Source organism: Leptodactylus fuscus, chromosome 3 (genome assembly GCF_031893055.1).
Source record: "Leptodactylus fuscus isolate aLepFus1 chromosome 3, aLepFus1.hap2, whole genome shotgun sequence".
NCBI lineage: Eukaryota > Metazoa > Chordata > Amphibia > Anura > Leptodactylidae > Leptodactylus > Leptodactylus fuscus.
This window is the reverse complement of record NC_134267.1, coordinates 65,946,942-66,009,665: the sequence shown is the minus strand read 5'-3', so window position 1 is coordinate 66,009,665 and position 62,724 is coordinate 65,946,942. Positions and strand designations below refer to the sequence as shown.

Below are 62,724 nucleotides of genomic sequence, written 5' to 3'. Positions count from 1 at the left end.
AGGTAGGCTTTGACGTTGCAACGATGCTCAATTGGTACCAAGGGGCCCAAAGAGTGCCAAGAAAATATTCCCCACACCATGACACCACCACCACCAGACTGAACCGTTGATACAAGGCAGGATGGATCCATGCTTTCATGTTGTTGACGCCAAATTCTGACCCTACCATCCGAATGTCGCAGCAGAAATCGAGACTCATCAGACCAGGCAACGTTTTTCCAATCTTCAATTGTCCAATTTCGATGAGCTTGTGCAAATTGTAGCCTCAGTTTCCTGTTCTTAGCTGAAAGGAGTGGCACCCGGTGTGGTCTTCTGCTGCTGTAGCCCATCTGCCTCAAAGTTCGACGTACTGTGCGTTCAGAGATGCTCTTCTGGCTACCTTGGTTGTAACGGGTGGCTATTTGAGTCACTGTTGCCTTTCTATCAGCTCGAACCAGTCTGGCCATTCTCCTCTGACCTCTGGCATCAACAACGCATTTCCGCCCACGGAACTGCTGCTCACTGGATGTTTTTTCTTTTTCGGACCATTCTCTGTAAACCCTAGAGATGGTTGTGCGTGAAAATCCCAGTAGATCAGCAGTTTTTGAAATACTCAGACCAGCCCTTCTGGCACCAACAACCATGCCACGTTCAAAGGCACTCAAATCACCTTTCTTCCCCATACTGATGCTCGGTTTGAACTGCAGGAGATTGTCTTGACCATGTCTACATGCCTAAATGCATTGAGTTGCCGCCATGTGATTGGCTGATTAGAAATTAAGTGTTAACGAGCAGTTGGACAGGTGTACCTAATAAAGTGGCCGGTGAGTGTAGATTAAAGTGTTTTCCTTAATACACTGCATTAGCAAGGCTGCTTAATTTGCCTTTATGTTAAATAATGTCACTGCTCTCTGTGGGAGGGGGGCTGAGTGTTCTCCCCATTATGTACAGCTCTAAAACCAGAATAATCAGGTCAGGTAATTGCAGTTTACTAATAAAGGCTGTGGGAGTCCTGTTTGTTATCTATGTAAACAAAAAGATAACGCTGAGTCCGTTCTCTGTAGAAGCATGGTAAGTTTTTTTTAGACAAGCCTGTGTAACGTTATATACATTTACTGTGCATATTGTTTGACCTGCATTTATATTTTTAGTGATCATAATAATCTCTCATGGTAAAGCCAAAGTCTATATCTATTGTGATACTGCATAGTGTCCTGTTCATCAAACAGTCAAAGCTGCCCACCAGCTTGTGGAAGAATACCGGAAGTGAGAAGAAAAGACAGCAGGCAACGCTATTGAGACGGAAAGATGGGAAACCCCTTTAAGGCTAGGCTGTGTTTTACAGTCAAGGCAGAGTGCATGGGATTCTAGCTTTGTGGTTTTGGAAATCGCATTAAGTCAATTATACCTACGGAAATGCCGGCGGTTTTCCCAAAAGTTTAATTGAAACAGAAAGTCCACAAAGGAAACCTCTGTGAACTTTCTGACTAAAGCGCTGTGCGAAGAAACATGATGCGTTGCCACTGCAGTTTTTCCCGCAGGGCTTTTTTTTTGCTAAGGCTACAGTGCCATGCTGTGGAAACGCAGCTTTTTTTGCTGCAGATTTTGTTGCAGTTTTTTGAGCCAAAGCCAGGAGTACATTGAGCAGCAGAAGGTAGACGTATAAGAGTTTCCTATATATTTCCCATTCCTTTTGTGGTCATTCTTGGCTTTGGCCAAAAAAAATGCAGCAAAATCTGAAACAAAAAAAAAAAAAAAGCGTTTCCGCAAAGTGGGGCCTTAGCCAAAAATATTTTTGAAGCCCCACACTCCTAGCCAACCTCTCACGAGTGGCGTCCTTTGTTCGATCCTTAGGCTGCAGTCATGTGTGGCGGACACTTTGCTGGAACAAGCCCCAGTGCTCTGTGGGAACAGACAGTAGCCTGGGACACCGAGGACAGGAGAGTATGAGTTTTTCACCTCTCTTGGATAATCCCTTTAAAAGTAGGGCTGTGGAGTCAGAATGCCAAAGCATCGTCTCCAAGTTCTCTATTTTTCTTTTCATAAATGGCTGACCACTATAGTCAAACAGATACAGTAATGCCCCTCTAAGTCACACAAAAGCTAGTGATTGTCATCATGTAAAAGTATAAATGCAACAAATTACTTACTGACTATTCATACTAATAACTGTATAATATCATTTAAAATAAAGAATAATTTTATTTTGAAGCCAGACTCAGTAGTTTTTTTACTAACTCTACAACTCCAACATCACAGCCTGCTTAAGATATTTGGAGCCAGAGTCTTCTGCCACACAGCCCCCACACTACTGAACTCACTACCTGGGTCAATCAGAGATCTCATCATTGGACACTTACATCAAGACTCAACTCTTCAGTTTGGCATTTGGGGACAAATAACACCCTCACTATACATATGATATTGGAATATACTGCTAAATTAACGGCTTAGCCTGTAATTTGAGTCTATTATGAGAAAAACACATTACAAACTGTGTGGCGGCACCCTGACACTGCTAATAGCTGGGTTGCACCTGGACATGTCATTGTTATCAACTTTGCAGTCTGGTTAACATTTAAAGGGGTATTCCCATTTCAACGATTATATTCAATGTTATAGCTTAACCTAACTGAAATGTTTTACTTCGTTTTTACAGTGTTCACTGTGCAACGAAACTGATATATCATCTGTATTCTATGTTTCGGTACAATTCCCAGGATACCAAATTTATATGGTTTTATTTACATTTTAACCCCTTAAAGGGGCTCTATCAGCAAAATGATGCTATATGAGCCCCACATATGCGTGAATAGCCTTTAAAAAGGCTATTCAGACACCGCTAAAGTTATATTAAACTACCCCCCCAATTTAAAATAAAACTCTAATAAAGAATATGTTAAACTTATCTAGCTTGCACGGTGGGCGGGCATTCAGGGTCTGACGTCATCTTCAGCCACTCCTCCTCTTCCAGCGATGTCCTTGGGTCCTGTCTTCCTCCGTCGCTCGCGAACTGCCATTGATAAAAATTGGCGTGGGTACATGCGCAGTAGCATGCTGCCACTACTACTGCATATGCACCCGCGCCATTTTTTTATTATCAATGGCAGTTCGCGAGCCCCGGAGGAAGACGGGACCCGAAGACATCGCTGGAAGAGGGGGCGTGGCTGAAGATGACGTCGTGCACAATAGATAAGTTTAACATATTCTTTTTTAGGGCCTTATTTTAAAAAGGGGGGGGTAGTTTAATATAACTTTAGCGGTGCCTGAATAGCCTTTTTAAAGGCTATTCATGCATATGTGGGGCTCATATAGCATCCTTTTGCTGATAGAGCCCCTTTAACAAAAATCCCAAACTGTGTCCAAAAATTCACTATATTCTGACACCCATATTTCCATGTGCAGGATGCATAGGGCAACTTTTTTTTCAGGACCAGGTGTACTTTTTAGTTATACCATTTTGGGGAATGTGCAGGGCTTTGATCACTTTTTATAAAAATTTTTATCATAGGCAAAACAGTGAAGAAAACAGTGGTTTGGCACTTTAGATCTTTTTTTTCCTGCTACTTTACGGGAAAAATATTTTTATAGATTTGTAGAGCGGACGTTTTCAGACACAGGGATACCTATTGTGTACGTATTTCATAGTAATTAAGTGCTTTTATATGTGTCCTAGGGAAAGGGGGTGATTTGAACTTTTAATTATTTTTACTTTTTTAATTTTTTTTTCTATGCATTTATTAGACCCCCTAGGGGGTCTTAAATCCCAGGGGGTCGGATCACTAATGCAATGAAATACAATGCTAAGGCATTACAAAGCTTCAAGTCAACCACTGACTGATAAAAACTTAGCTTTATGCACAGTCTGCAGCACGAATGACACCCAGATTGGTATCCAGGTGTTATCTATGGTTTTCCCATCCTCTCTATCGAATGGGCAATGTAGCAAATTCAAACAGGAATAAGAGATGCTCCAGTATTTTCAATCTCTTAAAGGGATTCTATCATTAAAATCACATTTTTTCTCAATCACATGTAGGAATATCCTTAAGAAAGGCTATTCTTCTCCTACCTTTAGATGTCTTCTCCGAGCCGCTGTTTGGTAGAAATCCCGCTTTTTGTCTGTATGCAAATGAGTTCTCTCGCAGCACTGGGGACGGTCCCCATCACTCAAACAGCACTGGGGGCGCCCCCAGTGCTGCGAGAGAAATCTCCAGCGCCGCCTCCATCTTCTTCAGGAACAGCCTCTCCCTGCTTTTTTTCCATCCAGGATTTCAATCTTCTAGATATGTGCAGTCTGCTTAGGCATGTACAGCCATTGGACCTCGAGCAGAGCTGACTGCGCATGCCCGGCAGCCACAAGAAAATGGACGCTTACACAGTAAGCTGTGTAAGCGGCAATTTTCTTGTGGCTGCACATGCCTAGAAGATTGAAACCCAGGACAGAAGACGACGCAGGGAGAGGCTGATCCTGAAGAAGATGGAGGCGGCGCTGGAGATTTCTCTCGCAGCATTGGGGACACCCCCAGTGCTGTTTGTGCACTGGGGACTGCCCCCAGTGCTGTGTGTGAACTCATTTGCATACAGACGAAAACCGGGATTTCTATCGAATGGCGGCGCAGAGAAGACATCTAAAGGTAGGAGAAGAATAGCCTTTCTTAACCGCTTCCCGACCGGCCCCTGTAGATTAACGTCGGCGCGGCTTGGGCTCTGTGCCCTTTTAAAATGGGGATCGGGTCTCCCCAAGGGTCGGGAGCTCCGTGGACCCAGCGCTAATAGCTGCTGGGGTCCACGGAGACATGATCAGGACCTGATAGATTCAGGTCCCGATCATGTAGCGGCCATGTCAGGGAAAGTTTGTTGCAGTAACAAACTTTCCCTGACATGCGATGCCGCCCGCAGGTTAGATGATCCTGCGGGCGGCATCAGAAGCAAGTATTAGCTATATCTTATAGCTAGCACTGTGCTCGATGTACTCCGCTCGGAGCTGGTCTCCGAGCGGAGGTTTTAACCCCTTAGATGCCGGCGGTGAAACATCACCGCCGTATCCAAGGGGCTTAGAAAAAGATAAAGTGCCCCCTGGGCACCCCCCGCGGCGAGATCGGGGGGTGCCCATAAGTATCTTCTGCAGCCTGGGGTCTGACCAGTGACCCCAGGCTGCTAAGAGCCCCCAGTACCTGGTTGATCCTACCAGGTATTGAGGAAGCCAGCCGATACGTCTGTATCGGCTGGCTTCCTCCATAGACTGCAATGCACTGTATTGCAGTCTATAGCATAGAGCCAGCGATCCTCTCTGATCGCTGGTTCTAGTGTCCTTATAGGACAAATAAAAAATGTAAATAAAAAGTTAAAAAACAAATAAATAAAGTGTGTAAAAAAATTTTATATAGTTATAAAACCCCCAAAATTCCCTTTTCTTATATAAAATTAATGATATAAAAAACCAAACAAAATATTACTAAAAACAATACATATTTGGTATCAACGCGTCCGTCATAACCTGTACAATAAAACGGAAACAATATTTAACCTACACAGTGAATACTGGGGAAAAAAAACGCAAACAACCCGGCAAAAGTAATGTTTTTTCGCCATCTCACCTTACAAAATATGCTATAAAAAGTGATCAAAAAGTCACATGTACCCCAAAACAGTACCAATACAAAGCACAGGTTGTTCCGCAAAAAATAAGCCATAAACCAGTTCTGTCAACCGAAAAATGTTACGCGTCTCAGAAGTTGGTGATGCAAAAGTAATTGATTTATGTCCCCAAATGGATTTTTTGTTCTGCAAAACTTGTAACACATAAAAAACAATATAAATGAGGTATCGCCGTAATCGTACCGACCCGCAGAATAAAGGTCACATGTTACTTATTCTATACGCCTTGCTGAAAAATTTTTTAAAGGCAAAACACAATACCAGAATTGATAGGGATTTTTTTAATTCACCAAGAAAGAGCTAATAAAAGTTAGTCAATATGTTAAAAACACCCAAAAATGTTATAACAAAATACATCTCATACCGCAAACATCAAGCCCTCATGCGGCCACATCACCAGAAAAATAAAAAAAAATTATAGCTTGTACAATGTGACAAAAATAAAAACAAAATCACCAAATCATAAGAACACAACTCGCTACAGCAGGAAGGGAATGTATAAGCTGTGTGAGTGAATATTGGGGTACAAACCAGATTTAGAGCTTACGACGGAAAATAAACCAGAACTGCCCCCCAGAGTGAACCCCCCCACTCAAACTTAGTAGCTACTGCGGATATAGTAAGGAATTTGGTGTTCCCAATGTAGTCCGCACAGCTTACATATCTACTATTCACCATCCGCTGTGCAATCACGTTTAGGATACTATTGCCCGATACACCCCCTAATAAGTTCTTTGAGGGGTGCAGTTTTTAAAACGGGGTCATTCTCTAAGGGATTCCACTTTACTGGTACTTTAGAGGCTCTACAAACCTGACATGGGCAACCAGATAGCAAACATCTGAATCTGCGATCCAAAAAACAAAATAGTGCTCCTTCTCTTCTGTGCCTGACTGTGCCCAAACAGCCGTTTCTACCCACATATGGCATTAAGTACGTTATCCTGGGTACACCAGTGTCATACATGTGGGCATAAACTGCTGATTGGGTACACAGCAGGGCGCAGAAGGGAAGGAGCGATATGTGCTTTTGGACAGCTGATTTAGATTGTTGGTTTTTGGACACCATGTCACGTTTGTAGAGACTCTAAAATTTCCCCTACAAAATGGGGTCACTTGTTGGGGAATTCAAAATTACCGGCACCTCCAGGGCTCTGCAAAAACAACATGGCGTCAGGAAACCTCCAAATCTGTACATCAAAAGCTAAAAAGTGCACTGCTCCTTCCCTTCTGCACCCTGCGGTGTGCCCAAGCAGCAGTGTACACCCACATATATAACTTCTTTCTACCCGGGACAGCCCCTTAATATTTTTAGGAGTGCAGGTCTCTGATAACACAGAGTGGGTGCAACTCATTGGGCACCGAAATGGCAGATTTCTTTCAAAATTTTAATTTTCATTTTGTGTATTAATTTTTGGGAAGCGTTTTTAGGCTCAGAATGATAATACCCCTTGATACATTCCTTGATGGGTGTAGTTTCTAAAATGGGGTCACTTTTGGGGGGTTTCCTTTGTATTGATACTTTAGGGGCTCAGCTAATGCAACATGGCACCTGAAAACTATTCCAGCCACATCTGCCCTCCAAAAACCAAATAGCGCTCTTTCCATTCTGAGCCCCGCCATGTTCCCATACAGCAGATTATGGCCACATATGGGGTATTGCCGTGTTCAGGAGAAATTGTGTAACAAACTGTGGGGGGCTTTTTCTCCTTTAACCCCTTGTGAAAATGAAAACTTTGGAGATAAAGGGACATTTTAGTAATTTTTAACCTACACATCCCAAGGTTAGTAAAATCTGTGAAATGGCTATAGGGTCAAAATGCTCACTATACCCCTCAATGAATACCTTAAGGGGTCTAGTTTATAAAATGGGGTCATTTATGGGGATTTTCAATTGTTTTGGTAACTCAAATCTTGTTCGAATGCGCAATGGGTCTGAAACATTTTGAAGCAAAAATTGTGTCTTGAAACCCAGTTGGTGCTCTCTTCTTTTTGGGCCCTACTGTGCGTCCGTACATAGGATTAAGGCCACAAAGTGTACATTTTTGAACACAGGAGAAATGTGGTAATCTATTTTAGGGTGTTTTTCTTTATTTTCATGTGTTTTAGGGAAAAAGGCTGCCTTTAAAATGACACTTTTGTGTAAAAAAAATATGAAAATTTTTTGTTTGATGCAAATTGTTTCAAAACCTATGGGGTCAAAATACTCACTATAACCCTCAATAAATACCTCAAGGGGTCTAGTTTCCAAAATGGTGTCACAATTTGGAGGTTTCTACTGTTTGGACACCTAGAGAGCTCTGCAAATGGGACATGGTGCTTGATCATGATTCCAGCAAAATCTGGCCTCCAAAACCCAATTAGCGCTCTTTCCGTTCTGAGCGCTGCCATGTGCCCGTATATCAGTATACCAGCACATATGGGGTATTGTTGCATTCAATAGAAAGTGTGTAGCAATATGTGGGTTGCAATTTCTCCTTTAACCCCTTTTGAAGATGAAAAATTGGGGGCTAAAGTGACATTATATTAGAATTTTTATTTTTTTTTAATTTTCATGTCTCAATGGTAAAAAAATCTGTGAAACACTTGTAGGGTCGAAGTGCTCACTATACCCCTGGATACATTCTTTGGGGGGTCTAGTTTTCAAAATGGTTTCATTTTGAGGGGGTTTCCACTGTTCTGGCACTTCAGGGGCTCTGCAAATGTGATATGGTGCCTGAAACAGATTCCAGCTAAATCTGCCCTCCAAAATCCCAATAGCGCTCCTTCCGTTCTGGACCCTACAGTGTGGCCGTACATCATTTAACATTCTCACATGGAATAGTTTCATGCTTGGGGGGAATTGTTTAATAGAATTTAGAATGCGTTTTCTCCTTTAACCCATTGTGAATGTGTAAGTTCTAGGGCTAAATGAATATATTAGTGAAAAAAAAACTGAAATTGTAAATTTGACCTCTATTTTGTTTTAATTGACGTGAAATGCTGAAAGGGTTAAGAAACTTCCTAAATGCAGTTATAAATTCTTACAGGAGTGAAGTTTTTAGAATGGGGTGATTTATGGGGGTTTCTAATAGAGAGGCCTTTCAAGACCCCTTCAGAACTGAACTGGTCCCTTGAAAAATGTGTGTTGGAAATATTCTTAAAAATTTGGAAAATTACTGCTTGACTTGTAAGCCTTATAACATCTGAATAAAATGAAAGGGCAATTAAAGTTTGATGCCAATATAAAGCAGAGATATGGCAAATTAAATGTATGAAGTAATTTGGATAGTATGACATTCTACATGAAAGGCATGCAATTTCAAAGTTTGAAAATTGCATTTTTTTCTAAATTTTCACCAAATTTCCTATTTTTTCATAATTAAAGACAAAACATATTGACCAAAATCTACCATTGACAGGAAGTACAAGGTGTTGCGAAAAAACAATCTCAGAATCACCATGATAAGTTAATGCATCTCAAAGTTATTACCACCTAAAGTGACACATGTCAGATTTGAAAAATGAGGCCTGGTCCTTTGGGTACTTTTAGGCTCGGTCTTGAAGAGGTTAAGGCTATTCCTACGTATGATTGAGAAAAAATATAGAATCCCTTTAAATTCGACCCAAACACACAGCCACAAAAACTATGGATGTGTACGATTCCATACTTTAAAGTCCTATTCACATCTGTTCAAGAAGTCTGATTGGGGACCCCCCTGAATGGAAACCTATACTCATAAAAAAAGTGGATTTTTCTCTCCGCATGTTTTGTGCGGAAACCACACTGACCCCATTACAGTCTATGGGGTCTGTGGGTTTCCTTAGGTAACAGCTTTTCTATGCGTATAGATTTCCGTTCGGGGGGTCCCCAAGCGGACTACCCTAATGCCAATGTGAATAAAGCCTTAGCCTGAAACAGATAAAAATGTTGGAGTGTGCACAGGGCCTCATGGGCGCCTGATCAGTTAAGACAGTGTTTCATAAACTTTTCAAGAGGACCTTTCATGGGTTTGGGCACAGGCAGTTCTATATACTGATGGAAAGCTGACAGTGTTCTGAATTCAGCGCACTATTGGCTTTCCCGATCTGTGCCCCGGGTAAAGCGCTATCGGAACTGTACAGCGCGATAGGCACTGCTGTGGAGAAGGACGTACCTGACTGTCAGGAACACTCTTCTGACTATAAAGCGCTACGGTACCGGGACTGATAGCGCTTTACCCCGGGCACAGATCGGGAAAGCCGACAGTGCGCTGAAGTGGCTTCCCAGCAGTATATAGAACTGCCTGTGCCCATACCCATGACAGCTCCTCTTTCAGACTCAGGGCACCTCTACTAAATAATGTTTATAAAAATAAAATCTCCTAAGGCCACAGATAACGCAGCATATAGGCACAGGGGCATCTTCCCAGAGTGTCTCAACCCCCTGCCAGGTTTCCAAAACACCCCATGTTGGGAATCGCTGAGTTCGGATAGATTTGTCCACTGTTGCTCAGGCTCATCCACACTGGCTGGAGTTACACCATGTTCTTGTTCTACAACGAAACCCCTAGAAATCTTCCTACTTCCCCCAGAGACAGGACATCCAATCAGTAGGCGCGGGCCTGCTCCACCCATCTCTATTATTTCTATCTAGTAAGCACCTTGTGCGCCCTGCCCAAACCCTCCACACCAAACAACTCCAAATTCACCGGCTTCTGACGTCACCACCGGCAAGAGTTGCCGGCTCCACCCCGCGTCGTGTTACCAAAACCGACGCGTCAACCAATCACTCGCGTCTCCGCCCACAGAACGTCTTCTTCAACGGTTGCTCGTAAGGGACAAACAGCGTTCGCAATAATCGCTTTAGCTCCCTACTGCCTCCATTTGGCCTGTTAGGCCGCACTCACTAGTGCGACCAGAGCTCCCTATTGTTCCTAAAGCAGTGCGCGCTCACTGAACTTTCCCGAAGTAAACAGCACAAGCATAAATAACAGTGTGACACAGGACATGTCTGCCATTAAAAGGGCTGGGAAGAGCTGACCCCGAACTGCCTAGCCCTCCCTCAGTCATAGTAGAAGGCGAGGCCGGTGGTGTGTAGTGTTAGGCCCGGAGCAGGAGTGAGGCAGAGCTGGCGAGCAGCCATCAGTGTATATTTCAATCACGGTATTCTTAGTATCCCCTCACAGCTCGCTCTTTGTTGGAGGAGTGTCAGTTCTCTGCTCCGTCCGCCTCCTCCTCCTCTCAGTGGCTGCACCATTCATCCAGCCCTCACAGACATCCAGGGATCTATAGACAGGCAGAACACAGGGTGTGTACACACCGTCTATAGAGCCATCTCATCCTCCCAGCGTACCCCGGGTACACATCATAGGCGGCTCCAGCACCAAGATGTCCAACCGAGCGCTGTGCAGAGAGGCGAGCCATGCTGGGAGCTGGTACACTGCCTCAGGTACGGGGCCTTGGGGCGAGCGAGTGGGGGAGGGGGGCAGAGGAATGGGATCTAGGTAGGGGGAGGAGGAGGGTGGAGTCATTTATTGTTGTGCTTTCAAAGTTGGGGAGCACTGTAGGCTGGGCCACTATATGGGGGTGCTGGGCAAATTCCACTGACTGGACATTGAAGGGTTATTCCTACTAAAATTTGTTCTTATGGTAACACATTCATGTGGAAAGTGCTGAATACTAGTCATTGACCTGGCATCAGGTTGGGAATCATGAGAGCCACACTGAACCTAAGTACTTACAGACTGATCAATGTCCAGCGCTGACAATGGAGAATACTCATCAGGACTACCAGACAATTGTATGACATCATCAACTTCACAACACAATTGTATGGTGACGTCATCAGCATTTCTGAACTGTTACGTGACGACATAAGGTTTACAAGGCACAATTATGTGACATCATGAGGATTAATAGACCAGTTAAGTGACACTCTGACTGGCCATATATCAAAAGATGTCTTACCAGCTGCAGGATCTTGGGACCCAGCTCTTCCATTCCCTATAAGAAAAGGGTATATAGCATCCCCATGAAATCCCCCCATGGTGGGACTATTAAAGGATTATCTTATTTTATAGGGTCTGTCTTGGGTTGTGTGTGGGCACAATCCAAGGCCTCCTTTGTTAGATGAGTAAAATCTATTGTTCTTTCTAAGCAGCCATTTCAGGGTAACCATAGTGAGAACAGGAATATATGGTGGTGAATTTGTCAGCTCCAATGATCGCTGTTATTGTGAGCGTTTCTAGATACATTTGTGGGAATCACATTATTAAGCCTTTTAAGTTTTGCGTTTGCATAACCATAAAACGTATACCACATATAAGCAAATGATCTTGCAAGCAAAGTAAAAAAAAATACGGAGTTTGTGACTTTTATATTTCCAAGAGATTAACCCCTGTAACTTACCCATACCTATTGAAAACGGCAGACAACACCTGCACAAAGGTTTTCTATAGGGGGATCCAGATTGTAAGACCGCAGGCATATCATATGTCGAGGTTCCTTTCATTAAAACAGACTAGGTATTGTCCCTGCCTAGGTAATGTGTGGTGGGACAACAAAGCACAATAAAGGAGCTTAAGTGTCATGCTCACGTTCTAGTCAACATGATGTGCCAAGGTTGGGGTGTACACTAGACCCTAGCTTTTCAGTCATGTCTTTAAGGGGTATATACAGTATACTGTTGCCATGTTGTACTTTTGATGGCTACTGCACATATATGGTCCTAATTTTGGGGTGTACTTGGCTTAGGGCTGAAGAGAAGTGCTACAAGGCACATCTCACATTAGGAATGATTTGATTCCCTGAATTCACGTACACCAGCAGGTTAGAAGTATTCACTGAATTAAAAAGATCTAAATCTTATATTTTATTAGATCACTATGAAGATGTTGCAAATAAAACCTGTAAATACAGTGTATGGGTGGTAAACACTGGCTGGTAAATCTTTTGTTTTGGCAGGTTGCATGAAAACCAGCAAGGGGCCTATGTGTGACTATGATGAATTGTACTAGAAAACACAAACAAATGCTGTATGAAGAATTGATGCTTTTATCCATGTGTTCATGTACTGGAACACAGCAGGAGCCTCGATGTGTACTCTTCAATAGTTGCCCCAGAATCCTAGAAATGTTCTACTCGCAGCTATTTTGACTGAACTTTCCATACACACCCAGGCACGGTTCAGTTGAGTTTGCCAGTTGCAGGGCTAAACCACTGTCAGACCTTTTTGACAGTGGCTTATCTTCCTTGAGACCAATGGGGTCTAATCGGTGCAGTTATTTCTGGTGTCTGATATGATAATTACTCTCTCTTCAGTCAGGTGGGTGGTGCTGAGCTCTCTAGCACAATCCAATCAGAGGACAGATTCACTCTCCTGTGTCTGCTCCTGCCTAAGACATTGACTTGACAGTACATTGCCTATTGCAATGTACTGTCAAGTCAATGTCTTAGGCAGGAGCAGACACAGGAGAGTGAATCTGTCCTCTGATTGGATTGTGCTAGAGAGCTCAGCACCACCCACCTGACTGAAGAGAGAGTAATTATCATATCAGACACCAGAAATAACTGCACCGATTAGACCCCATTGGTCTCAAGGAAGATAAGCCACTGTCAAAAAGGTCTGACAGTGGTTTAGCCCTGCAACTGGCAAACTAGCATGTTAGGCTCTAAACTGCACTGATTGCATGGGAATAGTGGGAGCTAAAGAAAAAATTTCAACTGTGCCATTGTACTGTAATGGCAGATGTTGGGTCTTTAAATGTGGCGAGTCATCATTTTATCGGCAGCACAAGGGTGCTGCCATTTTGGCTGAGATCGCCATCCTGAGCGTTAATCTGTTGCATAGACACCCGGGAACCTAGCAAAGGCTCTATGGCCTGTCTTCAATGCAATTTTATTACAGGCTGCTCTAGGCAATAGCACTATATAATGCATTAGCATTGTAGTGTATTGTATTAGTGATCAGATCAGTTAACGACCTCTAGGAGGTACAAAAATGTAAAAATAGAGTAAAACATAAACACATGAGGTATTACTGTGTCTGACAATGCCCGAACTACAATCTTCTAAAAATATTTTTCCCATATGGTGAACGCAAGAGCAGGAAAAAAAAAAAATCCAAACGGCCTTTTTTTTTTCTTTCACCATTTCACCTCCCAAAAAAATTTGAGACCTCGCATCTGCATTATTTTTTTTTTTGCTCTTTAACAGAATAAACAGCAGAATAACAAAATAATGGCAGTGCCAGGTCTACTGCATGATAGACCTCCTAACATAAAGTGCAGAAAAAATTGTTGCACTGTGGACAGGCCTTCAGCTCCCTGGAGGGCTGCTCCTGCCACTTGGACTCTTACTATCTCCTGCCCCAGCCACCCTGTACAGTGAGAATTGATCCTCTAACTGTTCTGACATCACCCATTCTTACCTGAGCTGAAAGAGCAGTACTCCACGTAGCTGAAGGCCTGTTCAAGGAAGGAGTTTTTATAGTTATTAAGACATTTACACTCATGTTTTGGATCCAAGTGAGTAGAAAAAAAAAATCCTCCAAACAAACATATAAGATGAACCATCAAAAGGGTTTTTTTTAGGCTCCATGCACATGGAAGAATACATAGCATAAAATCCGTTCTGTATACCAACCTGAACTTAGGCAGGAGTTGCAGGGAGTCCCTATACCGAGTTTGGGCCAGTAAACGCATCCTTTGTACAGACTACAGTGTCTAGTTCTAAATCCAATAATTTTCACTGGCCAATTTTGTAAGGATTTTATTGGCAGCAGCCACTTCCTTTACATCACAGACAAGACAGAATTACAATAAAAGGTACCACCCCTATAGTTATCACTGACCCATCAATACATCCACTACTGACAATAGATGAAGTTACAGCTGATTTCTACTTTCCCTGCACAGAGTATATCTAGAAAACCTTCCCTTAAATAAGTTTGCTGTTTGTAGCCATGAGAATACTGTAAAACATGTCACTAAATGCTGTTAATAGAGGAGAAGCTCAGCCAAGATGGCGGCCACCATAATCGTGTACAGAAAATCCAATTTAAAAAAACCTTTAGAAAACAATGTAATTTAATGGAATATCTATTTGATTATTTGGTTGTTATAATAATTAATAATAATAAAAAAATAATTGGTGACCCGTTCACTTTATAGAGGAACAGATGACCTCTATAACAAAAGCCATGGTTAGTGAGCTGTATTTGTAGTCCTGTTCCTCTCCCCTGTAGCTGTAGAATGTAGACAAATGACTGTAGCCGCTGGAGCTTGGGGACTCTTTTGTGTTTAATGCTGATCTTTAGCTCTCTGACATGATCTTGCATATTTTACTTTTTTGTTTGGCTAAAGTTGAAGCCTGAAGCTTTGTTAGCACAGCCCAGTGATCATTCTGTACAGGATTACACAGTCACACAGGTCCCCTCCCCTACAAGGAAGAGCACCAAGCAAATAAGAAATGGAGTCTCTCTATTGTGAAGCCTGAATATGATTTCTAGGAAATGCTGTAGTTTTAGATGTGCTGCCAAAATTTGGGGTTTCTTACAGAAAAACATTTTTACAAAAACTTGCATGTGGTTTATAACGGATACGCCACATGGTTTTTAAGTCTTGTTATTTTTAAGCTGCAGCTGCTCTGCACTTGTGTTTTATTTAGCTTTTATGTAGCATTTCCCACCTAAATATGTCATAAATGACAGACCTAATTGGTAAAGCTTGCACACACTAGAGCACATAACTAAAATGCCAGTACTAAGAGGTAACAATGTGGATGTGTACTGCAGGTGGAGTGAGAACACCTCTATGTACAAATTTAATCTAAAAAAAAAGTAGTCACCTACTATTGGCCCATAGATAGATTTTAACAAATATTCAAGTGAAAGCAAATACAGTATAATGCATTTTGAAGCTGCGAGGCACAGTGAAATACATTATATCCTGATCATGATGACTTTTTTATTTTTTATATTAAAACTCTCAATGATCAGCTGTTACTGACATGGGGCACTCCGGTATGCCACTGCAAGGGAAGTTTAATATTACATGTGACCATCCTTGTAAAACCTCAATGAGCCGGGAACACCAAGTTTCTTTTTACTCTTTAAAAGTTTTCACTTTAAAAAGTATACAGATAAGGGCTCTTATAACCAGGACCATCTTGTGATTGATGTCAGTGTTAATGTTATGAGGTCTTAATATAACTATTTATGTCTGAGGGGTTTGGTTCAATACTTTTAGACATTGATTTCTAATATTTGTGCTTTATCATCCAGTGATACATCAGTTCTGATTAATTTAATGGTGCTAAGGCTCCTATGCACATAAGAGAAGTGTCTTAGGCCTAGTTCACATCTGCGTTCGGGTCATTCTACATGTGGAGAGAAAAGTCCTGCAAGTCACACTTTTCTCTCCGCATTTTTTGTGCAGAAACCACAAGGACCCCATTATAGCCTATGGGGTCCATGGGTTTCCTAAGGTAAATGCTTTTTTATGTGGATTAGGTTTCCATTCGGGGGGTCCCCAAGTGGACTTCCAAATAGAAACCCATGCGCAGATGTGAACAGGCCTGTGTTAAATATCTTGTATTTGCCGGTGAGACTTGTATCCACTGTTAAATATCCGTACCTGGCCTTGAAATTGTGGGATAGACTTGTGTCACGTGTTGTCGGCCTTATCCATGATAGGAAGAAGTCAGCTTGTTATAAATCAGTGTAGAGGTTTATTAATATCTTGAAGGAAAACACAGGAACAGGGAAAATGTCCAAATAACACAAATATCAGTCAATTGTCAATAGCTTACATCTTCAGAGAAGTTAAATCATCTGGATATCTTGTAGTTACAGCTTGGTTCATGCTTGTCATCTGGTTGGTGGACTTGGGCTGGTTACGACGTCCATGGATGTCCCTCTGCCTGGACCACCCACCCTGGTGTTCCCAAAGACAGACCTCCTGGTCTTCCCCTGGTCTTCCCAAAGACAGACCCAGACATGTGTATTTCTTACTCATTTATATTCATGAGAGTGGGTGTTACCTTCCATCTTGTAGCTATGTAAGGAGATTTCTAAAATAGTGTACTCTAACCGCACCCATGTTCCAAGAATATAAGACTATGATGTCAGTAGAGTGTTAACCCCATGTCTGCTAGAGAATATTGTAAATATATAATATTTAACAGCCTGAGAGTCCATACCACAGGTTTCTGATAGCAGCTTCCCTTCTCTTATGCAAGCCCGGCCAAACCAAGCATGCATGAATATAGGATAGTCACCAGAAATAATAATCATCGGACAGCTGCTGGAAGTGTATAAGCATATTTGGATCTCCTACTCTATGGTTCCCAGCAACTGGACTTCTATCTTTAACTCTACTTAACTTCTAGTAGAACTTCTGAAATGTCACTATGGTATGTCAAAAGTCCGTTTTCTGATTTTCATTATGTTTTTATTCATGATGAAGTGTAGGAATGCAATTTTAACAGACTTTCAGTGGTATCATTCCAACAAAGCTTTTGTTCTGCAGCCTAATAACTCCTACGTGCCATCAGAAGCTAAAATGCTTGTGCAGCTCTTTGGAGACTAAGTGTGGGTGTTCAGTACTTTGAAAAAGTCAGGGACCACCCTTTAATTTATTATATTCCATTCATATCGCCATATTATGAGTACCTGTCAGTAACTATAAAATGCTAAATAACATGTATCATTTGATTGCCACTGCGTCTCTGAACAATTTGTCTTTTTTTTTTTTTTTTTTTTTTAATACATTTATTTATTCAAAAGATATGGCCACTGAAAATTAGGAAAAATATTTTCCAAGGGGGCAGGCGGTATCCTTTTTATTTTCTGAGGAAAAATCAAAGCTTACAGCCAACTTGGAAAATAAAGAGCTAATTTACATATGACCTACCAGTGCACCATATCTTTTAAACAGCTGTGTTCAGGGCCACAACAGCAGTCCAATAATACATGTCATTTAGCATTTTGGACTTAATGACAGGTCCTCTTTAAAGGGTGTGTTCAGTTTCAGACCAATATTGAAAGGCAAGTGTTATTTGTCTAATGAAAACCTCTTCAGTTTTCCAGTATACGTTCTGTATCAATTCCACATAGTTACTTCCAATCAATAAAAATCAGTTCCTGGTAGGCCATCAAAATTAAATTGGTGGGAGTCTAACACGTCGGGCACCCACTGATCACAGGTACCAAGGCATCATGGCTCATAGTATTGTTCAAATACCGTCAGCTGTGCTCCTCACTCGCTGCACAAACTGTAGCGGTGAGTACTGCAGTCTATGTGGTAGCATTGAAGGATATACACTCGCTGCTACAGTTTGTATGGCAAGTGAGAAGCACAGATCACAGTATGTGAACAATACCGTGAGATGTGGTGTCTTGGTAACAGTGGTTTGTGGGGGTCCCAGGTGTCGGACACCCACAGATTTAATATTAGCCATCAAGGATAGGCCATCAGTGTTAGAAACTGGATAAGCCCATAGGCCTCTGATGATTTTGAAATGAAATTAATGTTTTTGCTCCTAGAGGAATCGCTATTATATGTGAATTAATTCTCCTTTTAAAAAAGCAAAATTATACATTTTGGTTATGTTTAATTTTAGGTCCTCAACTAAGCGCCCAGTTGGAAGGTTGGCTGTCTCAAGCTCAGACTTCTAAAAGACCGGCTAGAGCCATTATTGCACCGTGAGTATTGCTATGACCATGTTGTTGTTGAAAGATTTATCACTTTAATTTTTATTTCTCATTTATATCATCTAGTAACCAATAAAGCTTTCTTTTCATATAATTGTACACTGTTATTATTTCTTATTATTAGGGTTTAAATGTAGTCTCATGAGAACCCAGCATATCAACCCAGACTCACAGATAGATGGGTTAGGGACACCTTAATCAAATGGTATTTTCTTTTTGTGAATCAGTGGTGCTGTTGACAAGATATCATTTTTGTCATTATGCAAATTAGCTCTTTGGAGCAGTGAGGGCATTGGCGCTTACCTCTTTCATGCAATGGCAAGGCCTGCATTGCTCTAAAAGATCTCATTTGTGTAAGGACATAAACAGCAATATCTCATCAGCCGCAGCAACAATTCCCAAGGGGAAAACGCAAGTTAGACCCCTTGCACACAACCATGGGCTAGGCCAATGTGCTATCTGTGTTTTTCCTGGATGGCACACTGACTCATTCATTTCTGTCGACCTACACACATGACCGTGTATTAAACGGATCACTGTGCGGTCTGACAGGCTGGGCCGCAAAACTCAGGGTAGGTCCTATTCCTGTCTGATTTTGCACTGTGCTTCCGCAACCCCTATCCTTTCAGTGAATGGGACCATGGAAGCACGGGCGGCACATGGATGACTTCTGTGTGCTGCCTATGAACTGGCTGTGCCATTCAACCACAGCGAGCAGCCCGCACACGATTGTGTGCGACAGGCCTAAGGGTTCATCTGAATAATACTATATGGGTTGTGTTGAATTACTGGTATCTGGAGACAGACTGCTTTTAAGCAGAAGTAGAAAAAAAACTTTAAGTTCTAGCTCATCATTCTTGTAATCGCATAATAATGCAATCCTAGATTTGTTTCAAATCTGTTGATTTTCCTAGACTTGTATATGTGACAGCCTGTGCAAATTATTGATGTTCAATCTCTCTTCTAGTCATGCTGGATACACCTACTGTGGATCCTGTGCTGCCCATGCATATAAGCAAGTAGACCCTTCTATAACGTAAGTGCTCCTGAAACCATGAAAGCCTACGTGCATGTTGCCTTTTCTGTACTTGATTCAATACAAAGTTTCCTCTCTAGTAGCTCTAAGAAATTCTTCTTGAGAGAGAATGACACATCCACTAGCCAGGCTGACCACTGGAAAAAGTAATCACTTGGACTCTACAATTCTACATGCTGTGGAGCCCAATAAAACTCTATTCCTTCCTTTTCTAATAGTTTGTTAATAGGGTTTTTATTTTAAGAGATGCTGAAAGTAAGATTGTCAGCAGTTTTAACTCCTTAAAATTCCGACAGTTTTGTATAGAGGACAAGAGAGCAGTGTAAACATACCTGTACCATACACATGTGATGATTCATTTTTTACTTGGAATTTTGTAACAAATAAAAAGGAAGATTTTATATTATAACCTCGGCTGTGCTGGATGTCCTTTTTACACATGTAAACATACCTTGGACAGTAATCATGCAGGCGGCATGACCAAGGACGTCCAAGTTTTATTTTGTTTTTAAACTGTAGTTTTTATTGAAGAAATTTTATTTATGCAAAACAAGAGACTATACAAATGCAACAAACAGGGCAAGGATAGATGCCAATAAGCCACCAATGATAATGGTGGGGGGGGAAGAGATATACATTAGACGAAGGAAAGAGCAGGGAGGGAAGGGGGGGGGTTGAGATATTGTGGTCAGAAGAGATTGAGAATACAATATGAGTCTCAAGGGACCAAAATAGATTGGAAAGTATCCACAGCATTATTAAGACTTGAAGTCAAGTACTCAAGGCTATGAACATCTTTCATTCGGGCCAGCCACTTGGAGCTACATTCCTCCAATTCTTGGCAATGAGGGGGCTTCACTGCTGTGCTGAGCTACAGAAAGATCTTGGATGTCTTCTTACCCAGGTGTCTAGGAGGGAGATTCAGGAGGTACATAAGCGGGTCCAGAGGGACTCTTTGAAGGAAGAGTGCGTCTGTTATTGTCCAAACCTCCCTCCAGAAACTGAGGATCAGGGGCATTCCCAAAAAGTATAGTGCAAAGTGCCCGTCAAACCATGACAGCACCAGCACTCTGATGAGATGCTCGAGTTTAGGGTATGTAGGAGAGCTGGGGTGTGATACCAATGCATTGTCAATTTGTAGTTCATTTCATTAAAAGTCACCGGAGGATTTCATAGCACAGGAACACACAATCTGCCACTGCCCTAGAGAGATGGGTTTACTCACGGCCTCCTCCCATTTGGACATATATCTATGATTAGGGGTTGACTCTCCCTCAGGAGAGGAGAGAAGGTGATAGATAGATAGATAGATAGATAGATAGATAGATAGATAGATAGATAGATAGATAGATAAAATAAGGAGAAGTCCTGCTCTGCAAATCTTCTCAAATGTAATGGAGAGGGAAACAACCAGAGATCCATGGAGTAAGCGAACAAAGTGGACCACTTGCTGATAATGGAGCCATTCTGTGGTAGGGAGACCCACGACAGAGGTGAAGTAATCAAAAGACATGAGCTTCAATATTGCTAGATCTACTATATCTTCTAGTCGAAATAGGCCCGCCTTAGACCACACAACAACCATAGCAGACCTGCCTAAATGCCAAGGGAAACTTGGACTGACAGGTACCAAATAGCCCTGGTGAAACAAATGGGGCTAAGCAAGGGAAGAAAGAGAGCTGTAGGAGGAGGAACCAACCCACAGCAATGCTTTTGGCTTTCACCTATGCATCACAAGTTTTTCTATTTCCACCTATTTAGCATAGGCAGGCAAGACGCCCAATAATAGTGCAAAAGATGTCGGACAACCAAACCCATATGAATTCAAAGAGCCTTTTGTAAGTTGTGGAGGTCTGTTCGAGGGACAGCTATTGAGTGTCTCGAAGAAATATATAAACTTTGGGAAGGTCATCTTCACCGCAGTTATTATCCCAAGCAGTGAGATAGGTAGGGATTGCCATTTGTCCAAAAGAGCCCTTCACAGAATAATGCTGGATTATTACTACTCAGGTGGGTGAGATGAGAAAACTCCAGAAGGAATGTTTGTTCTCAGCAGACAACTTTCGTCTGCTGAGCATTTTGGTAAATGCTCAGTATTGGGCTGGATTTTTAGGAATGACAGATGTTCCGGCAGCGACTCAGCTGTTGAGAGTCCCCTGATCAAGGAGGCTTAAGAAGCCAGCTCCAGCAGCAGAGCTTGGCTGGAGTGTCAAACAGAAAGATCGTTTGTTTTTTTTGGAGCTGTGTCCTGAATTATTCAACTGGCTTTTGATTTCTGCTATTATAGGTGAGGTAACCTATTCTATGTTCAGTTAGAGCCTAGCCGGGCTCTAACTCTACTATTGTTTTGGACTAAGGAAACTGGACTTGTGTGTCTGCCACCCCACCTAGCAACCCCAGACCCTGACAATATATATATATATATATATATATATTTATACATATGGGCAGCATTTCTCTGTGCTCATTGCAGTGAGTGTACAGTGCTGCTATTTTGGGGGCACAGTGTGAAATACAGATAAAATGTTCCTAACTGCTTGTAGTCTTGTTGTGCTGCTCTGTCTCATTCAGGCTAGCATCACTGTATCAGCAACTGAAGCAGGAAACGTGAAGGTTAGGAATGTGATGTTTCAGCAGAGTGTACTTCTGTACTGCAAATTTATTTTCAGAAACTTTTGTATTACGTTTGCACCAAACTGTAGTAGTTAAATGCTCTATGGTTCATGTAAGGAGTAGGTATATATTTTGAAGGATAACTAAACTTTTTAAACACTATAGATTTTTCTGGCCACATTTGTGACATCAAAGGGGTTATAAAAGTTTTATTTTTGCTAATATCCACTTTCTTTTCCTGTATATTACTAGCTGGAATCTGTACAATGCTTCTCCTAGTGTTTAGGTGGATATCCTTCTGTATAATACAGGAAGCTGATACCGATATCTAAGGCATTTTATAACTATTTTTTGTAAAATGAAAGATGAGCAAAACCAATATTTTAATCCTGCTGGGGCTTGACGAATAATTGAAAACATAACTGAAACAACATCATTCATGAGAACCGACATACCGTATTTTTCGGACTATAGACGCACTTTTTTTCCCAAAAATTTTGGGGGAAAAGAAGGGCGCGTGTTATAGTCCGAATGTGACCCAGCATCCACTGTAATAGAAAGGTGGATGCCAGGGAGGGTTAGACCCCCAGCACAGGTGCGATGCTGCTATTCCGCTCCTCCCCCCCCCCCCCCCCCCCGGAATAGCAGCATCGCTCCTGCCACTGCTGGCTACTTCAGGAGCGTAGCGATGTCGCAGGCCTCGGCACCTGTGCCGGCGTCTAACCCTCCCCGCCATCCGCCTTTCTATTACAGCGGATGCCGGGTCTGTATTGGCGGCTCCTTCCCCCCAAAGTTTAAACTTTTTTTTTTTTTCCCCCTATTTTCCTCCTCTAAATCCTAGGTGCGTCTAATTTTGTTCACATTATTTCAGTTCGGTTATTGCAATGTTATGTTTGATCACTTCACACCCCAGAGTATCAAAGTGAAGTGATCAAACATAAACAGTGTTATTCATTTGTCCTGGGCTCCTTCGTGACTGCCCTCTAAGTTTGGTGCTTCTGCCGTTCGTTAGGGACCACTGAGGCCCAATTACAGGCCTCGTGGTGTGAAGAGACCCCAGAGTATACTAGCAGTTTCGGTTCAGCTGTTTCCAGTTTGAATGAAATAACCACATGAACCTCTTGAGACAAGTCCCCCCAACACCTATTCATATTTTTAAAAGGGTGTGTTGTAAAAGAGGCGTGAACTAAATAATCGCCATTAACCATAGTCTAGGTAATACGCCCAATTCATTTTGATATTGGTCATTATCGCACAGCAATAAGTGCTATCTGGATTATGTCTGGAGATATCGCCATATAAATATGCCAATCCTGAATGTGTTTTCAACAAGTGACAAGTCTAGAAATAATACAGAAAACTACAGTACTGGTGTCATGTGATAGCTGAGAATCTCATCTTTGATATAAGACCAGAATCACTGTTTTAGGTGTTAAAATGCCCAAACATGTCTGGAGGGATTCTCCTTAGCTTTTTGAATTTATACAAAAGCCCATCCATCTGTACTCCAGTGAGGAGATTTGTACAGATTTCACCTAGCAATAGAGAAACTGGGAGAGAAAGTGGAAGTTGGCACACGATTAATTAAAAAACTGCTTCAGTACTCAAGGTTTTCCTAGAAAATCTTTGATTCATTTAAATACACCTATTCAAGCGCAATTGGAGTTTAACTGTTAGTTTAACAGTCAGTTTGTTAGTTAAAGGGGTAGGTCTGCAATAGCATTTCTAAAGCCTATGCAAGGATGTGATTAGGTAAAAATGAATTTTTCTAGTGATAGAGCCCTTTTTAAGAGGACCTTTCATGGTTCGGGGCACAGGCAGTTCTATATACTGCTGGAAAGCCGACAGTGTGCTGAATTCAGCGCACTGTCCACTTTCCCTATCTGCATCCGGGTGAAGAACTAGTGGTCCCAGTACTATAGCTCTTTACAGTCAGAAGGGCGTTTCTGACACTCTGTCAGGACCGTCCTTCTGTACAAGCAGCGCCAATAGCGCTGTACTGTGTGAGCGGGGAGGAACGCCCCCCTCCCTCTGCTCACAGTACTCGTCCATAGACGAGTATTATCAGGAGGGGAGGGGGCATTCCTCCCCAGTCTCAGAGCACAGCGCTATTTGAGTTGCTTGTACAGAAGGACGGTCCTGACAGAGTGTCAGAAACGCCCTATTGACTGTGAAGAGCTACGGTACCGGGACTGCTAGCTCTTCACCCGGGGCACAGATCGGGAAAGCGGACAGTGCGCTGAATTCAGCGCACGGTCGGCTTTCCAGCAGTATATAGAACTGCCTGTGCCCAAAACCATGAAAGGTCCTCTTTAAATGCCTATGGATAGTTGCAGTACCCCAGAAGCACCACTGGTTGTCAGCATTCCCCAATACATGGCTTGATTGCTAAATCCTCATATCGTTTCTCCTGCTCCTATGTGGAACCTATTTTGCATTCTGCTGAACAAAGTAACCTTGATAATTCTAAATATTTGTGTGTATGTATATAATGTATATTTTTTAAATTTAAGTGTAAGGTAAGTTTTAACAATTATTACAGTTTACATATCATATAACATTGCTTACTCTCAACTTTTTATAATAGTTCTTTTTTCTATTGTGTGCTGCATATTTCTAGAGAAATAATATTCTATAATTCTTTGACGGATTGGGTTGGCACATCCAAGTGATATGTCCTACATATTTAAAGTCTACTAGAGAAAATGCACAGTGTTACACAGTTATAAAGTGTGGGTGCAAGGGTTCCCACCGAAGTGAGGAAGATCACCTGGCAGCTGCTGCCCTTATTCTAGAGTTATGACTGAAAATTTCAATGCATGCTGAAAAAGCATACCATATATACTTGAGTATAAGCCGAGTTTTTCAGCTGTTTTTGTGCTGAAAAAGTGTGCCTACAGTCCGGGGCATTATCATACAGGCCCAAAGCCTTATGGTAGCAGTAGTAGCCTTTTGCAATACAGGCCCAAAGCCTGTGCTAGCAGTAACAGGCTATTACTACTATCACAGGCTTTGGGCCTATATGGTAGTATCCCAGACCACGTGACGTCTGGGATATTACCAGATAGGCCTGAAGCCGGCTAGGATTAACATGAGCACAAACAGAATGTCATGCATTTCCAACACACACACCCGGCTTATACTCACGTCAATAAGTTTTCCCCGTTCTTTTTGTGGTAAAATTATATTCGGCTTATATTCGGGTCGACTTATACTTGAGTATATACGATAAGATGTAATGGGAGTGAGCTCCAATGAAGGCTGAACAACCGTAGACAAGTGTATACAGATCATGTGAATGCTGTCTTCTGATGACGGCAGAGAACAATAGTGAGCAAGTGCTGCAAGCCTCTAATAATAGTGTATATCAGTGAGGCTATTAAGAATGAAGGAACCTTCAAGCTTCTGTGGGCTAATACAGGTCATGTGAATGCTCTCCTATGACAATGGCTGATAACTAGAAGCAGTAGTAGTGAGGGAGCACTGCAATTCTATGATAAAAAGGATGAAGGACCTGTGAACTTCTACTGACTAATATTGGCGATGTAATATGATATGGAGAAAGGCTCTTGATGTAGAAGTTGCTGGTTGTATATTTGCTTTTGTGAATGTCAAGATCAGTAGGTCCCAGAGAGATGAAACCCAGTCTAAAATTTTCAGAAGTGCCTGATACATTATGCAAATGCAAAACTTGATGAATATTGGCTGTGCTTAAAGGGATTCTATCATTAGAATCCCATATTTTACTACTAACACGTAGGAATAGCCTTAAAGGGATTCTCTCATTAAAATCCTTTTTTTTTTCTCGATCACACGTAGGAATAGCCTTAAGATAGGCTATACTTCTCCTACCTTTTAAATGTCTTCTCCGTGCCGCCGTTCCGTAGAAATCCCAGTTTTCCTTCTGTATGCAAATGAGTTCTCTCGCAGCACTGGGGGCGGTCCCCAGCGCTCAAACAGCACTGGGGGGGGGTCCACAGTGCTGCGAGAGAAATCTCCAGACATCTAAAGGTAGGAATAGCCTTAAGAAAGGCTAGTCTCCTATTTTTTAGTAGTAAAGGATTCTAAAGAATTCCTTTAAAGGATAGACAGCAGAAATGAACTTAATATATATATATATATATATATATATATATATATATATATATATATATATAATTATTAGTACGAACACCTGAACTGTGATTTTTGTTACTTTATGCATCTAGTGCTAATGTGAACTTGATAATTGATAATGGTAGAATCAGTGTGATAAGTAAACTTGCGATGGAATTGTGTATGTGATATTTGAATGTAAATTTAGGCAACACTGAACTAAGAGCCTGTAGTCAATGCATCTTGAGATTTTTCAGGTTGTTGTCTAATTATGTCTATAGATATCTATGAAAATTTTTACTGTTTAGCCTTATTAAGGCCCGGTTCACATCGGCGTTCTGGCCATTCCGTTCCCCTATCCACATAAAATATGCGGAGAGAGTAGTTCTGCAAGCAGCACTTTTCTCTCCGCATTTTTTGTGTGGAAACCACTCTGACCCCATTATAGTCTATGGCCGTGGAGGTGAACCTATGGCACGCGTGCCAGAGGTGGCACTCAGCGCACTCTGTGGGCACTCATCTGTGAAACAGATAGTACTGTGTGGGGGCCACTGTGGAGAAGATTGTACTGTGTGGGGACCACTGTGGAGCATGCTGTACTGTGTGGGGTCCCTTCACTAATTTATGTCACACAGTATCTGTTTTATAGCAGACATGATATTAGTACAGGATGTAAGAACATTGCACGGTCACTATAAAACAGACCCTCTGCGATATAATTAGTGAACATTAATTGTTTAAAATTATGCCAAATGCAAACTATAACCTTTCAGTACAAAGTTGTTTAGTATCATTGAAAACTCTGTAAAGCCCCATTCACACAACCGTATTTTGTGGGTCTGTAACTGTCTGCAATTGTGGATCTGCAGAGTACTAAGGTTGAATTGTCGTGTTGGCACTTTGTGATAAATTATTGGGTTTTGGGTTGTAGTTTGGACACTCTGTCTCTAAAAGGTTCGCCATCACTGGTCTTTGGGGTCCACAGGTTTCCTTAGGTAACCACTTTTTATGCTGATGTGTTTCCGTTTAGGGTCCCCAAGCGGACTCCCCGAATGCAGATGTGAACTGGGCCTGACTCTTAAGTCATTAAAGCTTAAATTGTATAGTAATAGTGTCACTTCTTACTCTATTAGCATATAGGCTACCAAATTGATTATTTTTTTTGCAAAAATAGGCGAAGAGTTTTCATTCTCGGTCCTTCTCACCATGTGGCCCTTTCAAGATGTGCTCTTTCCACTGTGGATATATATAGAACACCTCTATATGACCTCCATATTGATCAGAAAGGTATGTCCGGAAAATTGAGGCTGTCAAGTAAAAGTACTACACGTGGACAATTTTTTTTTTTGCATTCATTTTTTTTTATATAAATATATATAATGATTTGGTTCCTGATAAGTTATAGAAACATACACACACTATATTAGTTATAAATGGGTTTTTTGCTCTTGTTGTGTGGTGGGGTTGGGGTTTGTTTTTTTTGTTTTTTTTCCCTAAACAGTTTATCTCTCTGCTTGGTTGATACTGTGAAAATAAGATTTTTCAAGTTTGATACATATTTTTAGTTTATGGAGAACTGTGGAAGACTGGTATGTTCGAGCGGATGTCTCTGCAAACAGATGAAGATGAGCACAGCATTGAAATGCATCTACCTTACACTGCTAAAACAATGGAAAGGTATGATCTAATAAGGCTTAATTTTTTGTAATGTGCCAATAACAGTTCTCTTTAAATGGTCACTAACTTTACTGCTAACTGCTTTAACTTTGCATTTGATTTGCCCCCACATTCTTTATGGGACTGTTGGAGAAAGCTGCGAAATTTACTTAGCTATCTCCTTCAGTAGCAGAGGGACTGAATGGCACATCACCACACATGCTTGACTCTGCCTGTAATTCAAATAGGGTACACTACAATACTGGTTGTATGCAATTTTGCTATGCTCACATCTGAGCTGGACTCTGCCAACAATTGGCAGAGAGAAAAGTCCTGCACGTTTTTATACTGAAACTGGCGGACACCATTATAGTCTATGGCAGGGGTGGGCAATTAATTTTCCCATGGGCCCACATGCAAAATTGTAACGGTTCTAGAGGGCCATGCGCACTGTGGCAAATTTAGCTCCACCCACTTCTACGCTAACTCCGCCTATTCTCAATCATCTTTCCATGTGCCCCCACAAAGTATAATCCTCCCACAGTCACCCGTACATTATACACCGCCACATTATAACGTTTCCCTCCAAATGTCCCACAGTATTAAGTCCCTCTCCTGGTGCCCCAGTATAAAGTAGCAGAAACTAGAGGGACATTAAACTGGGGCAGCTGGAGGGGGATATTAAACAGTGGGGATAGTTGGAGGGGGACATTAACCTGGGGGCACTAGAGGCAGATTTTTCCCCCTCCAGCTACCCCCCATGGTTTAATATCCTCCTCCACTGCCCCAGTTTAATGTCACCCTCCATCTGCCCTCTAGTTTAATGTCCCCCTTCCATGTGCATTCAGTTTAACTGCCCCCCTACATATGCCCCTAGTTCCCCCCTCTTGCTCACACATGCTGTCTCTTCTCTCTTCTTTATCATCCAGCAGCCTCCATGTCGGCAGCTTGCAGAAAGCACACAGTCACGTGTGGCTCCGCCCACTAACAAGTCATAGCCTACCCTGGTGATAGGCTGTGATGACGTCATCACAGGTCCTTGAACAAACTTCCAGAAGCTATGCAGGCCGGACAGAAGCAGTCAGAGGGCTGGATGTGGCCTGCGGGCCGTACATTGCCCAGGTCTGGTCTATGGGGTTCGCGTGTAATCGGTGTTTTAGCAGTTTAGGTCCTCTGGCGGACCTCAACAACGAAGACCTGATGTGAACATGGCCTTACCTAGAGGACATGAGGTTATACTATTATACCCACTTTTATTGTCACATAAATTTGCCTTTAGGATAGAAGTTAGTCAAGCAATGGTCTAAGGGCAATTTACAGCAGTTTGGTGTCTGACATAAACTTAAAATTTTGGCTTTTTTTTTTTTTTGATTATTCATTAGTGAAAGTTTATTAACCCCATCCCAACATTGGCGGATATTGGGCTTTCACATGGCCTCCAGCCACGTACCTTTATTGTTGCAGTACTGCACCTGTCCGGGGAGATACAGGATATGTCATGTTTCCTTGACAGACGTGAGCCTACTGATGGCTCCCAGGCTTGTCATTGCAGACCAGCCTCAATAGCTATGTAGCGAATCTCCCATAGACTGTTATAAGGTTGTGTTGCAGTCTAAGCGCATTTTTAGAAACATAAATAAAATCAATATAAAAAACTAACCATTCCAATCACCTACTTTTTAGGGTTATTTCACATGGCGGAAACCTTTTCCACCGTGTGGCTTTTTGGTGCGGCTACCCGCAATGGGATGCCAATGGAGTAAATCATCCTCATGTCGCAGCATCCTGCTCCAAATGAATGGGCTTTAGCAGGAGGGTGTTTCGAGCCACGAACGCCACAGCTGACTCAGCTGCGCAATCCACGTGAAGATAGGGCATAGCGCTTTTTTCCGGCTGAACAAAATCGCTAGCGGGAAAAAAAAAAGTGAGTGACTCCCATTGACATGAATAGGAGACAGTTTTGCAGGCGGATTCCACGTCAAAATCCGCCTTCAAAAAAACACTCTGTGAACATATCCTTATTAGACTCGAAATAAAGATAAAGAAACGAAAACAAACTAAGTGTACGTCCCTGTGTCTGAGAATGCCATAACGGGAAGGGAAATCTAAAGCGGCAAATCGCTGGTTTTGGGTTTTTTTGCCATTTTGCTTCCCATTAAAAAGTGATCAAAATCTCAGTCCTTCCCAAAATGGTATTACTAAAAAGTACACCTGGCCCTCGAATAAAAGACGTTATGCATCACCATACACCGAAATATAAAAAAAAGATACATGTGTTAGAATAAATATGGCGAAGGATTAAAACCTAAAGCAAACAATATAAATTTTGTATCCCCGGAATCGTACCGACCTATAGAATGCTGTACAGTGAATACTGTAAGAAAGTCACACACACAATTTTTCTCCACCTTTTGATTAATTTTTTCCAGCTTCCTAGTACATCATGTGGAATATTTAAATATTACATTACAAAGTTGTCTCTCTGTGAATGGAAAAATAACAGTTATGGGTTATGGTAGGCAGGGAGTCAAAATCAAAAAATGCCTGTGGCGGAAAGGACTAATCTCATAATACGTGGGTATATTTTGTGGTTTTTGTTTAACTCGTTTTATTGAAAAATGTACAAGTAAGTAGCACAAAAGAATCAGCAGGGTAAGTACAAAACGACACGTACAATATATGTAAAAGCCAGGTTACCACATACATAAACAACCAGAACTGTCTTGCAGAGTCCAGTACAATATATATATATTGTAAAAGAATAAATATTCCAGAAGTCATTCGAGCAGGGGAGCCAAGATGTGGATGGTAATCGATTCAGCATTTGGGCGAAAGCATAGAAATATAGCAATACAAAATATATAGTTCAATTCGATCAGGACTGTGTCCTATGACCAGTATGAAGGTAAAAAAAATAAACACAGATGAGGTCGTGAGCACGTCTAGCAATATTCCCTATCTGGAGAATGGGCGCACTAAGATTCGTACGAAAAGACGGGAATGGCCACATATGGAGGGGATCTGTCTGCATCCATCACTCTATTGTTGTTCATGTCCATTGCTCTCATCCTATGACCAAAGAGAGCAATGGGCTTTTATAACATTAGTGTGAATGTCCTCTTAGTGCTCAGTAAATAGACACTGCTCAAAAAAATAAAGGGAACACTCAAATAACACACCCTAGATCTGAATGAATGAAATATTCTCATTGAATACTTTGTTCTGTACAAAGTTGAATGTGATGACAACAGATGCTTTAGTCCAGGTCTGGGAGGAGATCCCTCAGGAGACCATCCGCAACCTCATCAGGAGCATGCCCAGGCATTGTAGGGAGGTCATACAGACACATGGAGGCCACACATACTACTGAGCCTCATTTTGACATGTTTTAAGGACATTACATCAAAGTTGGATCAGGGCGGGTTCACATCAGCGCCCGATCTCCGTTTTGCAGGTTTCCGTTTCCTGCCTGAGAAACTAGACAGGAGACGGAAACCTGCAGTCTCTTTTCAAACCCATTCATTTGAAAGGGTTTGGAAAGTGTCCGGCCGTGAGCACCGTGTTTTGTACTCTACGCGGCAAAATGTTTTTTTTTTCTTTAACCGGACACAGTCAGACATGCGCTTGCAGGCGCTTACGGCCGGACACTGTCTGCCAGGTTTCCGTCTTCTGTCGTCAGAAGACGGAAACCTGAAAGCGGAGGCCGGGGTGCAGATGTGAACCCAGCCTCAGCCTGTAGTGTGTTTTTCCACTTTAATCTTGGCAGTGACTCCAAATCCAGGCCTCCATTGGTTAATACATTTGATTTCCACTGATGATTTTTAGTGTGATTTTGTTGTCCTCACATTCAGCTTTGTACAGAACAAAGTATTCAATGAGAGTATTTCATTCATTCAGATCTAGGATGTGTTATTTGAGTGTTCCCTTTATTTTATTGAGCAGTGTATTTTTATCTGCAAACATGTCTTATAGTCCATTGTTTCTTCTTTTTTCTTTTTTTTACTTTTCTTTAGTAATCTTTCTATATTTCTCCTCTAGCCATAAAGATGAGTTTACCATTGTCCCGGTGTTGGTTGGCGCACTTAGTGAATCAAAAGAACAAGAATTTGGGAAACTTTTTAGTAAATACTTAGCAGATCCAACTAACCTCTTTGTAATTTCTTCAGATTTTTGTCATTGGGGTAAGTAAGAGAAACCGCCTGTTTTAACCAAAATGACAAAAAAATTAAGTATTACAGTCATGACAATTTACTTCCTGTCCACAGTATAACTTGCTGATCTATGGAAATCCGACCACTAGAACCTCCACCAATTATGAGATCTGAGGGGTTTTGCAACACTAGTTTTAATGGAGCTCTAGGTAGAAAATGTGTGCAGCCGCTACATTTATTTCAGAAACCACTGAAGATAGCTGAGTACTCTATTTCAATGGGGAATACTTGAGACAGCCAAACTAAATAGTGGTGACAAGCACTTCCCACTTGCTGCTCCTTTTATTCTGGGGTGCAGAACATCCCAGTTCTCATGATCATTGGGATGCCAGCAGTCAGGCCCTCCTATGATCAGCAAGGTATCCCTTTCTTGTGTAACTTGTGGTGACCAGATTACCATTTTAAAGCCGGGGCCCACTGGACGGAAATGACGCGATTTGGCCGCGGCAGAAATGCTGCCGTAAAAATCGTGGCGTTTTACAGTACTTGCAAAGTGGATATGGGATTCATGCAAATCCCATGCCCACTTTGCGGGAAAAATCGCAGCGCATCCACACGTTGCAGATTTGAAAATCACAGCATGTCAATTACATCTACAGAAATGCCGGTGGCTTTCCCGTAGATATAATTGTAACAGAAAGTCTGCAGAGGAAAACTGTGAACTTTCTGTTCAAAGTGCTGCAGGAAGAACTGCAATGCGTTCACATCACGGTTGTTCCCGCAGCGCTTTGGCGCAGTGGTTCCGGCAAGTGGGTCCTGCAGAAATGCAGCTTTTTTTTAGTTGCAGATTTTGCTCCGTTTTTTTGAGCCAAAGTCAAAAATGGCTGCAAAAGGAATGGGAACTATATAAGAAGTCCTTATACTTCTCCCTTCTGCTCAATCCACTATTGGCTTTGGTTCAAAAAACTGCAGCAAAATCTGCAACAAAAAAAAAGCTGTGTTTCCGCAACGTGGGGCCTTAGCCTAAGATGGTTATAGACTTTAGGGGAATGCCAACTGAACCATCCAGTTTTTCCATATGATTGGAAGGATTGTACATGTTGGATTTCAACTTGACCAGTCTTTTTTTACGTGGAAGCTAGGCCATTGCGGTGGCATATTCTCCTCTTCTTGTTGAAAAGACATGTACAGTCAGCTGATCATGTATGTTTATGGTCGAGATAGGAGGAATGGCGTTTAGCTGTCTTTTGTATGCTCAGCTTTACTTATTACCTTCTTCCTGGTGAGATATTTATGGATTTGGGAGGAATAGTTTGTTTAGCCAACTTCTGTTGTAAGTATAAGAGTGGGAAATGTAAGTCAGAAACCTTGGGAAATTCTGGGGGGAAACCTTCATGTATGCTGGTGGTTACTTATGTAAGGTTTTGTGTAGGTTGATTCTCAGATATCAAAAGAAAGCTTATGTTGATTTAACATAATCCTGGTAGTTCAGTATCAGTTCAATAACCCCATTGACAGTCTCCAAATCAATATAGTAAATATTGGTCAGTTTCTTTCCATGTAAGGTATGTGAACTGTGTGACCTGTAACCTGTGACTGGGCTACAAGCTGCACTTGTCATGGGTTTTTGGGTTTTTTTCTTAACCATTCTAAGCATGTGGTAGACCAAGCCATAGTACCTTTGTATAGTTCTAAGTTTTGTCAGAAGGTTTTCCATCTTTTGCTCTTTCTTACTGTGGGAAAACAATTATTTAATGTAAGAAAGTAAAACCGATTAGGTTTCAAATTAGAGATGAATGAATTGATTCAACACAAGAAATATGTTGCAGCTGCCATGAGGCACTACAGGTGTGCGTCACTAGTGATTCAGTGGATGAGCCATAGACTCTATAAAACAGCCCTGCACAAAAAGCTGCTACTCTGTGGAGGATGCAGACCGAGAATAAGAACAAAACACTGAATACAGATCGTGGAATAGTGTCACTGAGCGCATTTCATAGTGAGGAGAAGAATCGATAAGAGACAGTCAGTATGTTAGCACATGCTACTAAGGCTGTGAGAGCTCATGCAGTTATATAGTCTTACATTAAGTTGTAAATTTGTTATCTTCTTCACATCACTCACATATCTTCAATAACCACTTCTTGCCCCATGATGTACTGTTGCAGGCAAGATGTACTGTTGCACTGTTAAAGGAGTTATGTGGGAAGACCAACATTACTGCACTGAATAAACATCACTACTAATATATAGGTGATGCTTCCCCAGGTACCCTAATTATTAGATTTTTATTAGATTTGCAGAGCACATCGTAGTGCTGGAAGTCTCTTTACACAACCTCTTCTGCCAGCGCTCTGGCTCTGTCATGTCATTGACTCACCTCTCCTCCTGTTGCTTTTACATAGAATATAGTGTAGTCTGTCATGTGACCAAACATCAGAGTAGATTGGTCACAGCTGCTTTTAGGGAGGGGGGGGGGGGGGCGGGGGTAGGGTTTTGTTTAACAAAAAAAAAACTAGTTCTGTCTTCCAGTTCTCTTCCCTCCCCACCCCCTAGATCACTACCTTCACAGTCACTGACCTGCGCCTGTCACATGGGCCACTACCAATCAATAACTGAATAAGTTGCTGATACTTATTCAGACATTTGAGTCTTGTTACTTTTATTTTTTATTTTGATTTCCATTCCATGTTTTAAAAATATATTGAAATTAAAAATAAAAAATAATTATATATATAATATATATGTTAAGATTAAGAAAATTTTATTTCGTTTTATCGCCATATCTGATTTATAATTCAGACATTTGTTTAGTTCTACTAGTACCGTATATACTCGAGTATAAGCCAAGTTTTTCTGCACAGTTTTTGTGCTGAAAAAGTGTGCCTTGGCTTATACTTGAATCAATATGGTAATTTTCTACGCAGACCCCAACCCCCCACCACCACCACTACCACCACTGCTCTAACACACGCATGGTGACGTGGCCACGTAAGCTCAGGCCAGCACCCGGCATGTGTCTGCTTCCTGGCGTGCTAGCAGAAGTACCGTAAGTACTTCTGCAGTTTGAAATGTACAGCATTCCCAAGCTCCTGCCGCCGCTGGTTTCCTGCAGCGGCAGGAGCGTGGCGATGCTGTGGGCCCCGGCACCTGCCCCGGTGTCTGGATGCCGGGTCTGTAAGTGTAATGGCGCCGCTCTGCTGCAGAGTGTTCGCCATAGCAACTGGCATCTCCGCTGTAACTCTTATAGCGGTAATGCCAGAGCTTATGCCTACAATCAGAGATTGCAGGCATGAGCTCCAGCATCTCCTCTGTAAGAGTTACAGCGGAGATGGCCTGCAGAAATATCCCCCCCCCCCCCAAAAAAAAAAAAAAAGAAAAAAAGTTTAAAGGTAGCCTGGGGACCGGCCCCATACCTTTTAAGTTGCAGGCCGGCTCCTGCGCAGCAAGCTCGCATGAGCAGACCTGTTCCGGTGACAGCTGGGAGCCTAATGAAGACTCCCAGGCCTGTCATAGCAATATTACTATTGCAGCTGGTCTATGACCATCCGCAATAGTAATGTATACAATCTCCCATAGACGGCAATACATTTGTCTATGGGATTTGCAATCAAATGATTGCAGGTTCAAGTCCCCTAGGGGGGCTAATAAAATAGTATAAAAAAATAAAATAAAAGTTCTAAATCACTCCTTTACCTAGAATACATATAAGGTCGGGTTCACACCAGCGATCTCGATCTCCATTGTGCAGGTTTCCGTTTTCTGTCGGCAGAAGATGGAAACCGACATTCAGTGTCCACTGGTGAGCGCCCATGAGCGTCTTCTGCCTATTTTTTTTTACCAGACACAAAGTCCTGCTTGCCTGACTTTGTGTCCGGTTAAAAAAAAACAAAAACAAACCTGTTTTGCCACGGAGAGCAGAAGACACTCACCGGCAGACACTTTTCAACCCATGATTGGGTTTGAAAACTGCCTGCTGGTTTCCGTCTCCTGCCTAGTTTCTCGGGCAGGAAACGGAAACCTGCATAACACAGATCGGGCGCTGGTGTGAACCCGCCCTCAAAGTAGAAAATTACTGTGAAACACATACACATTAGGTAACCCTGTGTCTGAAAGTGCCCGGTCTACTGAATATAGGGTATCTGCAGTGCTCCTATTCTGCAGATAGGCTATATTCAGCCAGACTGAGTTCCAAGTGGGGGGGGGGGAAAATCCAGTCCTCAAGCTCAGGGAAGGGGCAGATATAGCACACCATGCAAAAATATTTTACTTGGTGTGATTCCATACTACACACTATATTAGGGGCTAAAGGCACATGAGCATGTGAATAAGGTTTTGTGCTGCATTTATATCTTGTCTAGGTTCAGCGGGGCAGACTGCACTTAAGCTTCCCTTTATTTTACCTCTTTAAAAAAAAAAAAAAATCAGCCAAAAACTGCATTCGGAACTGCAACAATTTGAGGTAAATCCTCATTCACAGCATATTGCTTCTACTGTAAGGGAATTCTATAGGGGCAGTTGCTTTTTTACCTATATGGGTGATAAGGGGATGGGGTGAACTTCTTCCTTTAAATGAATTTAGTAATAACTGAAGACTGAGATGTCTTTCGGATTTCCTTAAATATTTCCTATTAAAAGGATGGATTTTTCATACGGATGGACTACGCACATAATAGGTAATCCGTATTTACAATCCATTTTGGGCCAGAGAAATCTTTTAATATTACATTGGGTGGAATTTGTTAATATTACTTCAACCAGCAGGCACAAGATGTGCCTGAATTATTAAGAGTTAGGCCTCTTAATAATTCAGGTGCCTCATAATTGAAATATACACAACTCGGGAACTGGGACAAATTTTAGGTATAACTCGCACCAAATTTCAGACATCAGTTATAGTAAGTTTGTCAGGCTGAGGCTTCCAAGGCCCGAATCTTTTCTACCTCACTCCGTCCATTATTGTAAAAAGTGGTGAGCAGGCCACACAAGGAACTGTGACACACATCTTTGGTCCAAGAAAGTGATGTGTGACATATTTATACCCATCTGTGTCAGAAAACTGGCACAGGTGAGTTAATACTTTTTTTTTCTATTATGTTTAGAGGTTGGGAATCTTTCAGTGTAAGAATAAGAGATGTCTAAATGCAGTTAGACAAGTTTCCACCAGGCTTCCACTGCATGGGTGGGACAAATTTGCATACATCAGCAAGGTTCTAACAGACAAATTCAGGAATTGGTGCATAGTTGTGCCCTGCAAATGTAGTGCAAGAACTAAAATATAAATGAAATACAAGTTCTGCTATTGCTAAGTCTATTCTCACATATCTGTATATTAATCTGCTAATCACTTAATACTCTATAACATGATGCTTCAAGGGAGTCTGTCAGCAATAAATTTGTTTATGAACCTAATCAAAGTACCTTATAGAAGTGATTCTAGTTTCCAAATATGTCTCTGTTCTTCTGCTTTGGAGTCCCACTTTCATGTAAATCACAGTTTTATTCATATGCAAATGAGAGGACTTGTGCTTTGGGGATGTGCCTTACTTTGGTGTCTGATCTAGATTCCCATATAAGGCACTTTTTGCCTCATTTTCATATGAAAAAGGTCCCAAAGCTGGATAACGGATCTATTTGAAAACTGTAGGATCACCACTACAATGTATTGGGATTAGATTTAGATCTCTTACTATTTTACTGCTGACAGACTCCCTTTTAAAAATTTAACTATATTTTTACTTAAGGTTGTCTGAGATTAGCCCCATCCACTAGATTTGTTGCAATAACATATATCTAATTTATCTTACTTTACAGGACAACGTTTTCGTTATACATATTACGATGAATCTCAAGGAGAAATCTATAGGTCAATTGAAAACTTAGACAAAATGGTAAGAGTCAATGTTAATATGTTAAATCTTTATTTCTGTAATACAGGAAAACACTCTCTTCATTGGGAGTAAATATAGCTTTTAGTTTTACAATTGTGTGTTTACCCATTATCAAAATACTGTATTCTTCACACTATGCAATAGTACTTTGTACTCTATTATAGACTTGGGTATGTAACAGCAAATAATCATCTTTTTACTAAACTTTCAAACAACTTTTGATTTTCTATCAAAGCATTTATGCTATTTTTAAATTTCGAAATATACTTTATTAACAACTTTTGTCTCCTTCCTGTGAAATCCTCCATTTCTTTATTTTTCCCTTGTTCCTCTTTTGTGAATTGTGCTCTGCTTTTGTGGAATGAGGGATTTGACAAAAAGGAGCCAAAATTTGTTTAGAAAATATTATATTATACAAAATGTAGGGTTTTTCTGTCCACTTGAGAAGTCGGACATCTTCACTTGCGGACAGGGAAGGAAGGGCACGGAGTGCAAAAGAACGCACCCGATGCCCATTTAAATAAATGACAGGTGTCACGGACACAACTAGTGTCCGCTCCTAATGTCCGTGCCAGATTTTGAGCGGACACTAGGAGCGGACACTACCTGTCGGACACCGACGGTAGTGTGAACGCCCCCTAAGTTGAGAAAGTTCTTACAGTGTAAGGGCCCGTTCCCACAAAGTAACGTGACACTCATTCTGACACATAAACACGTGTCAGAGTGAGCGCTTCAAAACAGAACTTCCCACTTCGTGGGAATGGGCCCTAATGCGAAAACAATGTGTTCCAAATGTTTTCCATAGTATTCTCCTCTACTGTCTTGCAATCTTGTTCTGTTCCTACATACCCAGGACACATACTGAACAAGCTAACAAGCTAAACAGTCTGGTGCAGATGCCAGAATATGGGGTGCTGAGAAAACCACAACATTGTGAAAATAGGAATATTATTCAGGTATACTCGCAGAACAACTTTAAACCAGGGCTTTTACATTTAAAACCAAAAAGTAGACTTTATTCTTCACTCTTCCCACTGTCTAATTTCTACCTAATGCTCTGCAACATATTATGTCATGCTGAGTCTGCCCTCAGGAAAATGGTGATGTAACCAGCACCTAGCAGTGAACAGTCTTACAAGCAACCTCGTGCCTTTTATTATTGTCAATCTTGCCTTCATTTGCTCAAACCTCATGTTTTTCCTGATATGCTAATTAAAATAATGTGCTTTGGGGGCTTGATGTTATCAGCTCTTCCCCTTGCCCAGCTCCTCCCTGGCAGTTGATTGATATCACCTTTGCTCACACCCTATCCCACCAGGTTTGTTTTGGTGAAGTATTGTACTCTGGAGTCTCCTCAGACCCCAGAGTATAATATTGGAGGCCATGGGGAGGTGAGGATAAATAACAAACACTTACACTCACCTTGCTTAACTTCTCCTCGTGGCAGAGCCTACTAAATTGTTTCAGGGTTCTCAATGTATTCTACCACTGGGATTAGATGCAAGAGTCTCACAGTCATTGGCTAAAGGATATGTCACTAAGCGTACCCCATCCGATCAAGGATAACTAATATATATAAATAACCAAACTCAAAATTCAGTGGTTTGTATCATAATTACCCAGGCCTAATCAATAGTGAATTATTGTAGTATATGGAACAGGGCATCAGGCGATCCTAGGTTCGGGTCCCTATGTGGGACAGTAACAAAACTTTTATATGACAAACAACACTTAGCATAAAACATAACTTTTAATGTCAAATATGGTCAGCTAAAATCTTTCAACGGTATAGCTAGGGCTAAAATTAGAATACATAACTCAATAAGAAAAGTAGGGAACACTATAGAGATATAACTTTTTTGCAATGTTCCTAGATACTGCAGGGTAGTTCAGCTTAGGGGAGTGATAATCACAACTTAACAGGTGACGGTTAGCACTAAATAGGTGCCTAGATGATGATAATCTCACTGATACTGTAGCTGATAACAATGTTGTATAGAGTAAATACCTTCTTCCCCCCTACTGTTTTGATGCTGTTCACACTGCCCTAAAGCGTCCACTCAATAGCAAAGTTAACCTGACACCTAAACATATAACTAGTGTCCCTGTCCATTTGATAAATATGCCATTCTATAGGGTTCACAGTAGATATGCTGTAAATAATTAATCTCTCTACGCGTTTCGATTACATATTCTCATCAGGAGAGGATAAGGAAAAATAATAAAGAAGATGTTGCGGTAAAAACCGCATTTTCCCGGTTCCCCGATGGTGGGAGCCAGTACTCAGTGTCTGAGCTTAGCTTAGGGGAGTGATAATCACAATTTAACAGGTGACGGTTAGCACTAAATAGGTGCCTAGATGATGATAATCTCACTGATACTGTAGCTGATAACAATGTTGCCTGCGAACGCCGCTAAGCCCCACCCCCTTTGCTCTGCTCCGCCCCATATATATATACATACACACACATATATATATATATATATATATATATATATATATATATGGAACCCATTGTATGATGAAATTGATATCTTTGGTTGGGACCTGCAGAACTCCTTCACTGAGTCTGTGTGTGCGCCCCTCTGGGCCCATTTTTTTTAAATGTAGATTGTGAGCCCCACATAGGGATCACAATGTACATTTTTCCCTATCAGTATGTCTTTGGAATATGGGATAGAAATCCACGCAAACACGGGGAGAACATACAAACTCCATGCAGATGGGTTTTTTTGCCCTTGGCGTGACTTGAACACCAGGACTCCAGCGCTGCAAGGCTACAGTGCTAACCACTGAGCCACCGTGTGGCCCCTCCCTCTGGGCCCATTCTGTCAGCCATTAGTGCTTTATACTCCCTTAGCCTCAGTCCTTGTTAACGGAATATTGTCAAGCCTCTTTCAAGTATTTAATGGGACAAGACAGGGCTGCCCTTTGTCTCCCGTTTATATTTGCTATGATGATAGAGCTCCTAGCTGAACAAATTTGCATGAAAGATATTATCAAAGAAATCACTATTGGTGATCAAACCCAGAAAATTAATCTATTTGCCAATGATGTCATATTAATTATGATCCACCCCATGCTATAGGACTAGAGATGAGGGACTGCCTGTTGCTGGTCTCCGCTCCTCTGGGTCACAAACCTACCTTCCTGATGAGGTGGGAAACTGACTTGCATACGGTGTTCTCAGACTCACAGTACTCCAGGATTCTTGAATTTGCTCACAAAAATTCCATTGTGAGCAGATACCAAGAGGTGGGCTACAAACTCTTAACCAGGTGCTACCATGTTCCATCTAAATTGCACAGATTTTCCCACCTGCTTCCCCGAGGTGTTGGCAGTGTAGCACAGAGAAGGAGACACTACTGCACATTTTTTTGGAAGTGTACTGGCTGAAGGACTTCTGGGATCATTTGTCTGCCATGTTACCCCCCCCCCCCCCCCTTCAAGACGCTTGCCTTCTACCTGCTCCACCTCTCTTAACTTCTTCCTCTCCTCCGTGCTTATTGTAAATCATCTTTGAAGCATCTGGTCAATGCAGCTAGGGCCTGCATTCCAACGCTATTGAAATCTTCTACTCCACCTTCACTCCTACTTTGGATCTGTAAGGTGGAGGATATATATTTAATTATTTTTTTTTATTATTGTGCCGGTGTTCGGTGTTTCTGCGTCACGAAATGTTTGTTTCTAAAAAGTGGAACATCAGTTCTTGGCAATCATACTGGCAACCAGATGGGACCGTGTGTATATGTGTGTGTATGTGTGTACAAATAGATTGTACACCAAGTAAGGTAGCTAGCTCAGGTTTTTCCTTAATCCTGAGGCTGAAACAAAAAATTCAGTCTTAACTGTGAAAGGCTGAAATGATAATTCCCCTTTTAACATGTTAAGAAATTAATGTTTTTGGCATATGTAGCTAGCATAAACGTCACCCAAGGTATGCTTTAACTGTTTTTTTTCTGTCACACCAATACAAAATTTTAAATATTGAGAAATGGTATTAAGAATTGTATTTTTTCCATTTCAGGGTATGAATATTATAGAACAACTAGATCCTGTGCCGTTTAGTAATTACTTGAAGAAGTATCATAATACTATATGTGGGAGACACCCAATTGGGGTATTATTAAACGTGAGTACAGTCTTTCTCCACTGTTTTGTGTGTGTCTGTGTCTGTGTGTATATATATTAGAGATGAGCGAACAGCACGCTCCCATAGAAATGAATGGAATCGGCCGGCATGTGGGGGGGGGGGGGGGTTAAGCGACCGGCTGCCGGCAAAGTGTACGTGCCAGGTGCTTCCATTAATTTCTATGGGAGCGTGCTGTTCGGATCGGCTGATCCGAACAGTGTTCGCTCATCTCCAATATAATATATATATATATATATATATATATATATATATATATATATATATATATATATATATTTTATTTATTTATTTATTTTTTGTTTTGTTTTTAAGTGTTTTGTTTTTTTTGGGGGGGTTTTGTCTCACAGTAAAGATTTGCTCTTGGTTTTATTTCTATTTTAGTTCTTGAAAGTAAATGTGAAATGTTATCAGTAGTTACATGTGTTAAGGGCAGTTCTCCTGCTTGTCTAATAGCCCTAGCGTTAAATTTCTTTGAAGTACCGTATGTTATCTCTGTTCTACTGTGGTATTTATCACAGACTGGTCAATGGCCTTTAGCTTTTGAAATGACTGTAAGTGTAATATACGTTACCTGTCAAGTTCTAAAGTTCTCCCTAGCAGTACAATAACCAAGTGTTACTAGATAGGCCCTGTGCCTATTCAATTGGTCTTACCAGTATATACACATGTAGCAAATGTCACTTCAAATCACTATATCCGGTCTATACCGCCTATGTATAGTGCTTCTGTATTTGTTTGAAAGCTGAGAGTCTCAGCTTTCATATGCTGCCAATATTGACCATATATACTCAAGTATAAGCCAACGTTTTCTGCACAGTTTTTAATGCTGAAAAAGCCCCACACGGTTTATACTCGAGTCAGGGTCCAACTCTGGGTCAGGCTGGCAAGGACCTGCATAAATTAAACAAAGGGGGAGGTCCTTTAGTGCTACAGAAATGATATAGGATACTCCCCCTTCTCTAGCAAGAGAGATGAAAGCCCGGGAGGCCCCTGCTGCTGCCCTGCATCGAGGAGAGGAAGCTAGAATAAAGTGAAATTAAAACACACAGGTGCCTGCTAGTGTTACTGTTCCTAGTAATGTCAGTCATTTGGGGTCATTTAGTTTCAGTAACTCCATGTGCTTCACATTAATAGCAGTTAACCCCATCATGTCACTTATATTAACCCCCTGTGTGCCTCACCTAAAAGTTACTGATATGTGGGACATATGGAGGTAATAATTAGAGATCTTCATAACTAAGGTCCTTTATTAGTACCCTCATGTGTCTCACATATTAGTAACCCTTATATGGGGCACGCAGGGGGTTAATATGAGGGACATGATGGGTTTAATCGCCATTACTATGAGGCACATGGAGTTACTAAGCTGTAATGCACATGACCATGATGTCTCAGTTTATGTAATTTTATTGGTATCTATTTTATTTTTTTTGAAATTTTCCAGTAGCTGCTGCATTTCCCTCCCCTCTTTTATATAAATAAATATTATTTTTTTCTTTTTTTAAAAAAAAAAAAAAAAAAAAAAAAGCTTTTGGTCAAAATGTGCTTACTGCACTGTAGTGTACTGTATGTCATTGTAACCCTGTATCCATTGCGCCCCTGTATCCATTTGTAAAGTCCAAGAAAGTGAAGTAATCCAGAACTTGGAATAAAAGAAAAGAACTTTACTTATTACTTGGTTAAAAGTCATAAAGTATCCCCCCACCCCCTAAACAAGTATCTATAAAAACTATCCCTTGCAATGTCAAAAACCTAAAAGTTCATATTTCAAGTTATTAAAACACAATAAAACCTATGCTAGAGAAACAAATATCTGTAAGAAAGTGGCACACTTTTTTTTCCAATTTCATTCTATTTCTATCTTTTTTTTTTTTTTTTAGTTTCCCAGTACAGCATATGGAATATTAAGTAGTGCCATTAGGAAATACAACTTCATACGGTTGGCAAAAAAAAAAAAAAAAAACTTTGACTGTTGGGTGATAGGGAGATGAAAATGAAACTGGAAATAAAAACTTAATTGTGTCCTTAAAATAGTCTGTCTCCAGGAAACTCAGTACGTAACCAGCCACAGTGCATTGGTTGGCCCTGTCTGTCCCATCTCAGGACTGTCCACATGACAGCAGATAACTTAACTAGCATATTGAAGGTAGTAACAGCACAGACATCCCAGGAACAGTGGGGGTGAGGGAAAAATATTCAACTGCAGTGGATTCAGTGGAGCAGCGCTTGATGAAGAATTCAAAGAGACGGGACTGGTGGTGAGAAGTCCTCTTAATGTAGACAGCAGTTTATATATAATTTATTTTGTTTACTTGTGTCGCACCAACATATTTTGCAGTGCTTTATATATTTTATCACTTACTGTCCCATATGGAGCTCACAATCTACATTCATTCCCTATCAGCATGTCTTTGGAATGTGGGAGGAAACACACGCAAACGCTGGAAGAACATACAAACTCCTTGCACATGCTGTCCTTGGTCAGATTCGAATCTAGGACTCAGCGCTGCAAGGCATCAGTGCTAACCTTTGAGACAGTGCATACTGTACCAGGCAAAGGAGCTTGTGAGTCAGAGCTCTAATCAGATGTGAACAATATCAGAGCTCTGAGCCTGCTCCTTCCTGGCATTGCCTACCTGACAGTACAAAGCCTACATAGCATATGAAGCACCAAAAATAACTGTACTTATCGTTTGGGAACAGCGGGGTTCACAAACTTCCAATTCTCCCAGAGTCAATGGAGAAGCATCTATGATGTAAGGATATAGGTGGTGAAAGGTTCTTAAAAAAAAAAAAAAAGTGTTAATTTCCTCTATTGGTGAAGACAGGTGGCCAGAATCATATCATTTAACCCTTTCCCTTTGTTTAAAGGTAGCGGCTGCCAGGTATCTGCTGTTTGATACAGCAGACACTCGGTGCTAATGCCCGCATCGGTCAAATAGTAGAATCATGAAGAAAAATTTGTCCCGCAAACATTAAAATCTCATATGTATCGGAGAGTATAGAGATAAAGAGGTTATGGGGTTTGAAAGGTTGGGGGGAGTCAAAAACGAAAAGAATATGCCAGAAATGTTTTCAGTGTGCATCTCAACTGGGAAGGGAGTCAACTTTTTTGTGATAAGAGGTGGGACTCACACCTATAAGACAGTTGTGGCATATTCCATAAATGTTTTAGATGGAAGAGTCACTTTAGAAGGGTTCTGTCACCTTGGAAATGCTGTGCATTCTATGGGTATCATGTAATATGCAAGTTGAGCTTTTTTGATATTTAATCAGATTGTCTCAAAATCTGCATCGAATTCTATCCTAGTTCCATAAACGAATGATATTGCCTTTGTAGAAATGGCTGACTCAAGCTTGGGTTACTGTGCTAACGTTTGATTTACTAATGTGTGGATATTTCTATATTTTGAATTGAAATCCCCATTAGTTTACTGCCAATATAGTATAACCCTTATCTATATGTGACCGATTGAATGAGGACAATGATATGCAGTCATGTTTCTCCTTAATATTTATGCTCCTCTAACATTTGTATATCTAATGTTTCCTGTTTTTAAGGCTGCCACAGAGCTTCAGAAGAGTGGAGTTAACATGAGCTTCTCATTCTTGAACTATGCTCAATCTAGCCAGTGCCGAAGCTGGCAGGACAGTTCAGTGAGTTATGCTGCTGGAGCACTTGTGGTGCACTGAGCCACTTAATACTCAGGGATGCCACCTGGATACACAATGCTGACACAACATTTTTCTTTTTTTCCATGGGGTCATAGCCAGGCAGTAGCACAGTGTGGCTCTGCTCGATGGGTTACAAGAAACCTCAACCCAGTTCATATCTCCCTTCTTCTATTTCCTTTAGGTGTAGTCCTATCTTTATTTTTTTTCTTCTTCTTCTTTTTGACTCCATTATAAACAAGATTTGACATCTTGGTTATGGTATCAGAAATAAAGTTGTGTCAAAGTGTTTGTGAACTTGAAGACTACAAATTGTAAAGCGGTGGCAGATGATTGCAAAATGTTAGTTACGTGGAATAAGTTAGCCTTTACCATAACCTAAATTTGCACTGTTTGCAGATATGTGCACATGTACTCAGCTTTCAGAATAGTTTTGCAAGTTGTAAGACAAAATAATAAAAATAAAATAAAGGGTGGAAGCTTTTTATTAAAAAAAAAAAAAAAATGCATTTATAAATTATCCTTTATCCTGTATTAGAGTATAATACAATTCATGTATAGTCGGTTATTACCAGTGTTGTACAACAAATACCTTCTATTTTAGTTGCTAATAAAGGGCTACACAAACCAAAACAAGTTGTCTTGTTCTTCATCTTTGTGAGCTGTCTCATATTGCCAAATGTATGTGCTAGTTGTTTCTATTTGTGAGGCCATATGATCAAATACAGACTGGACTCTTCGGTAAAATTCATTTCTTTTTTACGTATGTCAGTTCTTTGTAAATATTGAATTTAATTCTGTGTGTGTGTTTATTCACAGATTCATTGGATATTGGCAGATTTGTTGCAAAGATTTGTTTCTGTAGCATATGCATAGATTTCTTCTTTCAGATGAATGGAATATAGTTGCTGAAATTTCAAGCAATTTTCTGGGTGTGAATTTACCCTAGAGCCGACCATACGCATGTACTGATTTCAAATGGACCTGTCAAACTATTTGGTATCGCTGTTAGAGATGAGCGAACAGTGAAATGTTAGAAATTCGATATTCGTTTCGAATAGCCGCTCAATATTCGACTATTCGAACGAATATCGAACCCCATTATAGTCTATGGGAGAAAATGCTTCGCTACAGGGGATCCTACCATTCGACTCAGGAGGGTCACCAAGTCCACTATCACACCCTAGGAAATGATGCCAACACCCTGGAAATCAACTGGGACAGCAGGGGAAGCATGTCTGGGGGCATCAAGTACCTTTATTATGTCGGGATCCCTGTCAGCTTGCGATATGCCGGAGCTGACTTTTTCGTATAGGAGTGCATTGACCAGCGTTGATTGGCCAGTCTACGGGATTCGGCCAATCAACGCTGGTTCTGTCTGAGGAGGCGGAGTCCAAAATCCACAGCAGTTTCCATTCTGGTCTGATTTTAGACTCCTCCTCCTCCGGCAGAACCAGCGTTGATTGGCTGAATGCCGTAGACTGGCCAATCAACGCTGGTCAATGCATTTCTATAGCAAGATATAGCAGAGCTGGCCGTGCGGTTAGCCCGGCTACTCCGGACAGATGAAAGAGCTCTGCACTACACCCAACCATCCCTCCAGCTACTCCTCCTGTACTAACACGACTAGCTTAGTAGTACTAAGGAATAGCAAGCTGAGTGTGTAGGAGATGTAGGAGAGCTGGCAGATATGCAGTAGACTAACACGCTCAGCTTGGCTATTCCTTAGTGTAATTACTTCGTGTAATAGCCGATCTGAGCGTGTTAGTAGTACTAAGGAATAGCCAAGCTGAGCGTGTTAGTCTGCTGCATATCTGCCAGCTCTCCTACATCTCCTACACACTCAGCTTGCTATTCCTTAGTACTACTAACACGCTCAACTCGGCTATTCCTTAATGTAGTATTATAGCGAAGGTGGGGCTTAGAGTGTGGGCGGGGGTTTGTAGTACTAACACGCTCAGCTATTACACTATGGAATAGCCAAGCTGAGCTAGTCGTGTTAGTACAGGAGGAGTAGCTGGAGGGATGGTTGGGTGTAGTGTAGAGTTCTTTCCTCTCCGGTGTCTGGAGTAGCCGGGCTACCCGCACGGGCTCTGCTATGTCTCGCTATAGGAATGCATTGACCAGCGTTGATTGGCCAGTGTACGGGCATTCAGCCAATCAACGCTGGTCAATGCATATTCCTATGGGAAAAAGTCAGCTCGTGCATATCGCAAGCTGACAGGGATCCCGACAAGATAGAGCCCCAAAGAGCTAGGCGAGTAACATTCCCCCCTAAATAAAGGTAATCCCTAGCTAACTCTGCCTGTAGATCTATCTCTGTCTCACATTCATATAGTTCACTGCTCCAAATTAAGCGAATGGTAAATTCACCATTCGTCTAAATTGGAGGTCACCTGAATTTGGCAGCCAATGAGTTTTTTCAATTTTTTTTTAACTGCCCCCGTTGTCGTAGTTCCTGTCCCACCTCCCCTGCGCAGTTATTGGTGCAACAAACATGCCAGGGAAGGTGGGAGGGGAATCGAATTTTTAGTGAGTTTGCCACCTGGTGTTCGATTGGAATCGAACACCTCAAACGGCCTGATATTTGATCGTTTTGTTTTGGGGTTTTTTTGTTTTTTTTTTCCCCCCCTCCAAATAGATTTTTGTACTGCAAAATTAGTAACACATAAAACTATATTGGGGTGCCTACTGGGTTGGGGGCCCACTCAGATGATGTGTTTGGCCCCCCTGTGCTGAGACCCTAGCTATGCCTGAGTATATCCAAAAAAAAGAAAAAGACATGGACCACACATCCCAATCCTTATACATTGATCTATTGCTTCTCATCAAATTGTACAATACTGAACATATGAGGTTCTTAGTGTGTGTGTCTGTATATATATATATAGATAGACAGAGAGAGAGTGATCGAGGTGTATAAGCCCACTAGCCACTTCATGGCAACCTCATTATAGTTGGTCCCTACTCTACTGGGTGCGGCGCTGCACAGCGACCACAACAACCGTAACACAGTGCCTATAGGGGGAGCAACCCAGTGGTCCGAAAACACCCCAGTCATCAGGCCATGCCCGCAGGCTCCAGAGGAATGTCTGTTGCTTTGATCACTTTTTGTTCTGTTGCACTGTTGTTTGTTTTGATCAAATTTTTATCCCCCCCCCCCCCCCCCATTTATTAGACCCCCTGTGGGGCCTGTTCACTTATGCAATGCATTACAATTAGGGTTGAGCCAAACTTGAGATTTCAGGATCGTTTTTAAAATCCCATTTCCGATCATTTTCCATTCGAATGAGTCAATGAGATTTTTTTTAATAATCGAAGATCGGATTTTAAAAACAATCCTATTCACCACACAGCATGGAGTCTAAAAAATTTAACACTTTAATTGTTAAGTACACGCTGTGTAGTGATTTTAAAAAAATCCTCTGGCTACTTAGCTCACGCAATCCTAATTACAATGCTAATGCATTGCAAATTACTGGTGCTTGCTCCTGGTGCTGACGATCCCCGGTAAAATGATGGCACCCAGGGAAAAAATACACCACTGTAATAGATCAAAAGGGCATAATATATGAGAACCTTAACGAAAAGGCCAGCCAAACAACATCCAGAGTCGCCTAATACAAACAAGAAAGAATGTAAGGATGTAATGACATTTGGATTATCTTGCTTATCTCTGTATGGGTTGAGTAGTATTTTGGTAGTTCATTTTGCTATACCGTATTAATTTTTCAACTCCATAATAATTTTATTTGTTCATATTGCTCTGCCTCATGATGGCTTTTAAAAATACATATTCTTCCCAGTCTATTTGACGGTATATGCTTCACGTTCATGTTTTTTATGTTTTCAATTCTTGTGTTGTATTGTATTTTACAAAAATCCTTTCAAGAAAAATTACAGTTCAAAAAAAAAAAAAAATACATATTCACATTTATGACACCATCATATTTTCTTGTTGTACACTTGCAATTTTGCATGTTGCATCCAAAACGCAATTTTTTTTATTTTTTTTATTTTATTGTTAAACATATGTTATGTGTTGCATGTGTACATGTGCATATGTTAGATTTTTTTTGTGATATTTATTTATATGAAAAGTTAGGTTTTACAATTTCTTAACCAATCTTCGTGGTGCTGGAACATTTTTATTTTTCATTTTGGACTACCACCACCAGCTTTAACCAGGAGGCTTTTTCCATGCATTTGTTGTTTGTGTTTTTTCAAGTAACATCATCTATCAATAATATTTGGGGGGGCTTTGATATATCTGTTTATCTACATTTTAAAATGTCCCTAATTTTGGACATGTTCTCAAACACTACCAAACTAATGTGTTTAACAAATAGTGCAATTGACACCTTCATCCCTCTCCAAAACTAATAAGCCCCATACTGAGTCCAAAATAAATACATACCATCTAAATACAGATCATCCTAGTTCCGAACCAGACACAGCAGTTTGCACTCTTACACTTTCCTCCTCACTGGAGCTTGTCCAGGCCTCAAGTCTAAATTATTTCTTAGTGAAGAAATAAAAAAGTTCACATTTGGTTCTTTTAACCACTACCCGACATCCGCTGCTATGTAATGCAAGTGTTGGCTGAGCTGATGCCATATCCACAGGATGCCTGCTGTGTTACACAGCAGACTGCTGCTCTCAGTGTATGCGATACAAGACAACTCTGACATTTGAATAGGAACTGTCGCCAAGTACAAATACAATATAAAATGCATAATTTGACCCTTGCCATTCCCGATTTCACGTTTTTCTTTTTAAAATCCATCCACCCATTCAAAAGATATGGCCCCTGGAGGTATATGTATACTAGCTCTGATTCTCCAAGTGGGAAGTAACCTTATGTATTTCTATTAGAAAATAAAAGGTTCTAATAAAAATACATAGGATCTAGGGGCCATATCTTATGAATGGGAGGTGGATTTTATTCCAGGGGCCATATCTTATGAATGGGAGGACGGATTTTAATAAGAAAAACATCAAATTGATTAGGGGAAGTAAAAGGTTTTGGAAATCGCAGGATGTCCACTGTGTGTATTTTTCGGCAATATGTGGATGGGATTCACTAGAAAACGCCACTTTTTTTTTTTCAGTGGCACTTATGCTGCTGCCAAACTGCGGCATTTATGCCACATGAAGCCCTGGACTTAAAGTGAATGTGCCATCCTAAAATTGCCAAATTTTTGGAACCAAGTGTAAAAGAATTTTCAATGTAACCAGCTATATTTAAAGGGGCTCTATCAGCAAAATCATGCTGACAGAGCCCCACATATGCGTGAATAGCCTTTAAAAAGGCTATTCAGGCACCGCTAAAAGTTATATTAAACTACCCCCCAGTTTTAAAATAATACCCTTCCTCCGGCACTCGCGAACTGACTTTGCTAAAAAAAAAAAAAAAAAATGGCCTGGGCGCATGTGCAGTAGCCGTAGTAGAAGCAGCATGCTACTGCGCATGCGCCCAGGCCATTTTTTTTTTTTTTTTTTTTAAGCAATATCAGTTCGTGAGCGCCGGAGGAAGACGGGACCCAAGGACATTGCAGGAAGAGGAGGCGTGGATGAAGAAGACGGCGGACCCTGAATGCCCGCCCAGTGTGCACGATGTGTAAGTAGATCACATTCTTTTTTAGGGTATTATTTTAAAACTGGGGGGTAGTTTAATATAACTTTAGCGGTGCCTGAATAGCCTTTTTAAAGGCTATTCACGCATGTGTGGGGCTCTATCAGCATGATTTTGCTGATAGAGCCCCTTTAAAAAAAAAAAAAAAAAAAGTAATCTTGTAATTTTGATTACTCTGACCATGAAACCTAATAGACTGTCACTAGCCAATTTTGTAGGGTTTTTGTTTGAAGTAGTTACCTCATTTACAACACAGAAAGGATTACAATAGAGAATAACACACCTATAAATAACACAGCTGACCCATCATTATATTACTATTGACAGTAGATGTCATTGTATATCTACTCCTCCTCGTTGCACCTAGCACAGTCTTAAAATAATATTCTGCCACAGAACACAGTAAGTTGTTTCCAGTTTATTCCTTCCTATAGCCATGACCTTGTTGTAAAGCATATCACTAAATGCAGTCAACAGAGGAGAAGAGAAGCTTAGGCAAGATGCCACCCCCATAATCAAAGTACAGAAAATAAAATAACAAAAATTTACGATCAGCAAATAGAAAAACGAAAAAAGTGATTTAAATAATTTTTTTTTAAATTGCAACACTTTTCCTTCAACTTCTCAGATGTTGTGGATCAGCTGTTCCGAACAACACGCATAGAAATGAATGGAAGCACCTGGCACGGCGACCGGCCGCTAGCAAAGTGTATGTGCCAGTGCAAAGTGTATGTGCTTCCATTCATTTCTATGGGGGCGTGCTGTTCGGAACAGCTGATCCGAACAGTGTTCGCTTGTCTGTAGTGATCAGTTGTTAGTACAGCAAAGTGTGAAGAAAGGGCAGTAAAATGTCCTCATGGTTTTGAAACTTTTATATTTTTCATAAGTTAACCCCTTAACGACCGGCCCATAGGGAATCTACGTCGGCACTGACAGGTCCTTCCTGACTGCCCTTTAGGAAAACTACGTCGGGCAGTCAGGGAAGGATTCCCTGTCAGTGCCGATGTAAATGGAGCGGATCTTAGCTGTATCTTACAGCTAAGACCCTGCTCCATAACCCCCCATCGGAGGGGTCTCCGATGTGGGGGTTTTAACCCCTTCAGTTCCGTGAACTGAAGCGGTTCCATGATGGTGCCGGCGGTATCGGCACCCCCCCCCCCCCCCCGGCGAGATCGGAGGGTGCCGATATACAAAACATGCAGTCTGGGGTCTGGCCAGTGACCCCAGACTGCCTGAGCCCCCTGTTACCTGGTTGATCCTGCCCCCGTTGTCAGGAAGCCAAGCGATGCGTCTACATCGCTTGCCTTCCTGTTACAGACTGAAGACACGTGCAGCCTGTGTCTCCTGTGTTTCCAGCCTGTAACACTGATTCAGCAATGAAATCATTGCTGAATCAAGTGTCCTAAGAGGGACACATAAAAAAGTGAAAAATAAATAAATAAAACTCTTGAAAAAAATGAATAAAGTTATAAAGCCCCAAAAGTCTCCTTTTTTCTATAGAAAATGAGTTATGTAAAAAAAAACCTAAAAATTAATAAAAACAATACATATTTGGTATCACCGCGTCCGTAACAATCTGTACAATAAAACTGAAATAATATTTAATGTATATGGTAAACGTCGGGGGAAAAAAACGGAAAAAACCCGCCGGAAGTAGTGATTTTTCACCATCTCACCTTAGAAAATATGCTATAAAAAGTGATCAAAAAGTCATATACACCCCACAATAGTACCAATAAAAAGCGCAGGTTGTCCCGCAAAAAATAATCCCCCAACCAACACTGTCCACGGAAAAATAAAAATGTTACGCCTCTCAGAAGGTGGCGATGCAAAAATCACTGATTTATGTCCCCAAATGTGTTTTTGTTCTGCAGACTTAGTATCGCATAAAAAAATACTATAAATGAGGTATCGCCGTAACCGTACCGACCCGCAGAATAAAGGTCACATGTTACTTATACTGTACGCTGCATGGCGCAAAATTTAAAAGGGAAAACTAAATGCCAGAATTGATTTTATTTTTTTAAATCCAGCAAAAAAAGAGTTAATAAAATGTACTCAATAGATTGTAAGCACCCAAAAATGGTGTCATTACAAAATACACCTCATACCGCAAACAACAACCCCTTATATGGCCACGTCAGCAGAAAAATTAAGAAAATATAGCATCCAGCAATGTGAAGACAAAAACCCGCAAAAATCGCCAAATCATTAGAATACAACTGGCTGCGGCAGGTAGGGAATATATAAGGTGTGCAAGTTATATCAGGGGACACCCCATATTTACACGTTATGAGGGAACGGACACCAGAAGTGACCCCCAAAGTGACCCCCAGAGTGACTCCCCCAATCATAGGAGCTCCTGGGACATAGTAGGGAATTTGGTGTCTGCAATGTTCTCCGCACAGCTTATATATTCCCTCTTCGCCATCCGCTGTGCAGTCACGTCTGGGATACTAATACTCACTACACCCACTGGTAAATTCTTTGAGGGGTGCAGTTTTCAAAATGGGGTCACTCCTTTGGGGAATCCACTTTTCTGGTACCTTACAGGCTCTACAAACATGACATGGCGTCCAGATACCAAACATCTGAATCTGTGCGCCAAAAGCCGCATCACGCTCCTTCCCTTCTGCGCCCTGCTGTGCGCCCAAACTGCAGTTTATGCCACAGGTATGACACATGTATGACACTGGTGTACCCGGGATAATGGACGTAATGTCATATGTGAGTATAAACTGATATTAGGCACAGCCGGACACAGAAGGGAAGAAGGGTTATTTGGTTTTTGGAGCACAGACGGTTTGGTTTTTGGATGCCATGACACTTTTGTAGAGTGAAACGCCAGTAAAGTGGAATCCCCTGATATGAGACCTTATTTTGGAAACTACACCCCTAAAGGATTTCTCCAGGGGTACAGAGAGCATTTTTAACCCCCAAGTGTTGCTATAACTTATTATCCATAAATGAATACGAAGCTGATTGTGAGAAGTGAAAATACCAATTTTTCCAGGAATCCGTCATTTCAGTGCATAATATGTTGTGCCCGACTTGTATCAGAGAACGCTCTGAAAGCTGTTGTGCCCGGGATACCCGCTTAACAATTTTTGGAGTGTGTATCTCTGCTGACATAAGTTGGGCACAACATATCGGGCACTAAAATGGCGAATCTCTGGAAAAATTTCATTTTTAACTTCTCATTGTCAGTTGCGATTTCATTTCTGGAAACTAAATAAATGCAACCCTCAAGGGTTAAAAGCGCTCGCTACGCCACTTGATAAATCCCATCAGTGGGCTAGTGTCCAAAATGGGGTGACATGTCTGCAGATTCCACTTTATTGGCAATTCAGGGTCTTTGCAAAAGTGATGTCCAAAAACCAAACTGTGCGCCAAAAAAACAAAATAGCGCTCCTTCCCTTCTGTGCCCGGCTGTGCCCAAACAGCCAATTCTACCCACATATGGAATTAAGTCCGTTATCCGGGGTACACCAGTGTCATACATGTGGGCATACACCGCCATTTGGGTACACAGCAGGGCGCAGATGTGAAGGAGCGCTATGTGCTTTTGGAGTGCAGATATAGATTGTTGGTGTTTGGACACCATGTCATATTTGCCGAGACCCTAAAATTGCCCCTACAAAATGGGGTCACTTCTTAGGGAATTCCAGTTTACTGGAACCTCCAGGGTTCTGCAAAAACATCATGGCGCCCAGAGGGTCCCTCTAAATCTGTACCCCAAAAGCTAAAAAGCGCACTGCTCCTTCTCTTCTGAGCCCTGCTGTGTTCCCAAGCAGCAGTTTACACCCACATATATAATTTTTTGACCCTCGGGATGGCCCCTTAATAGTTTTAGGAGTGCAGGTCTCTGACAACACAAAGTGGGTGCAACGTATTGGGCACCGAAATGGCAGATTTCTTTCAAAATTTCAATTTTCATTTTGTACATTAATTTTTGGGAAGCATTTTAGGCTGAGTGATAATACACCTTGATACATTCTTTGATGGGTGTAGTTTTTAAAATGGGGTCACATTTGAGGGGTTTCCATTGTATTGGTACTTTAGGGGTTCAGCAAATGCGACATGGCACCTGAAAACTATTCCAGGAAAATTTGCCCTCCAAAACCCAAATAGCGCTCTTTCCATTCTGAGCCCCACCATGTCCCCATACAGCAGATTATGGCCACATATGGGGTATTGCCGTGTTCAGGAGAAATTGTGTAACAAACTGTGTGGGGGGCTTTTTCTCTTTTAACCCCTTGTGAAAATGAAAACTTTGGGGATAAAGGGACATTTTAGTAATTTTTAACCTACACTTCCCAAGGTTAGTAAAATCTGTGAAAAGGCTATAGGGTCAAAATACTCACTATACCCCTCAATGAATACCTTAAGGGGTCTAGTTTATAAAATGGGGTCATTTATGGGGGTTTTCAATTGTTTTGGTAACTCAAATCTTGTTTGAATGTGCAATGGGCCTAAAATATCTGCAAGCAAAATTTGTGTCTTGAAATCCAGTTGGTGCTCCCATCTTTTTGGGCCCTAACGTGAGTCCGTACATAGAATTAAGGCCACAAAGTGTACATTTTTGAACACGGGAGAAATGGGGCCATCTATTTTGGGGTGTTTTTCTTTATTTTCATGCCTTGTGTGCAAAAAAACTGCCTTTAACCCCTTAGCGACCCTTGACGTAACTGTACGTCATGGGTCGCATGGGGATGTATGGAGCGAGCTCACACGCTGAGCTCGCTCCATACACGGCAGATGCCGGCTGTATAATACAGCCAGGACCTGCCACTAACAGCAGCGGTCGGTGCCCGAGCCGATCGCTGCTGTTAACCCTTTACACACTGCGGTCAAACGTGACCGCAGTGTGTAAACGGCGCCGGCGGCATGGGCGCCGCCATGTTTCGCCGATCGCCGCCCTCCTGAACGTCACAAGAGGGCGGTGATCGGTTGCTATGACAGCCGGAAGCCTATTGAAGGCTTCCAGGCTTGTCTCTGCACTAGATCTATTAGACGATGCCAGAGGCCTCGTCTAATAGAAGTGCTGGGATTTTCCTATTCACTGCAATACTGTAGTATTGTAGTGAATAGTATGAGCGATCAGACTCCCTAGGTTTCAAGGTACCTAAGGGGTCTGATCATAAATGTAACAGAAGAAAAAAAAAAGTTTTTAAAAGTATTAAAAAAATAAAAAAAATATGAAAGTTCAAATCACCCCCCTTTCCCTAGATCAGCTATAAAAGTAATTAAAGAACATTAAACATAAACATATTAGGTATCCCTGCGCTCCAAAATGCCTGAACTATTAGAATATTAAAACATTTATCCCGTACTGCGAACGGCGTAGCGGCAAAAAAAATAAAAACAGCCAAAAAGCGTTTTTTTCAACACTTTGCCTCCTATAAAAAATTGAATAAAAAGTGATCAAACCATCGGATCTTTCCCCAAATGGTATCAATAGAAACGTCATCTTGTCCCGCATAAAAAGACACCACAACCAGCTCCATACATGGAAATATGAAAAAGTTACAGGTGTTAGAACATGATGACACAATTTTTTTTTCTATTTTGCAAAGATTATCATTTTTTTAAAAGTATCAAAAAATTTCAAATACTATATAAATTTGGTATCACCGCGTTTGCACTGACACGTAGAACACAGGTAACATGTCATTTGTACCAAACAGTGAATGCTGTAAAAATTAAACCCATAAGAAAATGCCGCAAATGCATTTTTTCTCCAATTGCGCCTCATTCTGAATTTTTTTCCAGCTTCCCAGTACATTGCACAGCATATTGAATGGTGCCATTACAAAGTACAATTTGTCCCGCAAACAATAAGCTATCATGTGACTCTGTGAACTGAAAAATGAAAAAGTTATGGCTCTTGAAATGTGAGGAGGGAAAAACGAAAATGCGAAACCAAAAAATGGCCTGGTCCTTAAGGGGTTAAAATGACTCTGTTGTGTAAAGAATATGACAATTTTTTGTTTGACACAAATTCTTTTAAAACCTGTGGGGTCAAAATACTCACTATACCCCTCAATGAATACCTTAAGGGGTCTAGTTTATAAAATGGGGTCATTTATGGGGGGTTTCAATTGTTTAGGTAACTCAAATCTTGCTTGAATGCGCAATGGGCCTGAAACATTTGGAAGCAAAAATTGTGTCTTGAAATCCCGTTGGTGCTCCCTTCTTTTTGGGCCCTACTGTGCGCCCGTACATAGGATTAAGGCTACAAAGTGTACATTTTTGAACACAGGAGAAATGGAGTCATCTATTTCGGAGCGTTTTTTCTTCATTTTCATGTGTTATGTGCAAAAAAACTGCCTATAAAATGACACTTTTGTGTAACAAAATGACATTTTTTTGTTTGACGCAAATTTTCTAAAAACATATGGGGTCAAAGTACTCACTATACCCCTCAATGAATACCTTAAGGGGTCTAGTTTATAAAATGGGGTCATTTATGGGGGGTTTCAATTGCTTTGGTAACTCAAATCTTGTTCAAATGTGCAATGGGCCTAAAATATCTGCAAGCCAAATTTGTGCTTTGAAATCCATTTGGCCTTCCCTACCTCTTAGGCCCTACTGTATGTGTGTACATAGGACTAAGGCCACAAAGTGAACATTTTTTTAACACGGGAGAAGTGGGGTGATATATTTTGGGGTGTGTTTCTTCTTTTTGATGTGTTGTGTGCAAAAAAAACTGGTTTTAAAATGACACATATTTGAAGAAAATGAAAATGTAATTTTTTTCATCATTTGTAATAATTCTTGCAAAACAATATTTGTTTGATCAAAATGCCCACTATACCCCTCAAAGAATACCTGAAGGGGTCTAGTTTTACAAATTGGGTCATTTAATAGGAGGTCCTGTCATTATGTCACCTATTCTTGTCTGCAAACATAGCTTGGTACAGGAAAAAAAATCACAAACTCAAAATTTCCTAAATTTGCTTATAAACTTGATAAACTTCTAAATTGTCTAAATTACTCAAATATGCTAAAATTATTTCAAATATGCTTGAAACACAAAAGGAACATTTGGAAATATATAACTAGTAACTTTTTTGCCCTGTATTATTGTGCATATGTGAGATATCGCAGCTGAAAATGGAAAACATTGTAAAAATTTCAAAATTTTCAGCATTTGCGAGTTTTTTAATAAATTTACACAAGTTATATCAGTCTAATTTTACCTTCTCAGTAAAGTACAACATGTCACGAAAAAACAATATCAGAATCGCTTGGATGCGCTATACTGTTACAGAATTATTCACTGATAAAGTCACACTGGGCAAATTTCCCAAATTTGGCTTGGTCATTAAGGTCTAAAATAGGCTGGTCACTAAGGGGTTAAAACAAAAACTATGTATACTTGGTATTACGGTATTCGTACTGACTAGCGCAATAAATGTAATGTGTCATTTTTACCACATAGTAAATGCTATTAAAACAAAACCATTAATATTTTTTTCCAGGTTTCCTAATTAGAGATGAGTGAGTAGTCAAATATTCGATATTCGTTTCGAGTAGACCCTCAATATTCGACTATTCGACCGAATATCGAATCCCATTATAGTCTATGGGGAAAAAATGCTTGTTTCAGGGGAAACTACAATTCAACTAAAGAGAGTCACCAAGTCCACTATGACACCCCAGGAAATGATGCCAACACCTCTGGAATGCAACTGGGACAGCAGGGGAAGCATGCCTGGGTGCATCTAACACGCCCAAGGATTACCCCACTATCACAGCCTATCAACTAGACACTCCAAACGCAATAGAACCTCTATGAAAGTGGAAAAATACTTAGAAACCTTCTTTCCTCTACATTAGTATGGACAGAAACACAAATTTTAAGCTAAAGAAACATTACCATGCACCCCTTTAAATCACATTGCCCATGACAACCACAGATGGCATAGGCAATGGGAAATCCAACAGAACCCACCCTTAACGGTCATTGTGTGTGATGTGGTGAGACCTCCAAAAATTACTTTTCTGGCCCTTGAGGTGAGCCCTTCCAAATTAAGTTAGAGGCCCTTAAGCTGAGCCACCAGCAGAGATTGAGGCACTTGAGGTGAGTTGAGCCTTTTATCAGGAGAGTGTTAGGCCCTTTGGGTGAGTTGAGCCTTTAACCAGCAGATTGTTAGGCCCTTGGGGTAAAATGAGCCTAGTAGGAGCAGAATTTTTCAACGCTGATGGTGGAGGAGGAGGAGGAACTGGAGAGCTGGAGGACACTCATGGAACTTCATGTTGGGGTGCTTGACACTGGTGGACATGCAAATGATGGGTCAATCCAGTGGCTGTTCATTTTGATCAGAGTCAGTCAGCACTGTCAGCTGACAGACGGCTGCGCTTATCGGTGATGATGCCACCGGCTGCACTGAGGACCCTTTCCAATAGAACACTGGCGGCAGGGCAGGACAGCACCTCCAAGGCGTAAAGCGCAAGTTCCAGCCACAAGTCCAACTTCGATACCCAATAATTGTAGGGTGCAGAGGGATCGGAGAGGACAGGGCTGTGGTCGGCCAGGTACTCACACAACATGCACCTATACTTGTCCCTACTGGTGACACTAGGCCCCTCAGTGGCAGTAGTTTGGCGAGGGGGTGCCATTAACGTGTCCCAGACATTGGAGAGTTTGCTCCTGGTGGGTGTGGACCGGATGGCAGTTGTTAGCCTCCTGGAGGAACTCTCATCTCTGCCGCCAGTGAGAGTTGATTGGAAACATTTCCATCATATTCTACACCAGTTGATTGTGGCAATCAATAATGCAATTGGCCCTCCCCTCTACCGGAATGAAAGACGAGATGTTATTTTTATATCGGGGGTCGAGGATTGCAAAAATCCAGTATTGGTTGTTCTCCGTGATTTTGACAATGCGTTTGTCACTGGAAAAGCAGCCCAACATGCAGTCAGCCATGTGTGCCAGAGTGTTACTTGGCATGACTTCGCTGCCCCCACCAGAAGGGTCACTCTCCATTTCCTCCTCACCTGAAGAAAGGGCAGCTTGCTTCTTTTTTCCACAAGCGGGAACAAACCGCTTGCGGAAAAAGGAAATGACCGGCTCCCATTGATTTCAATGGGAGGCAGTTTTTTTGAGCAATATTTTAATGCGGATTCCACGTCAAACTCCTGACCATTTTACCCCGTGTGAACTAGTCCTAAGACTCATCAACTCTTAGGGCTAGTTCACACGTGAGTATAAGGGGAGGTTTTTGACAGCGGATTTCGCGTCCAAAACCTCCCCTTATAATGGTGGTCTATGGAGACCGCCGGGCTTCTGTTCTCCGCTAGCGGCGAGCTGCTGCTAGCGGAGAAAAGAAAGGACATGTCCTTTCTTCAGGCGGAAGCCGCGCTGTCTCAGTCGCGCGGCTTCCGCCCCCCCGCAGCTCCCTCCTATATCGGCTCATTCATTTGAGCCGACAGCAGAGGGTTAAGCCGCGACAGCGATGGTCGCGGCGGGCGGGTTTTGACAAGAGAGAGACGCGGCTCGCCGCGTCTCTCTCTGTGTCAAAACCCGCGCGGGCAGTTCACGTGTGAACTAGCCCTTACAGTTCCCCTGACTCCCTCTTTCTCTTTGGGGAGTCTGGCTAAGGACAGACCACAAATTTTATGTTCCTAAACAACAGCTTTAAGCCAGGATACATACTCCATGCATCATAGTCCTATCTACAAAACTAAGGTCCCATTCTGAAAACCTGATTAAAGTAGTTCTACAGGGATAGATAACTATGAAATCTGGGTCTTGGCTTAGTGTTGTCCAGGAAATTTTGCAAACATCTGCATATAAATGAACTGTTTGATGCACCCAGGGCATTGCCATGTCTGACAGAGCACCCATTTTTGCCTTTGGTTGCCACCCAGCAGCACTACCTAACATAACAATAGACATACAGTCCTATGAAAAAGTTTGGGCACCCCTATTAATCTTAATCATTTTTTGTTCTAAATATTTTGGTGTTTGCAACAGCCATTTCAGTTTGATATATCTAATAACTGATGGACACAGTAATATTTCAGGATTGAAATGAGGTTTATTGTACTAACAGAAAATGTGCAATATGCATTAAACCAAAATTTGACCGGTGCAAAAGTATGGGCACCCTTATCATTTTATTGATTTGAATTCCCCTAACTACTTTTTACTGACTTACTGAAGCACAAAATTGGTTTTGTAACCTCAGTGAGCTTTGAACTTCATAGCCAGATGTATCCAATCATAAGAAAAGGTATTTAAGGTGGCCAATTGCAAGTTGATCTCCTATTTGAATCTCCTCTGAAGAGTGGCATCATGGGCTACTCAAAACAACTCTCAAATGATCTGAAAACAAAGATTGTTCAACATAGTTGTTCAGGGGAAGGATACAAAAAGTTGTCTCAGAGATTTAACCTGTCAGTTTCCACTGTGAGGAACATAGTAAGGAAATGGAAGACCACAGGGACAGTTCTTGTTAAGCCCAGAAGTGGCAGGCCAAGAAAAATATCAGAAAGGCAGAGAAGAAGAATGGTGAGAACAGTCAAGGACAATCCACAGACCACCTCCAAAGAGCTGCAGCATCATCTTGCTGCAGATGGTGTCACTGTGCATCGGTCAACTATACAGCGCACTTTGCACAAATAGAAGCTGTATGGGAGAGTGATGAGAAAGAAGCCGTTTCTGCACGTACGCCACAAATAGAGTTGCCTGAGGTATGAAAAAGCACATTTGGACAAGGCAGCTTCATTTTGGAAACAAAAATTGAGTTGTTTGGTTATAAAAAAAAGGCGTTATGCATGGCGTCCAAAAAGAAACAGCATTCCAAGAAAAACACATGCTACCCACTGTAAAATTTGGTGGAGGTTCCATCATGCTTTGGGGCTGTGTGGCCAATGCCGGCATCGGGAATCTTGTTAAAGTTGAGAGTCGCATGGATTCCACTCAGTATCAGCAGATTCTTGAGAATAATGTTCAAGAATCAGTGACGAAGTTGAAGTTACGCCGGGGATGGATATTTCAGCAAGACAATGATCCAAAACACCGCTCCAAATCCTCAGGCATTCATGCAGAGGAACAATTACAATGTTCTGGAATGGCCATCCCAGTCCCCAGACCTGAATATCATTGAACATCTGTGGGATGATTTGAAGCGGGCTGTCCATGCTCGGCGACCATCTAACTTAACTGAACTTGAATTGTTTGTCCAAAATACCTTTATCCAGGATCCAGGAACTGATTAAAAGCTACAGGAAGCGACTAGAGGCTGTTATCTTTGCAAAAGGAGGATCTACTAAATATTAATGTCACTTTTCTGTTGAGGTGCCCATACTTTTGCACCGGTCAAATTTTGGTTTAATGCATATTGCACATTTTCTGTTAGTACAATAAACCTCATTTCAATCCTGAAATATTACTGTGTCCATCAGTTATTAGATATATCAAACTGAAATGGCTGTTATAAACACCAAAATATTTAGAACTAAAAATGATTAAGATTAATAGGGGTGCCCAAACTTTTTCAT

At 41.4% G+C, this 62,724-nt stretch overlaps 1 protein-coding gene across 1 annotated transcript; it reads left to right on the top strand.

Annotated features, from left to right (window-relative positions):
• The first annotated feature begins 10,459 nt into the window (after nucleotides 1-10,459).
• On the top strand, nucleotides 10,460-46,202 carry MEMO1 (mediator of cell motility 1). Its single transcript, XM_075267721.1, has 9 exons — nucleotides 10,460-11,047; nucleotides 18,220-18,301; nucleotides 19,278-19,346; nucleotides 27,229-27,341; nucleotides 27,620-27,731; nucleotides 31,749-31,891; nucleotides 37,676-37,752; nucleotides 41,781-41,885; nucleotides 45,468-46,202. Exons 1-9 carry the CDS (start codon nucleotides 10,987-10,989, stop codon nucleotides 45,597-45,599), a joined length of 894 nt encoding a protein of 297 aa, XP_075123822.1. The 5' UTR covers nucleotides 10,460-10,986; the 3' UTR covers nucleotides 45,600-46,202.
• Nucleotides 46,203-62,724: the final 16,522 nt, after the last annotated feature.

Bases quoted from the DNA above. Each gene is read 5' to 3' on its own strand.
- MEMO1 (XM_075267721.1), top strand. From the start codon at position 10,987: ATGTCCAACCGAGCGCTGTGCAGAGAGGCGAGCCATGCTGGGAGCTGG. The intron at 19,347-27,228 runs GTAAGTGCTCCT...TTGCAAAAATAG, and splicing joins CAAGTAGACCCTTCTATAAC to GCGAAGAGTTTTCATTCTCG. The intron at 37,753-41,780 runs GTAAGAGTCAAT...TTTCCATTTCAG, and splicing joins TTGAAAACTTAGACAAAATG to GGTATGAATATTATAGAACA.